This window comes from Macaca fascicularis, chromosome 14, assembly GCF_037993035.2.
Source record: "Macaca fascicularis isolate 582-1 chromosome 14, T2T-MFA8v1.1".
Classification (NCBI taxonomy): Eukaryota; Metazoa; Chordata; class Mammalia; order Primates; family Cercopithecidae; genus Macaca; species Macaca fascicularis.
The window spans coordinates 68,825,134-68,896,229 of record NC_088388.1 but is presented as its reverse complement, the minus strand read 5'-3'; the positions used below and the strand labels follow the sequence as shown (position 1 = coordinate 68,896,229).

The 71,096-nt window shown below is 38.2% G+C and overlaps 6 protein-coding genes across 6 annotated transcripts; all 6 read right to left on the bottom strand.

The window, feature by feature from the left end:
- Positions 1-15,303: 15,303 nt before the first annotated feature.
- On the bottom strand, positions 15,304-16,920 carry LOC101926697 (hemoglobin subunit beta). Its single transcript, XM_045371387.2, has 3 exons — positions 16,779-16,920; positions 16,426-16,648; positions 15,304-15,566 (listed from the first exon to the last, which is right to left on the bottom strand). The coding sequence occupies exons 1-3, from the start codon at positions 16,868-16,870 to the stop codon at positions 15,438-15,440; spliced, it is 444 nt and encodes a 147-aa protein (XP_045227322.1). The 5' UTR covers positions 16,871-16,920; the 3' UTR covers positions 15,304-15,437.
- Positions 16,921-22,760: 5,840 nt separating this feature from the next.
- On the bottom strand, positions 22,761-23,978 carry LOC102143952 (hemoglobin subunit delta). Its single transcript, XM_005578914.5, is given in 2 exon segments — positions 22,761-22,922; positions 23,829-23,978. Coding segments are annotated over 2 exon segments (312 nt in total).
- Positions 23,979-31,836: 7,858 nt separating this feature from the next.
- LOC102143561 (hemoglobin subunit epsilon-4-like) lies at positions 31,837-35,747 on the bottom strand. The gene is made up of 4 exons (XM_065529709.1): positions 35,686-35,747; positions 33,327-33,545; positions 32,983-33,205; positions 31,837-32,109 (listed from the first exon to the last, which is right to left on the bottom strand). The coding sequence occupies exons 1-4, from the start codon at positions 35,745-35,747 to the stop codon at positions 31,981-31,983; spliced, it is 633 nt and encodes a 210-aa protein (XP_065385781.1). The 3' UTR covers positions 31,837-31,980.
- A 2,619-nt stretch (positions 35,748-38,366) lies between these two features.
- On the bottom strand, positions 38,367-39,954 carry LOC102143165 (hemoglobin subunit gamma). Its single transcript, XM_005578912.4, has 3 exons — positions 39,810-39,954; positions 39,464-39,686; positions 38,367-38,583 (listed from the first exon to the last, which is right to left on the bottom strand). Exons 1-3 carry the CDS (start codon positions 39,899-39,901, stop codon positions 38,455-38,457), a joined length of 444 nt encoding a protein of 147 aa, XP_005578969.1. The 5' UTR covers positions 39,902-39,954; the 3' UTR covers positions 38,367-38,454.
- Positions 39,955-43,248: 3,294 nt separating this feature from the next.
- On the bottom strand, positions 43,249-44,830 carry LOC123568739 (hemoglobin subunit gamma). Its single transcript, XM_045371389.2, has 3 exons — positions 44,686-44,830; positions 44,340-44,562; positions 43,249-43,465 (listed from the first exon to the last, which is right to left on the bottom strand). Exons 1-3 carry the CDS (start codon positions 44,775-44,777, stop codon positions 43,337-43,339), a joined length of 444 nt encoding a protein of 147 aa, XP_045227324.1. The 5' UTR covers positions 44,778-44,830; the 3' UTR covers positions 43,249-43,336.
- A 14,948-nt stretch (positions 44,831-59,778) lies between these two features.
- HBE1 (hemoglobin subunit epsilon 1) lies at positions 59,779-61,422 on the bottom strand. The gene is made up of 3 exons (XM_005578900.5): positions 61,247-61,422; positions 60,902-61,124; positions 59,779-60,042 (listed from the first exon to the last, which is right to left on the bottom strand). The coding sequence occupies exons 1-3, from the start codon at positions 61,336-61,338 to the stop codon at positions 59,914-59,916; spliced, it is 444 nt and encodes a 147-aa protein (XP_005578957.1). The 5' UTR covers positions 61,339-61,422; the 3' UTR covers positions 59,779-59,913.
- Between the last annotated feature and the right edge of the window lie 9,674 nt (positions 61,423-71,096).

Sequence of the window (71,096 nt, the reverse complement as noted above, 5' to 3'; positions counted from 1 at the left end):
GGGCATGGTGGTGTGAACCTGTAATCCCAGTTACTTGGGAGACTGAGGCAGGAGAATGGCATGAACCTGGGAGGCGGAGGTTGCAGTGAGCCAAGATCGCGCCATTGCACTCCAATCTGGACGACAGAGTAAGACTCCGAACCAAAGAAAAACAAACAAACAAACAAACAAACAAAAACCCCCTACTTTCATGTAGGTTTCTTCAGACTAGCTACAAAGGCTTCAGAGTAGCTACAAAGGTTAAAAATCTACTTTCATTCAGGCTTCTTCAGACTAGCTACAGAAGAAATGAGATAATCTAGATGGGGAACAGTATTATCCATGTTGCCACCACGGAGACTATCCACATTTTGGGATTACAAGAGCAAAATACATGTTGGAGGATTTTTAAAAATATGTTTTAAGAGGTAGGATGAAAGAGCATAGTTTCAATGAAGTAAATAAATGAAGATTTAAAGAAAAACAACATCAGTATGTCAAGTGTGCCAAATACTCCACCTGTATTTAAAAAAAAAAGGATTTACAGTTTTCTAAGATAGCATGTTGTGTTATGCTATCTGAGAGTCAGTGTATGGTGTCTCTCTCTGAGTCCCCAGCAACCAGAACAAAGCCTAGAATAAAATAAATAGAGATGACAAATAGCAGTGAATTTGAGTCTGGAGAAATAATAGGGTTTTGGTATCCTCTCTGAGCACTGTCTGGAAGGTTGACTTGGAAAGTAAGTCTGTGATTATAATAACCAGGCCATTCTTTTAGGAGTCTTTTCTGACGCCCTCTGATTAAAACTGACCTATATGTACAGAAATTTCTTGTTTTTTTCTCTTTTTGGAATAATTCCCTGTGTGATTACTTGCTTACTTTAAGAGAGAGTGATGATCAGTAGTCATCATTCACCCCAAAGACATAGAGAAAGCATATTGTGTTTAAAAGACAGTTTCTTTATAATTATATAGAACTAAAACACTCCTATTTGCCAAGGCAGTGGAGTTTTTGCTGTTCTTAGAACATAATTTCTGAAAGACACCCACACATGTCCTGCCTTGGACAAAAAAATTTTATGTCTATCCTTTAAAGGTCATTCCTCTAATAGTCTTTTCTGGACACCACTAGGGGTCAGAAGTAGTTCATTAAACTTTCTTCCCTCCCTACCTCAGTGGCGCATGAGGCAGATCTGCTTTAGTGTAAGCGAGGTCAGGCTCTCAAGAGTCTTGGGATGGCTGAAGAGATAAGAACATTCTATGAGACTTGTCCAAAGAATTGGCTGTTTAACGATTCGGAATATGCTAGTTCAGAGAGAACCGATGTACCACAAAACTGAAGTAGGCTTAAATTTCCAGTTTACCTGAATGGTTATGATCTAATTAGAGGAATGACTTTAAAAACATATATAGATACAAATATATAATATATAATATATTCATTATATACTATATATAGTGTTATATACTATATATTTATTATATATTATATATTTATGTAAGTATAAAATATAATAAATTGTATATATTATAATAATATATTATTATAGTATATATTTAATATATAATATATAAAATGTATTATACTTAATATAATATATAATGTATGTAATATAAATGTAAATGATATATTATATGATTAATATAAATATAAATTATATATTATATGAAAAAATATATAATGTGTATATATATCTAGACTTTATTGCACATTTTATAATATATTTTAAAAGATTTCTATAAATAATACTCCCATCTTTACTAAAATATATTTTTTAAAATTAGCCATGCTTTAGAAGCATTATAAAAAATATATGACGTGGTCCATCTGTTTAACTGTAGTCATCTATTTGCGAAGTTTTTTATCAAGATTTATAGCATTTGATTGTACCATGACTTAAATCATCTCTTGCAAGATAATGTATTTGTTTTGTTGGCTTTAATATGTTCCCTTTTCTTCAGAAAATGTGAGACAGCTTAAGATAAAATTAACGTAAGAAATTAGTAGGCCAGTCGCGGTGCCTCACGCCTGTAATCCAGCACTTTGGGAGGCCAAGGCGGGCGGATCAGGAGGTCAGGAGATCGAGACTAACACGGTGAAACCCCGTCTCTACTAAAAATACAAAAAAATTGGCCGGGCGTGGTGGCAGGCGCTGGTAGTCCCAGCTACTCGGGAGGCTGAGGCAGGAGAATGGCGTGAACCCGGGAGGTGGAGCTTGCAGTGAGCCGAGATCGCGCCACTGCACTACAGCCTGGATGACAGAGCGAGACTCTATCTCAAAAAAATAAATAAATAAATTGGTAAACACTGAATGAAAGAAGAAAACCAAGCAGAAAAGTAAAAGGGGGTTCCAAAAAATTTATATTTTAAAAACATTATTTTTTATTTATTTTTAATTGGCAAATAATAAGTGCAAATATTAATGGGATACAATAATAATATATTATAAATATATAATATTTTTATATTATGGGATACAATGTGATGTTTGATCTATGTGTACATTGCAGAGAGAGTCTATCAAGCTAATTAGCATATGAATCACCTTCCAACTTTTTTTGTGGTGAGAACATAAAATATTTACTTTTTAGCAATTTTTAAACACATAATACATTATTAACTGTGTTCACTATGCAGTATGAGAGATCACTAAAACCTATTCCTCTAGTCTAACTGAAGATCAACTTCTTTCCCTTCCCATCCCTCCCATACACTCTCAATCCGCTTATGGAATCATCTTTCTATTATCTGTTCTTATGAAACCAATTTTTAAAAAAATTCATCCTTAAATATATTACAATGCACAGTTAAATGTGTGAGGATAAATAACTAAAATATTACACATATTTTAAGTTATCCTCTGAAAATTCTAGAATTCTACTTCAATACCCTTATTTTTTATGATAAAGGAAATTGTAAAGACTTTTTTTTTTTTTTTCCCCCTTTGAAACAGGGTCTCGCTCTCCCACCCAGGCTGGAGTGCAGTGGCGCGATCTCGGCTCACTGCAAGCTCCGCCTCCCGGGTTCAAGCCATTCACCTGCCTCAGCCTCCCGAGTAGCTGGGACGACAGGCGCCTGCCACCACGCCTGGCTAATTTTTTCTACTTTTTAGCTGAGACGGGGTTTCACCGTGTTAGCCAGGATGGTCTCGATCTCCTGACCTGGTGATCTGCTCGCCTCGACCTCCCAAAGTGCTGGGATTAAAGGCATGAGCCACTGCGCCCGGCCCAGGAAATTGTAAAGACTTTGCAAGAAATCGAGTACCTATACCTAGGCTGCTAGACTCCAGGTCGAATTTTTCTCCAAGGGGTTACTATGGCTTCAGGGAAGCTATCTATAATCACCATCTCCAGAACTTCTCTCACTTTCGCATCACCACGTAGTGGAATAAGAATAGTTTTGGCAGCAATAAAAAAGTAATGCCATATCAAATTAGTAAAGCCTTCAGAAAAATTATGAATATTACAGAGTTACATTAGAACTAAAATTTATTTATTGAAATTCACATTGCCATAATTATTTATGCCTGATTAAATGTTAATACTAAAACTTTGAATTGATATACTGGTATTAATTTCCAGTCCTATCTTTCTGTTCAAGAAAAGAATGTGAGGAGAAGTAAATTAGTGCCTCAAATTTGCCTTCTTCATCCCCAACAGAGGAGACTATGACTGTATCAATAATGGAGCCTGGGTCCAGACAACTGGTTACGAGAAGGTCATTCTAACCTCAGAACATAGGAGAGGTGGATATTGTACACCACAGAGTCCAGGATAACTAGCAGTGAAGGATTCAAATGCCTGCCCAAATCTCCTATACAACCAGAGAGACCCAAGTCCCCAAAGAAAAGAAGGGATGATGAAATGGCCTCTGCATGACATGACTTGCCTATGAGCCCTCCCACTGCCACAAGAATGCGAGTCTTAGTGCAGTACCTTGTGTGAAGAGTAATGCTGGCCTTGATCTTAACATGGCAAGTTTGTTTGGGAAAAATTCAACCCACCCATTGAAACTCTAACCTCAACCAAATGAGGGATGGCTGGGGATGCAACCACAAAGATACTGTATCTTAGGAGGGGAATTTCTTTTGTTATAGAAACTCATCCGGATATTATTGCTACGATGTACTGTTACTGGGAAAAAAGCTGGTGGAATACAAAAAGAGTAGACATCCCCGCAGGGATTATTTGAGGCAATCAGTGACTAACATGACCACTTCGCTTTCTCCATGCAGGTCTCATCTATTGTGATAAATACAGTGCCAGGAGGTTGCCTTTGCTGTGGCTTTCCACCCTAGATTTTTAAATTGTGTAACAAACTCACCTTTTATTTATGTAAATAAAATGTCAGTGTTCATTGGTTATTGTTATATTGTGAAATTGCAGTAAATCTAAAATTGTAATTTCTTAGATTCCTAGAATTTCTAAATCTGTAGATTTTTAAAATTCTCCAGAGGTGACAAAGATTTATTATCTAAGCTACTAGAGCTATGTACTTTTGGAAATAAGAGTGTCTCCATCTCCATGGCCTTACAAATCAGGTGTGAGCCAGGCATGTCTCTCAGACTGGAAATAGTAACTAATCAGAAGGAACCATTGTCCTAGAATGGGGCAAGTGTATAATATCCAGAAAGACCACTGGTGCCACAGCATGTAATATATTCACTCAATCCTTCATAGCCATTTTGTTGGGTTTTTTTTCTGTTTTATTTATTTATTTATGTTTTAGAGATCATAGTATATGCAACACCTATGTCCAGGTTCCATGGTAAAAGTCAGCGTGGAGAAATCAGTAGCTATTAGATTATAAAAAGGTGAGGCATAATCATATCTGTCTTTGGGAAGCTGACTGTGGCTACAGGTAAATAAAAAAGTTATAATTTTAGTTTTATTATTAATATCACCATGATCATCATGATAAAAAGTAGATAATTTACTGGGAACGTATTTGGTTTATCATTTTTCTAAGGAATTTATGTTAATTTACTCATTATAAGAAATGTATAAAATAGATTTCATTATAGCTCTTAATTTATTGTTTGGGAATGTAAGGCATAGAGAGGTAACTTATCCTCAAAACAAAGCTGTTAACTTATGGACCTGAGAGTAGAACCCAGGCTGTCTCATGCCAGAACCTATTATCCCATGTTGCAAGGCACAAATAGGAAAACAGAGAGAACTAGTTAGAAGTTATTGCAGGGTATGAAATAATAGTGGTTAGAAATTTGAGTAGTTTAGTTTCTAAGTTTAGTTTTTATTTTAATATTTTAAGTATAGCATGCATATATAAAAGTACACAAATTATACATGCACAGCCGAATTAACTTTTGGAAGGTGAACACACCCATGTAACAACTAATAAGATAGGAAATTAAAGAGTAAACATATGTTCACTCTTTATCATTCCCTTGTCTCCAAAGTTAATAATTATCCTGATATAATTCATTTCTATCATGACTGACTCATGTCCCTTTTTTCAAAAGTGTGTATACATTGAATTATACTGTGTTGCTTATGTCTGACTTTATTCAATATTATGTTTGTGAATTGCATTCATGCTAGTGTATGACTGTAGTTGATTTTTCATTGCTGAATGTCATTCTATTTTATGTATATACCACAGTATATTTATTGACTCCACAGTTGATAGATATTTGAGTCTTTCTAGCTTTTGGCTATAATATACATTGCTGCTATGAAGATTCTTATACATTTTTGTATATATATTCTGTAAATCAATAGGTCATAAAATATGCATATGTTCAACTTTAACATACACTGCCAACCTGTTTACCTCCCCACTATAATTTAATGTCATTTGGTCAACCTATAATATGATAGATGTTTTCTCTTATAGCAGTCTGCATGTGCCCAGATTTTGAACTTATCCTTTGTATATTTACATTTAGTTCTGTATTATTACATTTAATTCTTGGACCTGTGAAGATAGTTATTATTATTCTCATTTGTAGTTGAAGAAATTGCACTCCAGTAAGTTTAAATTGCTCCTGGTTACATCCCAGAAAAACAATAATAAATGAAAATACTTTTTGCCCCTACTTGACTAGGAATCGTATAAGGAGAACAGTTACTCTTCTAGTGGGAAGCCAGCTGACCTCAATAGGAACAGAATGAGAGAAATGCAAGACATCTAATAATCCAACAGCCCCACACCCCACTAAATGTACTTTTTCCTTTTCCCCATGGAGTCAAGGCTATCTAAAGTTGCTTTAAGTGCACAAACTAATATGGTAGAGAAATATAAAGCCTAATCCTGTCATCCAGAAAGAGGAAGTGGATGAGGAAAAGGGAAGGGAAAAAGCAGCAGAATCTGCCAAGCCTGACCTAATGCCCTCTGTTTCTCCCACTTGCTCTGCAGGATGACTTAGCAGCTCCCAGCTCAGGGTCTATCAGAAGCTGAGAAGGTCGGGTCTCTGATGCATTTTATTTCTTCACTAGCACAGCAAATCCAGCTTTACTTCTACCTTCTCCTCTATGCACTCTCTTGGGGCACTTCCTAATCTCGTTAGTACCTTCTGAATTAGTTTTCAAGATAGGACTTGAGTTCCTCTCAGGATCAGAAAATAATAATAACAATTCATGTTGTCTAGGCCAAACACAGTGGCTCACGCCTGTAATCCCCCCCAAGGCTGGAGGGGGAACCACTGGAGCTCAGGAGTTGGAGATCAGCTTGGGCAACATGGAGAAACCCCGTCTCTACAAAAAATTTTTAAAAAGTAGCTGAGTATGATGGTACATGCCTGTAGTCCCAGCTGCTTGGGAGACTGAGGTGGAAGGATATCTTGAGCCAAGGAGGGGGAGATTGTAGTGAGCAAAGATTGCACCACTGCACTCCAGCCTGGGAAACACAGCAAGATCCTGTCTCAAAAAAAAAAAAAAAAAAAAGAGAGAAAGAAAGAAATTAACAATTCAGGTTGTCAGAAGTAACTGAACATCTTTAACAAATAGGAGCCATAGGACTAAATTGCTCACATTATTTTGAGGGCAAAAATTACATTGTCATTATTTTTTACCTCCAACATATGTACAGTTTATATATTTACTATATAGGAACACAATACATGCTTGTTGCATAAAATCAAATCACAAAGAAGGACAGAGAATCATTAAATTACTTTCATAATGCACATAAATCCACATTTTGATAGACTTAAAAATGAGCTGATTATAACTCTATAAAAAGACGTGTGAATAATAGGTGGAAAGAGGAGCAAGGAAGAATAAAACTGGAGGAAAGAACTGCTAAAGACTCATGATAGTTTGTTATATAGCTAAGCACCTGTCATGGGTTTGTCATACAGATTATTTTATCTCCCAGTACTCAATAGTTACTTTTTCTGCTCTTCTCCCCCTTCCCACCCTCTAAACTCAAGTAGGTTGCAGTGTCTTTTGTTCCCATTATGTGTGCATGTATTCTCATCATTTAGCTCCTACTTACAAGTGATAACATGTAGTATTTGGTTTTCTGTTCTTACATTAGTTTGTTAAGGATAATGGTGTCTGGCTCCATCCATGTTCCTGCAAAGGACATGATATCACTCTTTTTATGGCCACATAGTATTCCACGGTGTATATGTACATTTTCTTTATCAGTATACCACTGATGGGCCTTCAGGTTGATTCTGTGTCTTTGCTATTGTGATTATGCTGCAATGACCACGTGTGTGCATGTGTCTCTGTGATAGAATGATTTATATTCCTTTAGGTATATATTCAGTAACAGGATTGTTGGGTTAAATGGTATTTCTGTTTTTAGGTCTTTAGGGAATTGCCACACTGCTTTTCACAATGGTTGAAGTAATTTGTATTCCTACCAATGGTGTGTAAGCATTCCCTTTTCTCCACAACCTTACCAGCATCTGTTATTTTTTGACTTTTTAACTACAGATATTTTAAGTGATATGAGATGGTATCTCATTGTGGTTTTGATTGGCATTTCTCTAATGATCAGTGACATTGAGCTTTTTTCATATGCTTGGTGGGCACATGTATGTCTTCTTTTGAATGGTGTCTGTTCATGTCCTTTACCCAGTCTTTTGTGGCATTGTTTGTTTTGTTCTTGTAGATTCATTTAAGTTCCTTACAGATTCTGAATATTAGACCTTTGTTGAATGCATAGTTTGCAAAAATTGTCTCCCATTCTATAGGTTGTTTGTTTACTCTGTTGATAGTTTCTTTTGCTGTGCAGAAACTTTTTAGTTCAATTAGATCCTATTTGTCAATTTTTGCTTTTGCTGCAATGGCTCTTGGCATCTTTGTCACGAAGTCTTTGCCCCTGCTTATGTCCTGAATGGTATTGTCTATGTTGTCTTCCAGCATTTTTATAGTTTGGGTTTTGCATTTAAGTTTTTAATCCATCTTGAGTTTATTTTTGTATATGATATAGAAAGGGGTCCGGTTTCAATCTTCTACATATGGTTAGCCAGTTATCCCAACGCCACTTGTTGAATAGGGTGTATTTTCCCCATTGCTTGTTTTTATCAGCTTTGTCAAAAATCAGATGGTTATAGGTGTGGGGTCTTATTTCTGGGCTCTCTATTGTATTCCATTTGTCTATGTGTCTTTTCTGTACCAGTACCACACTGTTTTGGTTACTATAGCCCTGTTGCATGGTTTGTAGTTGGGCAATGTAATACCTCCAGCTTTGTTCTTTTTTATTAGGATTTCCTAGGCTATTTGGGCTTTGGTTGTGTTGTTGTTGTTGTTCCATATGAACTTTAAAAGAGATCTTTCTAGTTCTGTGAAGAATGTCATTGGTAGTTTGATAGGAATAGCATTGAAAGTGTAAATTGCTCTAGGCAGTATGGCCATTTTAACAATATTGATTTTTTTTATCCATGAGTGTGGAAAGTTTTACCATTTGTTTCTATCAGCTCTGATTTCTTTGAGCAGTGTTTTGCAATTCTCATTGTAGAGATCTTTAAACTCCTTGGTTAGATGTAACCTTAGGTATTTTATTCTTTTTGTGGCAATGCTAAATGGGATTGACTTACTGATTTGGCTCTCGGCTTGGCTGTTTTTGATGTATGGGAATGCTAGCGATTTTTGTACATTGATTTTATATCTTGAAACTTTGCTGAAGTTATCAGCTGAAGGAGCTTTTGGGCCTTGACTATGGTGTTTTCTAGATATAGAAAACAGGGATACTTTGACTTTCTGTCCTCCTATTTGGATGCCCCTTATTTCCTTCTCTTGCCTGATTGCTCTGGCCAGGATTGCCAATACAATACTGAATAGGAGTGGTGAGAGAGGGCATCCTTGTCTTGTGCCAGTTTTCAAGAAGAATGCTTCCAGGTTTTGCCCGTTCTGTATGATGTTGGCTGTGGGTTGGTCACAGATGGCTCATATTATTTTAAGGTTGTGTCCATAAATAGCTAGTTTGTTGAGAGGTTTTAACATGAAGTGATGTTGAATTTTATCAAAATCTTTTCTTTGCACATATTGAAATGATCATGTGGTTTCTGTTTTTAGTGCTATATACATGATGAATCATATTTATCGATTTGTGTATGCTGGACCAACATTGCTTCTCAGGGATAAAGCCTACGTGATTGAGGTGGATTAGCTTTGTGATGTGTTGTTGGATTTGGTTTGCTAGTATTTTATTGAAAATGTTTGCATCAATGTTCAAGGATATTGGCCTGAAGTTTTCTTTTGTTGTTGTTGTTGTGTGCCTACCAGGTTTTGGTATCAAGATGATGCTGGCCTCATAAAATGAGCTGGGATTGAATCCCTCTTCCTCAATTTTTTGGAGTAGCTTCAGTAGGAATTTTTTCAACTCTTCTTTGTGCATCTGATAGAATTTGGTTGTGAATCATATGGTCCAGGGCTTTTTTTGTTTGATAGGCTATTTATTACTGAATCATTTTTAGAGCTCATCATTGATCTCTTCAGGAAATCGATTTCTTCCTGGTTCAGTCTTGGGAGGGCATAAAACAATCCTCAGCAAATGCAAATGCAAAAAAAAAAAAAAAATCCTATCAATCACTCTCAAACCAGAGAGGAATAAAAATAGATTTCAAGACTAAAAAATAGCTAAAAACCATGCAATTATCTGGAAATTAAACAACCTGCTCCTGAATGACTTTTGGGTAAATAATGAAATTAAGGCAAAAATAAAGTAGTTATTTGAAACTAACGGGAACAAAGATGCAATATACTAGAATCTCTGGGACACAGCTTAGACAGTGTTAAGAGAGAAATTTATACACTAAATGCCCACATCAAAAAGTCTTAAAGATCTCAAATTAACAACTTAATATCACAACTAAAAGAGCAAGAGAACCAAGAGCAAACCAACCCCAAATCTAGCAGAAGACAAGAAATAAACAAGATCAGAGTTAACTGAAGGATATTAAAACACAAAATACCATTCGAAAGATTAATGAGTACAACTGGGCACGGTGACTCACACCTGTCATCCCAGCACTTTGGGAGGCCGAGGCGGGTGGATCACAAAAGTCAGGAGATCGAGACCATCCTGGCTGATACGGTGAAATCCGGTCTCTACTAAAATATACAAAAATAGCCAAGCATGGTGGTGGGCGCCTGTTATCCCAGCTACTTGGGAGGCTGAGGGAGGAGAATGGTGTGAACCTGGGAAGCAGAGCTTGCAGTGAGTCGAGATCACGCCAGTGCATGCCAGCCTGGGTGATAGAGTGAGACTCTGCCTCAAAAAAAAAAAAAAAAAAAAAAAAAAAAGGTTAATGAGTCCAAGAACTGGTTTTGTGAGAAAATTAATAAAGTAGACCACTAGCTAGACTAATAAAGAAGACAAGAGAGAAGATCCAAATAAGCAGTTAGAAATGAAAAAGGGGTATTATCACTCACCCCACAGAAATACAAATAATCATCAAAAACTACTATGAACATCTCTATGCACATGAACTAGAAAATCTAAAAGAAATGGATAACTTCCTGGACTGCTCATTGTCTTAGGCAAAGAAGACTAGCCATACTTTATTTGAGGGCTCTTTGAGTGGAGTCCTATAAATTCTTGTATTTCTCTCAACTCTATGTCCCCCTCCCCAGAATACAAAGCCCCTTCTGTCATGCCTCCTTTGCTTCTTTTGGTTGTATCTGTGTTATATCTGAATATATAGATCTAGAGAATCCCAAGAAATAGAAAAAGCTAATCCAAAATCCAAGGTCTGAAGAAGACAGGTAAGACCTTTGGATGAATATCTTTTCACAAAGTTGAGAAGATGTGAAGAACCCAAGAATCCAGAGGAGAAACAGCCCGTAGTCACTGCAAGCAGTTCAGACCTCTGTTGGAGTATATCATCACAGCAGCAAAACTTCTATGTTCTTAATATCTGTGTGTTTTTTTGTTTGTTTGTTTTTGTTTTTTGTTTTCCTCAGAGACAGGATCTCACTCAGTCACCAAGCCTACAGAGCAGGGGTGTCATTATTGCTCATTGCAGCCTTGAAATCCTGGGCTCAAGTGATCCTCTTACTTCAGCCTCCTGGGTTACTGGGACTACAGATGCAAGCCACTGTGCCCAGCTTGCCTCTTTATTTTAATTTTAATTGGTCGATTTGTTTTTCAGAACTCTTGTTATCTTTAATCATTTTTCACCTCTGATTTGACCTCCCAGTTTTCAAATACTTGATTGATTTAATGGGAGACTTTTCCCTAGCTTGTTGATTCCAGAAGTTCAACTTTATTCTAGGCTTGGCTCCTGTTTAGCATTGCTGCTTTGAGATTGTTCTGGTTCATGAAAAATAAGTCTCCGAAATTTTCTACTTCTCAATATTGCCATTTACGAAATCCTTATAAACAAATAAGAAAGAAAACTCTCAGAAATATATGGAGAGACTGAGGTTAGAGTTAAGCAAGGCCTGAAATTTTGTCACAACTAATCTAGTTGAAGGAATGTTGATTGACTGAGAACACACTAAATTTCTGTCTATTTCAAAGAGAAAGACTTGATAATGGCTCTATGGATCTGTAAGATCAGTTTTAATAGAAAAACTTATTATTATTTTTTTTGTGTGATGGAGTCTCACACTGTCGCCTGGGCTGGAATGCAGTGTCACAATATCGGCTCACTGCAACCTCTGCCTCCCAGCATCAAGTGATTCTCCTACCTCAGCTTCCCAAGTTGCTGGGATTACATGCGCCCGCCACCACGCCAGGCTAATTTTTTATAGTTTTAGTAGAAACGAGGTTTCACTATGTTGGCCAGGTTGATCTCGAACTCCTGACCTCGTGATCCACTGGTCTAGGCCTCCCAAAGTGCTGGGATTATAGGAGTGAGCCATCACTCCCAGCCTAGAATAACTTCTTAAATTGCTTTTATTGTTGACTGAATTTATTTCTCTCTTGATAGCTTCGACTTTGGGTTGATAATTAAAAACCACTCTTATCTCTAAGATTGTATACATGTCTTCCCATATTATTATTCTAGATTTTCATGACTGGATTTTACTTTCACACCTAATTGTGTAATCGATTGTGGTGTATACAGTTAAGCTTTTCACTTTACTCTTTCCAAAGAGTGTAGTTGTTCAATTACTATTTGTTTTTTATTTCCAAGCTAAATTTAAAAGCTATATTTTATATATCAGATTATTATATTTTAGTGAGATTTAGTTTTTGGATTTCTATTTATTCCACTATCTGACTTACACATGAGTGATATTAATTTTATATGCTTTTAGAATAAAGAAAATGAAACCATTTTTAGATAAACCAAAAGTAACAAGGTATTTCCAGCAACAAGAGATAATATTAAGGATACTCAGAAAAAAATAGAATAAACTTAGAGGGAAGATTAGAAATTAAGAAAAGCATGTAAAACGTTTTGTAAATAAGTGTAAACATTTCTTCACTATTTAATAATAAGAAGAAATCTTAGGAGTAAAACTATACAAAATATCTAAAAAATATATATATAATTATAGATTGGGAAGGGGAAAATGATGATAAAGTGCTAAAATTTATTGTACTGTTTTGGAAAAGAGTAAACAGTCAAATGGATATTTGTGTCCGAAAAATCAAGAATGCAATTGTAATCATCGAGATGCAATTTTTTATTTTTAGTTTTTTTATTCATGTGATATATATTTTGTCCCTTTTTATTATTCTTCAACTTTATTGAGGTATGATTCACAAATAAAAATTATATATATTTAAGGTGTGCAACATGATGTTTTAATATATGTACACCTTGTGAAATGATTACCACAATCAAGTTAATTAACTTACCCATTATCTCACATAGTTACCTTTTTCTTGTGGTAAGCACTTTTAAGATCTACTCTCAATCAGGCTCAGTAGCTCATGCCTATAATCCCAGCACTTTGGGTGGCCAAGGCAGGCAGACCAGCCTGACCGACATGGAGAAACCCCGTCTCTACTAAAAATACAAAATTAGCTGGGTTTAGTCTCGCATGCCTGTAATCCCAGCTACTCGGGAGGCTGAGGCAGGAGATTTGCTTGAACCCGGGAGGCGGAGGTTGCAGTGAGCCAAGATCTTGCCATTGCACTCCAGCCTGGACAACAAGAGCAAAACTCCATCTCAAAAAAAAAAAAAAAAAAAAAAAAAAAAAAAAAAAAAAATCTACTCTCTTAGCAAATTTTAAATATACACACAGTACAAGTAACTACAGTCATGATGCTGTACATTGGATATCTAGAATTTATTCATCCCACATAACTGAAATTTTATACCCCTTGAATAATAGTTTCCTGATTCTCCCACTCCCAACCCCTGGAAACTACACCTCTACTCTCTGTTTCCATGAGTTTCGCTTTTTTAGATTTCACATATGAGCAAGATTGTGCAGTATTTGTCTCTTTGTCTTATTTTCCTTAGTGTTACATCCTCCAGGTCCATCAATTCTGCCATAAATGGCAGGATTTCTTTCTTTTTAATTTTTTTCTTTTCCCATTTTTAATTTTTTGTTTGCTATGGAATCATACGAGTTTCTTATATGTTTTGAATATTAACCAAAATATATAATAAATATTTGATTTGCAAATATGCCATTTCATGGGTCACCTTTCATTTGTTGATTGTTTTCTTTTTTGTATGGAAATTTTTTTAGTTTGATGTAGCCTCGCTTCTTTATTTTTCCTTTTGTTGCCTTTGCTTCTCATATCAAATTCAAAAAATGACGGCAACATGAACATTACAATTTTCTTCTTATGACTTCTTTAAAATTTTTTATGGTTTTAGGTCGTATTTGAAATCTTTAACCCATTTTGAAATTTGTTTTTATGGTGTAAGACAAGGTCTGATTTCATTTCATTTTGAGGGTTTCACCCTCTCATATCATAAAATTCTTCTATATACCCTTCTATCATCACGTATTACTGATTATACACCTTGATTTCAGAATCTTGTCAACTAGATTCAGAATTCGACTAGGAGAGAGGACAAGGACCACCTGAGACTCATATTTTATTTCCAGAATCTAGCATCTACCTACCTAGGCATTGAATAAGAAAATGAAGTTAAGGTTGTTGATGGTAACACTGTGCTAGTAACTGCAGAGCCAGAAGCACCATAAGGGGCACGATAAGGGAGCGAGCAGACCTCTAATCACTTACCAATCTTAAACATCCTGAGGAAGAATGGGACTTCCATTTGGCGTGGGCCTATGACAGGGTAATAAGGCAACAGTGAATACCAAGCTACAAAAAGCCCCCTTTCACATTCTTCTCAGTCCTACATTTTCACTCTAAGCCCAGTCCTTCCAAAGCAGACTGTGAAAGAGTGAAAGTTCCAGGAGACTAGCATTGCAGATTCCGGAGCACTGTTAGTAGGGGAGGCAGGGAAGAAGGGCTCACAGGACAGTCAAACCATGGCCCCCTGTTTTTCCTTCTTCAAGTAGACCTCTATAACACAACAGAGACAACTAAGGCTAAGTGGCCAGGTGAGAAGAAACCATCTGGCCATAAAACATGGAAGGAACACTTTAAGGGAAAAGTAATATCTCTAAGCAAGAGAACTAAGTGGAATCAAGGCTGAGAGGTGCAGGATAAGTAAACGAATAGTGAAAAGACATTCATGAAGACAGCTAAAACAATAAGTAATGTAAAATATAACATAGCAAAACTTTAACCTCCAAGTCAAACCTCCACTTGAATCCTTTTCTGAGGGGTGAATAGGCATAAGCATCGGGGCTGTTGTCAACGTGCATTAGTTGTTTGCAGCATCACCTTCTTTCATGGAGTTCATAATATAGTGTATTTTCCCAAGGTTTGAACTAGCTCTTCATTTCTTTATGTTTTAAATGCACTGACCTCCCACATGCACTTTTAGGTAAAATATTCAGAAATAATTTAAATACACCATTGCAATGAAAATAAATGTTTTTTATTAGGCAGAATCCAGATCCTCAAGGCCCTTCATAATATCCCCCAGTTCAGTAGTTGGACTTTGGGAACAAAGGAACCTTTGGTAGAAATTGGACAGCAAGAAAGTGAGCTTAGTGGTACTTGTGGGCCAGGGCATTAGCCACACCAGCCACCACTTTCTGATAGGCAGCCTGCACTTGCGGGGTGAATTCTTTGCCAAAGTGATGGGCCAGCACACACACCAGCACGTTGCCCAGGAGCTGTGGGAGGGAGACAAGAGATATGAACATGATTAGCAAAAGGGCCTAGCTTGGACTCAGAATAATCCAGCCTTATCTCAACCATAAAATAAAAGCAAAATGATCACTGGATTATAGCTGCTATTAGCAATATGAAACCTCTTACATCAGTTACAATTTATATGCAGAAATATTCTACTTAAATGCAGAAATATTGCTATTGCCTTAACCCAGAAATTATCACTGTTATTCTTTAGAATGGTGCAAAGAAGCATGATACATTGTATGGTTATTGCCTTGAAAGAAAGAGATTAGGGGAAGTATTAGAAATAAAATAAACAAAAAAGTATATTAAAGCAAGAAGCATTTTAAAAAATTACAAAAGCAAAATTACCCTGATTTGGTCAATATGCAATGTGTATACATATTAAAACATTATGCTTTAACCAATAAATATGTATAATGATTATGTATTAATTAAAAAGAAAGAAAATAAAGTAGGTAGATTATGAATATGCAAATAACCACACATATATTCCAAATAGTAGTGTACTAGGCAGACTGTGTAAGCTGTTTTTTTTAAGTTACTTAATGTATCTCAAAGATATTTCCTTTTGTTATACACAGCATTAAGACATTAAGTATAATAATAAAAATTGCGGAGAAGAAAAAAAAGAAAGCAGGAATTAAACACAAAAGAAAACAATTGTTATAAACAGCAAATAAAAGACACTAAATGATCCTGAGAGTTCCACACTGATTCAATCATTTGTCTCTTCCCCATTCTAAACTGTACCCTGATACTTATCCTCTTCCTATGACATGAAGTTAATCATAGAAAAGAAGGGGAAAGAAAACATCAAGGGTCCCATAGACTCACCTTGAAGTTCTCAGGATCCACATGCAGCTTGTCACAGTGCAGCTCACTGAGCTGGGCAAAGGTACCCTTGAGGTTGTCCAGGTGATTCAGGCCATCACTAAAGGCACCAAGCACTTTCTTGCCATGAGCCTTCACCTTAGGGTTGCCCATAACAGCATCAGGAGAGGACAGATCCCCAAAGGACTCAAAGAACCTCTGGGTCCAAGGGTAGACCACCAGCAGCCTAAGGGTGGGAAAATAGCCCAATAGGCAGAGAGAGTCAGTGCCTATCAGAAACCCAAGAGTCTTCTCTGTCTCCACATGCCCAGCTTCTATTTGCCTCCTTAAGCATGTCTTGTAACCTTGATACCAACCTGCCCAGGGCCTCACCACCAACTTCATCCACGTTCACCTTGCCCCACAGGGTGGTGACGGCATTCTTCTCCTCAGGAGTCAGATGCACCATGGTGTCTGTTTGAGGTTGCTCGTGAACACAGTTGTGTCAGAAGCAAGTGTAAGCAATAGATGGCTCTGCCCTGACTTTTATGCCCAGCCCTGGCTCCTGCCCTCCCTGCTCCTGGGAGTAGATTGGCCAACTGTAGGGTGTGGCTCCACAGGGTGAGGTCTAAGTGATGACAGCCATACCTGTCCTTGGCTCTTCTGGCACTGGCTTAGGAGTTGGACTTCAAACCCTCAGCCCTCCCTCTAAGACATATCTCTTGGCCCCATACCATCAGTACAAATTGCTACTAAAAACATCCTCCTTTGTAAGTGTATTTACCTAATATTTGGAATCACAGCTTGGTAAGCATATTGAAGATCGCTTTCCCAATTTTCTTATTACACAAATAAGAAATTGATGCACTAAAAGTGGAAGAATTTTGCCTACCATAATTCAGCTTAGGGATATATAGATTGATCTCTTCCTGTGTCTCCAGAATACGCAAAATACTTACAGGACAGAATGGATGAAAACTCTATCTCAGTTCTAAGCATATCTTCTCCTGATTTGGATTAAAACCTTCTGGTAAGAAAAGAAAATATATACATATATGTGCATTCATTCATTTGTTGTTGTTTTGTTTTTCTTAATTTGCTCATGTATGCTAATAAATTATGTCTAAAAATAGAATAAATACAAATCAATGTGTTCTGTGCAATAATTACTTATTAGGTTTTGGGAAATGAGAGATAAAAAATTAGAGACCCCTTAATGCAGTAAAAAATACAAATAAAGAAAAAGTCACTTATAACCCAAAGTGTGACTAACAATGGGGTAATCAGTGGTGTCAAATAGGAGGTTAACTGGGGACATCTAACTGTTTCTGCTTGGACTAATCTGCAAAAGTGTCTCGGGGAACAAAGAAGCTTCTGTGACTTAAAAAGCACTGGTAGGAAGGGAAAAGGTCTTCCAGACTTGGCTCAGATTATTTCTTCCTCTAGTCCACTAAGAACACTGAGTTTTAAAATCATTTCCTTGATTCAAGTTCCTATTTCTCTTTATGTTTTATTTGTTTAAACCTCCTTTACTAAAATTTACTCTTCTATCTCTATAGCTTTCCAACATGATCTCCTTTCTCCAATCCCCCTGCACCTTTTCCCGCTTGTACTAAATTAACTCCTCAGGTGAGGAAAAACTTTTGAAGTGCAGAGTTCTGCTTCCTGCTGTTAAAAGATGTAAAGAAAACAGCAAAGGTAGCAAGCATTTCTGAGGTCAGTGTGGAGTCTCCTTGTTCCCTGAGGGCTCTGTCAGTCATTCTGAATCCTGCCCCTACCTGGAAGCCCATGTCCTTTTAGTAAGGAAAGTGTTATACTTTTACTTTCCATGTTTCTCCTACTTCTTCCTTTCAGCTTTAACACTCTGAAACTACAATTACACAAAATAAAATAAAATGAGGTAATATAAAATAAATAAAATAAAATAAAATTTAGGTTAACCAAAAGAAACTCGATCCTCTATTTCTGGTTATTGGAAGGAAATTTACACATTTCTTATTTCCATTGCTTGATTCTCTTAAATACTTTCTCCATTATTGCTAAATAGAGATCTCTCACTTTTTCTACCTGTCTCAACCCTCATCAGGTACTTGTAAAGAAATCTCTCTCTGATTATTCTCACACATGCAGAAAGCATTTCGTTCTTCTATGGCTATCTGGAGCCTAAGTTAAAAAATTATGCCTATATATGATTATAGAGGTAAGAGAGATAAAGTTCAAGTATTTTCTTTTTATATTCATTCCTCTGTAAAAAACTAAAGCAATGAGGATCTAGCAACGTGTATCCCTGAGAAAAGATTTCACATGTTGAATTCTGGGAAAAGAGGTCTTTAAAATATTTTAAACGTTAAAATATATAGATTTGACTTGACTCTTAGATTTTGGATTTTATCTCATTAAATTTAAACCTGCATTAGCATTAGCATTGTTTTAGATTCAGACTGTTTTCAAGACTCTATTTCACATCCCTGACATAAGAGGCGTGTATATGTGAAATAAAGTGTTCTGTGGAAGTTGGAATATGTCTTTTGCAAATATTCCAGGTCAAAGAAAATCCACAGACCTTATGAAATTATAATATAGATTATATTTATATTATTCTGAAAGACCAAACTTGTCAAAGCAACAGCTTTGAAATCCTGATTGGCAGAAATTATCACCTTCTTAAAGACTTACCCTACAACTTCTTATGCTCAGAAATAGTTTTCCTAAGTTTTTCTATTTTGTTTTCTTGCTTAAATGATGAACTATGGATCCTTCTTTTGTGTTGGCAACTGCTGCAGATACCATCATCCTGGCTTCAAGGCAAGGGTTGCTTTTCCAATGGTAGTTACTTAGTGTGACTAGAGTGTGATGCAGACTTTTCTTTCTATGACCCATAATCCTGCAGGGACAAGGCTGCAAGCTATACTAAGACCATCAAAAGCCCAGGCATGCCAGACAAAAATAAGTTTCAAGAAGAGATAAATAGTGCAAATTTGGTTATGGTCAGAGCCTCAGTTTCAAATCTAAATCAGCATTCAAAGTTCCTGAAAAACTACTCAAGCTCACTGACATCTTCACAATTGTGAGCTTGCTTCTACTCTGTGAATGGATGCCACAGCAGGTGCAGGTCTATTCTACTTTTATTCCAGCCCCACTTACCACTACACGCACACACACACACACACAAGTCCTCAAAAAAGAGACAGCGAGAGAAACAGTGGTCCATTTCCTTTACTCCAGTCTATTAATCTTTCTTAAGTCCTAATATTTTATACCAGAACGGGCCTAGTCTGAGTATACTTAGAGGATGAATATTAACTTCCTCCATGAAAATCATGACACTCATCTATGGGAGTGTGGTTTTGTCATTTGTTTCAAAAGCAGCACTCAACTAGAGTATTTTTATACATGCTCTGCTGTTTAACCTAAAATTCCCCAAGTGAAACATTTTAGCAAACTACTGTATATGTTCCTAGGTCAAGCACAGTCTAGCTACTTGCTGCAGACTTCTCTCCCAGATACACAGTCTCTCAGTAAACACAATTCAGCATCTTCTCAGAATTAATTAATTAAAATGAACTAAAAATGCCCCAACAAAACCAGAACCCATAGAAACAAATTGCATACACACAAAATAGTTTGGAAATAGGATAGTTTAGTCCTCTTTAAAAAGTTGTATTTCTTACCAAAAAGCAATAAAGTCGACATAGACACAACTTTGCTAAAGTATATACATAATTATTACAGAGAAATTTATATTTCAGTCTACACCTTGTTCATCAATATTTCCTCTACTGGGTTCAGATTTTCATTCAGAATTAGCTTTTTTTAAAACCTCATTAAGTGAGCCATGGTGTGTCAATTTATGGAGAGCAGAGGTACAGTCTTCAGTTAAATTTGAGACTGCATCTCTTTAGAGGTAGAATCTTGGCTTCAGTCTGAACACCCTTTACAAACATGTAGGCATTAATTTAGAAGACTGCTCTGAAGCTCAAGAGATGGATGATTTAAGAGATTATTATGCTAAATTATCTTGACATTAAATTATTTTATTTAAAAATGTTTGTAAACTCAAACTCACATTATTGTGTCCTCTCCTCCGTTCTTCCCTCCCTCTCTTTCTCATACACACACACACACACACACACAGACACACACACACACACACATGCACCCTTTCATTCAGACATACTGAGCATGGCTTATAAAGCAATGCCATGGTGAGAAAAGGAAAACAACTTTTTGATAAATTATCAAATAAAATTAAAGCCAAATCTTGAGGAATTAATTCCACTCCTATACTTTGTTTTCACTTTTATTTTAAATTTGGGGGTACATGTACAACTTATATAGGTAAATTGCATGTCACTGGGTTTTGATGTACAGATTATTTCATCACTCAGCTAATAAACTTAGTACCCAATAGGTACTTTTTTCATCCTCTCCCTCTTCCCACCCTCAACCCTCAAGTAGACCTGCATGTCTGTTGATCTCTTCTTTGTGTCCATGTGTATCATCATTTAGCTCCCACACTCCTAGACTCTTACAAAAGCTCTACTCTAACAAATAATTTTAATATAACAACAACGTGCCAAGTCGTTTTTCATCTCTTGACCTCCCTATCCTCAATATGAAGATAGCAATGACTGGCCTATAGTAATTGTATGTGCTCGGCAATGTCCCATCCAGGTGATGTTCTCATGAATTCTCCGGTATTGGGATTTTTAAGGCCAACGTCTTGCCTAGATTTACTAATGGTGTAGGAATAGAAGAAGGTATAGTAAGCTATATTTGCTCTTGTTTTGACTTTTGGAGAAAGGAAAGTAGTTTGTTTTTCCCTATCAAGATCATAAGGTCTACAGTCTCTCTTACTGTCTTTTGAATAACACGCAAGTATCTCCTTTTAATATCTTACTCTTATGAGAACTTGCCTATGCTCAGGAATGTGAAAGTGATCTTCCCCAAAATGCCCTGAGTAGCTCTGCTTCTGATATGTAAACCAGTGGTTCCTCAATATCCTCTTCAGATATAAAGAGTCCTCAGTGCCTACTATGTATAATGACTTAAGGAAAACACATGGATATAAAAGAGCTTCTGCTGCCAGTCAATTCAAAATATTGTGATCAAAACAGTTAACTATAATGCATTGTCAATATATTCCGGCAGTACAGACAGAGTTACTATGAAAGCACTTTTAAACACAAGGAAACAACAGATTCTGTTTAGGTATTCAAGTAAGTTTAAAATTAATCAACAGGCATATAATACAGATTTATAAAAATGTATACGAGTGAGAAAGTTCTAAAAGTCCTTCTAATTTTACCTATGGCAAAAATGGTGCTCAAAGAAAAAAAAATTACTACCTATGATCAGAAAGGAAATGACTGGTTGGTTGTTTACTGCATGCTTCTTCTTTGTTTGTTGTAGCATTAACGACAAAGAAACACTTGCAATGGTATGATTCATATTGTCCTCTAGTTCCAGAAGTTCTAAAGCAAGGAATAATCATTTCTTCATTTACTCATTTACTCATTCATTCATTCATTCATTATTTTCTTGAATAAATATTTTCTTGCTGCCTATAGATGAATTTAATACAAGGCACATAGGCATGTAAGAAGGTGGAGAATAGGCAGAATTGTTTATAAAGCATGGAGTGTGTGTGTGCATAAATAAATAAGAAAAATATAAAAAATGGTGTGGGGGAGGGTTTGGAAAGATTTTTTGGGTAGTATCGAAAAGTTTATTGAGGCTGAGGTCACAAGTAATATGTGAGCAATGAATCTTAACCGAAATATGGGAAGATCAGAGGAAATTGTTCACAGAGATGTTCTGGGGCAAGTAAGAGGAGGAGGCTATTTCTTGGAGCAAGAACACTTGATGGGGTATAGTATTATGGGCTAACACATGCAGGCAAAGGAAGTAGAAAGAAAGAGAGCATAACACTGTCTTGAGCAAACATTATGCCTTTAACTGAGCACATTATTTTCTCAGTAATTGTTGGAGTTTAATCATATGATTAACCTTGAGGCTATGTCTTAGGGTTGAGGTCTTCCCTAGAGCCTCTGCAGTGCCAGTATCATCTCTATATGAAGAGTTCTTGATAATTTCTTTTCTTTGGAGGTAGAAATGTCATCCATTAATGCTTTGTACGGTTCCCTTGCCTTTCTCATTTCCCATGTCCTCTTTGTAAAATACGCAAGTGCTCTCTATCTGTAGACCCTCAGGAACCTTCTTACATACCTGGGCAAGAAAATGAAATAAGTGCAATTAATCAGGAAGTTGAACTGAACGTTCTTTATTAGGTGAAGCCATACCCTTGAAGTAGACGTTGTGTTCCCAAGTTCAGAAAATAGAATCTAGGGAAATAGGGTCTACTTACGATTATCAGGAAACAATCCAGGACCTCAATGGTACTTGTGAGCCAGGGCATTAGCCACACCAGCCACCACCTTCTGATAGGCAGCCTGCACCTGTAGGATGAATTCCTTGTCAAAGTTGTGGGCCAGCACACACACCAGCACATTGCCCAGGAGCTGCGGAGAAAAGGTAGGCAGATACACGCATATGGTTAACAGAGAAATGAAGATTGGCTTCTGAGAAACTGGGCCAACACCCATTTTTTTCTGCCCAAATCTTAGACAAAACTGATCCCCAGGTTATTCCCATCAGCATAAATAAGTACATATATGAATGCATACATATAACATATATCTATACTATACACACCCTCTATGTACTTAACAATCATATAGTCTATATATGTACATATATGCTATATATGCTGTATAATGCTATATACAAATTAATTCCAAATTAGTTTTAATTTTGTATGTGTATATAGCATATACAAATTAATTACTATAAACAGATTAATAGATACAAATTAATTGATTAATCAGTGTGATGATGGGCTGTCTCCTAATAATGATTCTGCCCCACCTCCAGTGTAACTTTCTAATCTTTCATAATCAAATATTCACTTTCCTTTCCATCCCATTTACTACCGAATTTATAAAATTCCAATTATTCCTTATTGTAAAATGACTTATAGCCTCTAAAACAGCATTCTATGCCTCTCCTCTTTGAGTTGGAGCCTCTGCCATACCCATGTGGGGAGACAAAAGGATTATTCTAAGTGCAGAATTAGCAGATGAGAGTTGGTGTGCATAATTTGAGTTGTGGTTAGAGAAGGAAAAATGAAGGGAGGCGGTTGAGAGAGAAAGAGAGGATATTAAATAATTTAATTTTTAAAATAGCAAGATTGTGAGGAAGGAAAAAATGCAGAATATTGAAATAAAAAATTAACGAAATTTTAGAAGCATTAAATGATAAAATATAGTAAAATAGACAAAAACGTGGGGGAAGAGCAGCTAGGTAAAAGAACCAAAATGTAAGATTAGAAAGTAAAAAGAGAAAAGTGGAGCATCTCCTGGACTCACCCTGAAGTTCCCAGGATCCACATGCAGCTTGTCACAGTGCAGCTCACTCAGCTGGGAAAAAGTGCCCTTGAGGTTGTCCAAGTGAGCCAGGCCATCACTAAAGGCGCCTAGCACCTTCTTGCCATGAGCCTTCACCTTAGGGTTGCCCATTAACAGCAGCAGGAGAGGACAGATCCCCAAAAGGCTCAAAGAATCTCTGGGTCCAAGGGTGGACTACCAGTAACCTGAGGGTAGGAAAACAGCCCAAGGGACAGAGAGAGTCAGTGCCTATCAGAAACCCAGGAATCTTCCCTGTCTACACATGCTCAGCTTCCATGTCTCGTAACCTTGATACCAACCTGCCCAGGGCCTCACCACCAACTGCATCCACATTCACTTTGCCCCACAGGGCACTGACAACAGTCTTCTCCTCAGGAGTCAGATGCACCATAGTGTCTGTTTGAGGTTGCTAGTGAACACGGTTATGTCAGAAGCAAGTATAAGCAACAGTTGGCTCTGCTCTCCCTTTTATGCTGGTCCTGTCCTCCCTACTCCAGTGCGCAGGTTGGTTTAAGATAAGCAGGGTTGCATTGGTTTGTGAGAATGAAAAATGAACCTTCATTCCACTGTTCCCTTACCTTGCCCTGAAATTGGCTGTTCTGTCATGTGTGTCTTGACTCAGAAATCCTGTTCTCCTCTACATATCTCTCCAGCACATCTCTTTAGCAGTTGTTTCTAAAAATATCCTCCTAGTTTCATTTATGCAGAAGTGTTTTAGTCTAATATAGTGGAATGTATCTTAGAGTTTAATTTATTTGTTTCTGTCACTTTATACTAAGAAAACGTGTCTAGAAGCAGATGTTTTAGAGAGTTGACTCAATATAACGTTCTCCTTTGTCTCTAGGGATTTTTGTCTCCAAGGGAATTTAAAGAGATTGGAATGGACAAATCTATTACTGCCGTTTAAACTTGCTTGCTTCCTCCTTCTTTTGGTAAATTCTTCCTATAATAAAACTCTTATTTTTTATTATATTGAAATAAATGCCCATTAAAAGAATATTTTAAAAATGAGTGGTGGTTATTTACCAGTTATTGAAATAGGTTCCGGAAACATGAATTTTAAGGGTAACATTTTAATGACAGATAAAATCAAATATTATATACAAATATTATGATTGTTTAAAATTATGGTATGACTATAGAAAGAATGCAGAGAAAGTGCCAAGTAGATTTATCATATTCAGCCAGATTTAATTTAATGAAGTTCCCGGGAAAATGCTAGTACAGAACATTTTACAACTGTGTTCTTAAAAAAAAATGTGGAATTAGACCCAGGAATGAAGAGCTCAGTAGTTTTTCACTCTTTTCTGAATTCAAATAATGCCACAGTGGCAGACAAATACACACCTATGAGCATATCCAAAAGGAAGGATTGATGGAAAGAGAGGAGAAGGTCAATCCTTTCCTAGTGAAAGGAAGGAAGGAAGAGGGGAAGAGAGAGGATGGAATGGATAGAGGAGAAGAAGGAAAAACAAATAATGGAGAGGAGAGGAGAAAAAAGGAGGGGAGAGGAGAGGAGAGGAGAAGGGATAGGGAAGAGAAAGAGAAAGGGAAGGGAAGAGAGGAAAGAAGAGAAGAGGAGAGAAAAGAAAAGAGAGAGAGGAAGGGAAAGGAAAAAAGAGGAAAAAAGAGACAAGAGAAGAGATAAGACGGACAGTTCAAATTTTGGTAATAATATGGATCAATAGAAACTCTCAAACTCTGTTGGTGAGAGTGTACAATAGTATAACCCCTTTGGAAAACATTTAATAGTATCTACCAAAGCTGGATACATGATCTATTACGTAGCAATTACATTTTTAGATATTCAGAAACACATGCATGTGTATATCCAAAGATGTGTATAGAAATGCTTATGACAGCAATATTCATAAAAACCTCAAACTGGTAGCCACTTAAATGTTTGTCAAAAGTAGAACTGATAAATTATGGTATAGTTAAAGAATAGAATATTAGACAGAAATGAAAAGAATCAACTACTGCTTAACATGTAGCAACACAAATGCATTTTGCAGCATTTGCTAGATTAAAAGTAACCAGAGGTGAGTTCTAACTATATGATTTTATTTGTATATAGAAAGATGGACGATGTAACTGAGATTCTGATCACAAGGGGAAATGTTATAAAATAGAGTAGAGAGGAGCCATGAATAACCTTTAAACTTTGTTACAAATTATTTTTCTGTAACCTGGAAGCCAAGAGAAGATATTGAATAATTCAAGGAAGATGGTGGCATGGTTTGATTTGTATGTTTAAAAGATTATTCTCACTTAGTGAAGAAATGTATTTTAGAAGTAGAGAAAATGGGAGACAAATAACTGGGCTTCTGTTGCAGGAGGGAAGGAAGTGACAATGCCATTTCTATCATCAAACTTAGACCATGATGGTGATGTCAGTCACTGAGATCGTGAACACAAGAATAGGACCACATTTGTGAGTTTAGTGGTATGATAAGATCAGAAATTCAGTCTCGGATACACTGTATTTTATGCATTGTTGTAAAATGCAAAAGGATATACTTAGATATATGTATCTGGAGCTCAGAAAGAATACAACCAGGTCAAGAATACAGAATGGAAGAGAACGTACAAGAACAGATCACAGTGTGCTATGTAAATCACTACCACTACCTGTTAAAAATTACAGATGATGTACTTCATCAACATCTCCTTAAAATCTTAGAATGTGTTTGTGAGGTAGGAATTATGTTTCCAATTCATATATAAGAAAATTGATTCTAAAAAAAATGTTAGGTAAATTCTTAAGGCCATGAGGACTGTTATTTGATCTTTGTCTGTTAATTCCAAAGACTTGGCTTTTCCCTTTAATTCTGTTCTACCTGAAATGATTTTACACATTGGGAGATCTGGTTACATGTTTATTATATAAGGCTTGCATTGAGAGTGTTTGTATAACAGGGTAAGGTCTTTTTTTCTTTTCTCGTCTGAGATGGAGTTTCACCCCTAGTGCCCAAGCTGGAGTGTAATGGCGCGATCTAGGCTCACTGCAGCCTCCACCTCCTGGGTTCAAGCAATTCTTCTGCATCAGCCACTCGAGTAGCTGGGATTGCAGGCATGCACCACATGCCCAGCTAATTTTGTATTTTTAGTAGAGATGGGGTTTCACCATGTTGGTCAGGCTGGTCTCGAACTCCTGACCTTAAGTGATCTGCCTACCTTGGCCTCCCAAAGTGCTGGATTTACAAGCCTAAGCCACCACATCCAGCCAGGATAAGGTCTTAACATGGAAAGAATAGCATCTACTCTTGTCCAGGAAACAACGAGGACCTGACTGTGGGCCGTAAGAGAAGTGATTAATAGACAGGGACAAATTCAAGCATAATTGAACTGTTGATTAGAGGTAAGGAAATGATTTTAAGTCTCTGAGCTTGGTGAGTGGGCAAGTAGCTATCCAATGACTAAAATGGAAAACACTGGAAGAGAAACAGTTTTAGTATAAAAAGTGAAACGACCATGCTGAGTCTGAGGTTCCTATAGGACATCTATACAAATAAGCCCAGTACATAGTTTGATATATGGGTTTGGCACCGAGGTCAGAGGACAGAGCTAGAAATCAGACTTGGGAACTGGGATTATACAAGCTATATTTAAGAGTTTGGATATAACTGTGAATCCAAGAGTGCGACGAATACAAAATTAAATGAAGGACCTTTAATGAACACCAACACTTAATGTGAAATCTCAAGGAAGTACGAAGTAAGACATAGCCCCAAAATCCCCAATGATTTTAGAACTCAGTATGGATTTTAATTAGCATAATGTCAACGTTGGTTAGAATGGAATTCAACTTGCTGCTGGTTTCAGAGTAAATAGGAGATAAGGGTCTAGATTTTGACACACAGTGAAAAGCTGAAACGAAAAGGAAAAGATAGGGTGACAGATGGGAAATGTATGCAAGGGGGATGAGCCACATGGTATGGGAGAAACACTAATGACTCTAGGGTCAGAGAAATATGGGTTACATCCTTCTACAAAATTCACATTCTTGGCTGGGCATGGTGGCTCACACCTGTAATCCCAGCACTTTCAGAGGCCAAGGTGGGTGGATCACCTGATGTCAGGAGTTCGAGATCAGCCTGACCAACATGGAACCCCCTCTCTACTAAAAATACAAAATTAGCTGGGCATGGTGGCAGGCGCCTGTAATCCCAGCTACTTGGGAGGCTGAGGCAGGAGAATCACTTGAACCTGGTAGGTAGATGTTACAGTGAGCCTAGATCGTGCCATTGCACTCCAGCCTGGACAACCAGAGCAAAACTCTGTCCCAAATAATGATACTAATAATAATAATACATTCTTGCTAACCTGAAAAAATAAATTATTTGCACTTTGTACCTAATTTATAATGTTCAGATAATGAATATTGATATGATATATTCATATGCACAGAACAATGCATAGGAGACACATTATAAGTGTAAGTGGCATTCTTAAATGCCAGTGCTCTCCACAGTTCTAATCTCAGTTCACTGCTCTTTGAATTCTGTGTTTTCATATTATCTTATCAATACATTAATCATTGCAATAATCATTACACACTATAATTGTTCATTTATTGGACACATCCTAGTTTCCTTCTGTCAATTACCACACTGCTTTCAAATTTATTCCTCATCCTTCCCTCAGTGTTCTCTGTATTTGAGGAAATGACATTTCCCAGGTTTACTCACCCTTTTGGTCCCATGTACATTCTGCAATGGTAAACACTAGCTGAGGGAAAGCATAAGCAAGATTATTTCTGGCCTTCTCTCTCTCCTCTCGCTCTCTCTCTGAAGGGATCTCCTACAGCAGACAGTCTTTTTTATGGTTGATATTTTGATGCCCCCATTAGACAGTTCTGGCTTTCTCCAAGGAGCCCCCAATATCTCATTGAATCCAGTAGACCCCTGGTTCTGGATGGTGGTATAAACATTTTCTCCTTCTGTCCTTTTAGGCCTAATGGCGGAAAAAGTTTTCTGATGTTACGAACATCTAGATTTCTGCACTGTCCTTTGTTTCATATTTTAGGTCTTCTAATACAACGATAATTAACTATTAAGAGCTGTATTTAATTCTAGGTTGAGTAACTGATAGTGGTTTGTGCTTTCCTTGATGGACCCTAACTGATATAACTAATAAACTGATTTCTGATACTATGTCTTATTAGTGTATGAAATTCTGATGTGAATAAATGCATGACACATACTCATTGACTAATCAAACTACAGCAAGGGAGATTGAAGGAACAACCGTATAGAGGCAGAGGAAGGAACCTCATGACCTATAAATATTAAGATATCACATAGTCATTTTAGATCCAAAGGTTTCTCAGTTTAGGTCTCAAACAAACTTCTCTATGGATAGTGTAATACTCATAATGTGGAAAAGAGAGATCTAATTTTTGGATAGTTTAATCATTTTTTAAATCTCCAAATACTAGGGAAATAAGAGTTTACAAGACAATGTCTCTACCATAAAAGAGGTTAATAGTTAGTGGGAGGAATACACAATGAGCAGATTAAGTACATTAGTAAGAAAAATCCTAGATATTATAATAAGAAAGAGCCCATAATTATAGCAGAGTTTATAGACAGGGCTTTTAGCCCAGTTAAAATTTAAAAAAAAAATAGCTTCTTAGTTGAAATAACATTTAAGTTAAGACTTAAAGTATGAGTACAAGATAGACAGGACAAAATGAGGGAAAGACATCACCCAGAGTAAACGAACAGCATGCACAAAGCTAACAGAGTCAAATGCAGAAATCCAAATTCTCTCTATTGACTGGGGTAATTTTGTCAATGCACTCAAGTATGCGTCTGTAACAGTGTGTGTTCTTATGTGTGCATGGGATGTTTGTTCATGGAGCATAGGAAATTGTACAGACATATACACACATCTGTATGTGTGTATCAGAGAATGTTTACATTGTTGCAAGATTTTATATGACTACATGCACAAGCATTCATGCTTCATGTCAGTTTGGTATATTTTTCCTGTGTGTCAAGATGTGTACTTACATATTTTCCAGTAAAGGTGAATGTGAAAACTGCTCAGCGAGAAATGAACAGTAAGTAACACAGGAAATTGAACTCTTGTCTCTTAATTTAAAATACAGAATGACATTCAGAAGGGCAGGAGATAGCACAAGTATGAAATTTTAAAGTGTGAATGGACACGGTAATTATTCAAAGAATGTGCTTAATTAATGTATGCTACAAGACAGCAGTTGAGTGATTATTGCACATGAGCAACTGTTATTTATTCTGCTTTGTGGGTTATTAGTGGGGACTCAAAAATATGACAAAGGAATTTCAGAAGCTATTAAATGGTAGCACCGCCTATCTATGTGCTCCCACTCAAGAGATATGGTAAGACGAGCTCTTTGGGGTGGACACATACAGGAAATACTTTGAGAAAGAGGTTTCGGGATTAGTGAAACTGGAGAGGAAAGGATATTATATCTTCTAAAACCTATTTTGAGTCAGTTTGAGGGTGTTACATACTTCCTAAGGGTCTTGGGTACAGGAGTTTGAAGCGATTGCCACAGAATGGCTATGTTCATTGCCAGATTCAAACAGGGGGCTTGTAGGCATTTTCTCTTCTGTCAATACATTTCCTTCTTTTCATTCACAGGCAGAGATTTTTAGCTGTCATCTCTAACTCTCTGTTTCACAATGTTTTCCAGTTCTGTGCAATCACTGCCATGATGGTTTCTTACTCAATTTTTTTCTTAACTTCATTGTTTCCATCAACTTCAGTTCTTTATCTATCACCTCAATATAATTACAGCAAGCTCCTCTGACTATACCTGAGTTAGACTTTGTCTAATCAGTTCTATATATATACATGTGAATCAATTTTCCTACATTTCCCTATTTATTATGTCACTCTTACATGCAAGAATTTTCAGTGATTTTTGCTCAAAACAATAGCCATTTTTCTTGCTTCATGTGGTCTCTGCATCCAGTTTCCCTAATTTTATAGCACCCTGCCTCTTTTAAATGTCCATATTCTCCTCTACCAACTTGACCTAACATGCTAATTCCTAAATCTCAGCCTTTTAATCTGCTGTTTACTCACATAAACAAGACTTTTGTCTTCAACAGAAATCAGTTGTTTTCAATATTGATTGGTAATAATTTTTTTATTCATAAAAATTGTATATATTTATGAATGCACATATATGTATATATAGAAAGAGAATAAAATCAATACCACCAAAAACAATAAAACTTGTATATACTTAGAGAAACAGAGAGCCGAACAAAGAGATTTATTATTTATCGGGTAGTGTAATAAAGACTTTCCAGGTATCAATTCAATTAATTCTTACAAAAATCCTTTAAGGAAAATAAATATGATAAATCTACCATATTTACAGCTTAATGGAATTATAAATATGTTTCAGGTCACAGAGGTAGCAGATGAATTACAGATGTAAACCAAGACAGCCAGCTCACATGCCTTAGAGATAATTCTCCACTAATACCATTGAAGACATTAGGAGAAAGTTCAGGGTTTGGCCCTTGATTGGTCTCTAGGAAGCCCCATCCCCACTGCATTATAAATCATCAAAATATGTTGTTTAAAATAAGTAGAAGTGAACTACAGTCACCAAATGAGCTATATCCTGAGTTCATACAAATAATAGCCTATACAGAATCTCTAATTTGAGTCCTAACATATCTCTACACATTATCGACAATCCTCTTACATCTCTAAAGAGTACTTCCATTGCCCTCACTTTCTCTAAAGACATTGCCTTATTCTAGGAACGATTTCCCCTTCCTAGGAGTAACTACTCCACTAAATCCACCCACAAGTTCTCTCTTATCTTTCAGGATTGCAAGAAAGTATCTTCTCTACCCTTAAACTCCCATTCTCCAATGTTTTCATTATCATCAGAAATGGTGGGTCCTTTTGGCTGAATCAATGTAAAATATAAAGACAGAAAAAGAATACAATAATATTTCTTAGAGAGCAGATTTCTTTATTTTATTTTTATCATGCAGGAACTGAATCTGCAGGCAGGATACTGCTCTTCTCCTCAGTGTCCCCCGTCTAAAGGAAATGAGCTTTTGGGACATAGGTACAAACATAGTGGACAGGGAACTCAATGGCCCTTGAGGGCTACAGCATTAGCCACAGCATTTGTGGGTTCCTGCCAAGAAGCCTGTATCTGTAGGGTAAACTCTTTGCTGAAGTGGGTTGCCAAAATAATCAATATCACGTTGCTTAAGAGCTGGGGAGGGAGTGAAGATAAAAAGAAAATGGTACATAGTGAATAGAAGGCCTCAAGCTGGACTTGCAATACATAGATACAACACTTACTTCCTTTTTGACCAGAGTTTGAGCAACTCTCAGTCTTATTCTCACAAAGGTAAGTTCACCATTATGGGATAGACATCAGCTTCAATATGACTGGCAGCGCTGCACCTCCCATTGTGTCCTATCCTTCTTTTACTTGCTATGCCAACTCACTACCCCAGCACAGTGTGATTAATTGTTTCACTTTTTTAGAGACTCTGTCCTTTTTTAAAAATAGGATAACAGTACTTCAAGGAGCTGTAAGGGATAGGATAAGTCCCCAGTCATCACACACATACAATTTTCCCAAACACTCATAACAAAGAATCCTGTACCATGCGCACAAAAGTATACCATCATCATTCAGAAGGAAACAATCCTCTTTTTAAAAGCTTCCCATTAATCTTTCTAGTTGACCATTTTCTGACTTCCAGGACTATGCAGAAAAGTGTCTATTAATTTTCACAGAAAATTTCAATGACCAAAGGAAAGATGTTATTTCCTCTATCTCAACTTCCATTCCCTCATCCAAAAACACTCAGTTTAATTTTGGCCAGAATTTTGTATAAGACGTGTTTTTCAGAGCTATCAAATGGTAAGTGCCTTTCCATTATTCATAGTCCTTGCTCTACCAAATATCAGTTATGTTATTTAGAGCAACATAACTCTCAAAAACGATCCCACTGCTGAAATATCATATCCCATAGCTGACTCATAGCACAAGAGAAACCCACCTCTGCTTTCAAAAGCACCCATGGTGCAAATAGCTAAGGGTAAAGAAGAAAGCATGAGTGTACTTAGTACTCACCAGGAAGTTCTCAGGGTCCACGTGCAGCTTGTTACAGTACAGGTCACTCAGCATAGCAAAGGTGCCTTTGAGGTCATCCATGAGCATAACAGCTTTTACGAAGGAGATCAGCACCTTCTTTCCATGTGCCTTGACTTTGAGGTTGCCCATTATTGCACAGTCAGAGCCCAGATAGCCAAAAGTTTCAAAGTACCTCTGGGTCCATGGGTAGACAACCAGGAGACTGAGGGACAGTCATAATCACAGAGCAGATGCAAAGTCAGACTATGTAAGACAATGGGCTAGTCCCTCTTTCAGAAACACATTCTGCCTTTCTGCACCTCGCCCTGGCTTCCAGTACCTACCTGCCCAGAATCTCACCTCCAGCCTTCTCACCTAAACTTGCTTCACAGGCTAGTGGCAGCAGCCTTCTCGTCAGCAGTGAAATGCACCACGGTGTCAGATCTGGGAGTTTCCTGGCGATCGTAGATGAGCCAGAAGCATACCTGTACTTCTGCTTCTTGTGTGGCTTTTGTTTCTCCTCTCCGGCCCCCAGCCCTTTTGCCTGTCTCAGTGAAATGAATCTATTGGTCAAGGGTGGGTTGCGACTTCAGGGGTGGGGTTTGGGCAAGGGAAGTTTTGCAAGATGGACATTCAAGTTTCTGATAGAATCCGGGTGGGCTTCTCAGGGGAACTTTGCTGTTCAGGCTTAATTTGAAACTTTACTTCTTTCCCCTCCATTTTCCTACACTACCCCCACCATCCAGTGTGCAGTTTATTTCTCAAAGTCTTCACCAGTGGCTGCTAATAACTTGAATGCTGACAAATAGGAATAAGTTAGAGCTGAAAAGGATAAGAATTACAAATATCTTAGCCATCAATTCCTGGGTCAGGAGTTGTGACAATGTAACAACGTGTTATTCATCCAGGCTTTATGTGGAAGAAGCCACAGCCTTTCTTGGTTTTCAATTCTCTTGAGACTACATTGAGTACACAATTTCATCCTCTCTCTCTCTCTCTCTCTCTCTGCAAGCTCCGCCTCCTGGATTCACACCATTCTCCTGCCTCAGCCTTCCGAGTAGCTGGGACTACAGGCTCCCGCCACCATGCCGGGCTAATTTTTTGTATTTTTAGTAGAGACGAGGTTTCACCATGTTAGCCAGGATGGTCTTGATCTCCTGACCTTGTGATCTACCCGCCTTGGCCTCCCAAAGTGCTGGGATTACAGGCGTGAGCCACAGCGCCCAGCCAATTTCATCACTTTTTAGAATAGAATAGAAATAAACACCTCTATCAAGCATCCATTTGGAAGAAAGCAGAATAAGAAACAAACTAGGGGCCGGGCGCGGTGGCTCAAGCCTGTAATCCCAGCACTTTGGGAGGCCGAGACGGGTGGATCACGAGGTCAGGAGATCGAGACCATCCTGGCTAACACAGTGAAACCCCGTCTCTACTAAAAAAAAAATACAAAAAACTAGCCGGGCAAGGTGGCGGGTGCCTGTAGTCCCAGCTACTCAGGAGGCTGAGGCAGGAGAATGGCTTAAACCCGGGAGGCAGAGTTTGCAGTGAGCTGAGATCCGGCCACTGCACTCCAGCCTGGGCGACACAGCAAGACTCCGTCTCAAAAAAAAAAAAAAAAAAAAAAGAAACAAACTAGGGAAGTAAGGGGAAAACTGGGTTTTATTACCATGTTTTTAAAATCCATTTTGTAGTCAGTGTACTTATCTGAGCAAAGGAGATTTCCTCTGAATCACTCAATAATAGTCCATGTCAAATTCCACATATCTGCAAAATTATGCCAGAGCATCTAATAGTGTTGGGGTAGAAGGGTGCTGCTGTGTTCAAGCAAGAGTATAGAAGAAGTTTCCGTGGCCCGTGCTGGGCGTTAGGTCATTTGTGTCTGGCACAGGCTTGATCTACAGTCTAATGCTGTAATGCTGTAATGTGTTTAACTTGTCTTTATATCTAATCAGGCAGAGACATTCTTCACTGCCAATATTCCACAGACTGCTGCACGTGTCTCAGGTGCTGCACGTCTCATGCGTCTCAAACAAGCAATTTCAGGAATAGACAGGGCACGCTTCCACCGGCAGAGAGAATAACACTTTATTTTATATTCTTAAGGCTTATTGCCCTCATACTTAGAGGTTTGGGATGCTAGTTTGTGTGTTCCCCCTGAAATAAATGCTTACAAGAAATAAAGTTTAGGAGATCATCCTCATGTGTACTTCAAGGAGACTCTAAATTTCAAAGAGTTCAATCCAATATATTAAAGCTGAATTTCTGATATTGGAGACACAGGATTTTAGTCTACTGGATATAGTTGAGAGGCAGTTATCTGTTTTACTTAGGAACATGGGGAGAGTTTGTAGTGACAAACAGAGTTTGAGGCAAAACCAATAAGATTATCTTTAAGAGCAGAGATCGATGATATGAAGAAAAATAAGTGGCAACCTTGACTATATGCAGGAAACACATTTACATTGAGTTGTGGGGACTGGCCTGAGAGGACACTTCAGGTCGTGTCCTTTAATGGCCTTAAAACTAATTCCCAACAGAATGTCTGTTCATTGCCATACCTCATATCCTTAGGTACATACATCTAAAACCCTGCATATCGGTGAACAGCTGCCCCATCTTTTTATCAGCCAACCAGCAATTCAACAGTTACTGCGAACTTCCACTTTTCTCTCATCTGCTCCAAGAAAAGTGACCTGTGATCACCTTCCTGGAAGTATTGATTCTTTCATGTTTGTGGCTGTTCCCCGTTTCCAGTTGTTTTCCATGGTTATTGCTTCTAGTGTGATCTATAGACTCTTATATCATCAATATCAGGTCATCATTGCAGTTGTCAATTTCTTCCTGTTGCATTTTATGTATTAATTCAACAAGTACATATTAGGTCCCATATGTCATCCATTAAGTTTCATATGCCATCCATTTTTCTTAATTCTGAGAATCTTACATGAACTAGACAGACAGATTCTTTTGTCTAATGGTGCCCTCACTATAGTGAGTAGAGGAGACCAGCTTACATACTGAAATAAATGAATGAATAAGAGATTTCAGGTGGTATTATATGACTTGAAGAAACTGCATATTGTATCTACAGCCATCTGGTCTTTGAGAAACCTGACAAAAGCAACAATGGGGAAAGGATTTTCAATTTAATAAATGATGGGCAGAACTAGCTAGCCATATGCTGAAAAATGAAACTGGACCCCTTCCTTATACCTTATCCAAAAATTAAATCCAGATGGATTTGAGACTTAAATGAAAAACCCCAAACTCTAAAAAGCCTAGAAAAAAATCAGGGCAATACCCTTCATGATATAGGCATGGGCAAAGATTTCATGATGAAAACATGAAAAGCAATTGCAGCAAAACCAAAAATTGACTAACGGAATCTAATTAAACTAAAGAGCTCCTTCACAGAAAAAGAAACTACCATCAGAGCGAAAGACAATCTACAGAACATGGAAAAATGTTTGCAATCTATTCTTCTGACAAAGGCCTAACATCCAGAGTAAATAAGAAACTTAAACAACTTTACAAGAAGAAAAAAAAAAAAACATTAAAACCATGGCACACATTTACCTATAAAACAAACCTGCATATCCTGCACATGTACCCTGGAATTTAAGGTAAAATTAAATTAAATCAAAAGAAAAAAATAAAAACAAATGACATGGCAATGTTAGGAAGTTACCCTATATGGCCTAAAAAAAGAAGGCATAAATAATCCAAAACTTGTTTAACATATCATCAAGAAATAACCATAAAAATGAACAACTAGCAGCCCTCGGGGGTGCTTTGCCTATACAATAGTCATTCTTTTATTTCTTTACTCTCTTAAGAAACTTGCTATGACTTAAAAAAAACAAGTGCATATTGTGAAATGGTAGTGACTGCATTTGAAGTGGGTCCTTTATGATATGATGGAGCCAGGCAGAGACTTTTGGAGAAAGAAGTTCCTGAAAGAAGGAAGGGCATGTGCCAAATTCTGAGGCTGAGGAGAAACAAAGAAAGAAAGAAAAAAAAAAGAATAAAGAACTTGACATTTCACTGTATGTAAAGACATTGCAAGGCTAGAGTAGAGCATGTTGAAGTAAAAATAAGAGAAATCAAAATTAGAGAGAAGGGCACAGGCTTATTATTTGGGTCTTACAGATGAGAATAGTAGAGTAGGTATTTTATACTGAAACTTAGGGGACCAGGGGAGATTTGTAAACCTGAGATAAACATGGTCTCTAGTCCACTCAAACCCTAAGCTTATTTTTTTCTCCTTCCTCATCTGCCTTACTCAGTGCAAGGTGTATAACAAAATACAAAATACCAAAGACTGGATGGCTTCAACAACAGAATTTTTTCTCACGTTTCTGAAGGCTGATTTGTGGTCAGGGTTCTCTTCCTGGATTGCAGATAGCTGACTTCTCACTGTGTCCTCACTGGGAGGAAAGACAAATGGCTTGTCTCTCTGCTTCTAATAAGGAAATAAATTTTATGATGGGGATCTGCTCTTATGAGCTCATCTAAACCTAGTTACTTTTCAAAAGTCTCCCCTACAAATAAGGTCAGTTGGGAGTTGGGGATTCAGCATGTAAATTGTGAGGAGACAAACATTAGGTCCATAACACCATCACATTAAACTCTTACTTATACAGATGGACTAACATCCAACTATACAAAAATTCCATTGAGTAAGCCTTCCAATTAATCTTGTACAAATTCTTCCCACTACTTTTGATCTCACAGTACTGGTCTCTTGCTCAGACACAACATGCTCATGCTGACTTGTGAGCCTCTGCTGATTCATTTCTTACACCTAAGTCCTCACCTCCCCCAGAAGCTTACAGTGAGGTCTCTTCCTGGAAATGCTGTGACCAATCTGCACACTTGAGGACATGGGATTAATCTTACTTTCTTAGGCATCCACAAGGGCTATGAAAAGCCAGGTGCCATTAGAAATAATATTCCCCCTAACAAAATAAATGCTACACCTGACTAAACCTTGACCTCCGAAAGCTTGGAACACTTTCACTTCATTAAGAACCATCCTTACTACTCTGCTGCAATCCAACACCCAGGTCTTCACTGAAACTTTCCCCATCTCTTCCAAAACATGTTTCTGAGGAGTCTGTCCTATAGAGGTCTTTCTTCTTACCAGCTTTCTCCTGCACAATTTACCCCCAACTTGCAGAACTCCCGTATATCAGTGTCTTTACTGCTTTGTTCTTTTATTTGCTCATCAAAATTCACATCTCATGTAAAAATAAATGGGGAGCATGCGCACACCACAAACACACATAGCCATACAGAAATACACATACACACATCCCTCAATATAAACCCTTTGGGGCTCATATATTTTAAAAGATGTAAAAAAAGAGCTGAAGAAAATCATGTGTGATCTCTTAGCAGAATAGATTTATTGTTTTTATTGCTTGCAGAATAAAGCCTATCCTTGAAAGCTCTGCATCGTGGGCAGGGGGCTCAGTGGTATCTGGAGGACAGGGCACTGGCCACTCCAGCCACCATCTTCTGCCAGGAAGCCTGCACTTCAGGGGTGAATTCTTTGCCGAAATAGATTGCCAAAACAGTCACCAGCACATTTCCCAGGAGCTGTTGAGATGAAAGGAGACAACAAAAATGAACCCATAGTGAGCTGAGAGCTCCAGCCTGGCCTCCAGAAACTACACACCCAGCTTCCACCCAGAATCAAGCCTATGTTAACTTCCCTCAAAGCCTGAGATTTTGCCTTCCATTAAATGCAGGTAGTTGTTCCCCTTGCAGCACTAGTCACTGGCCAAAATTTAAAACTTGCTGTCTTCTTGCCACCACAAACCCTGTATGTTGTAGGCTGAAAACATTAAAAGAAACACAAGCGCGCGCGCACACACACACACACACACACACACACAAACCCCTGGCTTTCAAAATCTACTCTAGCCCAAATGTTTCAATTGATCCTCACCCCTGGACACACTTTGCCCCCATCTGGAATTAGAGGATATAAGTTTGTAATGAAGTGATAGCGGCATTTTGTATGTGTCCAGCTGATATAGGAATAGCCTCAGACTCTGTTTGGTCACCAGAGTTCCCCACTTTGACTGGGCCAATATATGCCTTCTACCTGCATCTTTTTAATGACCATACTTGTCCTGCCTCCAGATAGATGTTTTAAAACAAATAACAAAAATGAGGGAAAGATGAAAGTTCTTTCTACCGGAATCTAATAAAGAAAAGTCATTTTCCTCATTTCCACCTCTCTTTTGTCAATGTCAAAATTGTCCGTCTAGATTTTTAGAGGCACTCCTTAGGCCCTAAAACATTACCATTCGGTCTCAGCCCAGTTAGTCCTCTGCAGTTTCTTCACTCCCAACCCCAGTATCTTCAAATAGCTCACACCCAGCAGGTAGATTCGGCTGTCCTCAGATCAATACTCAGTTGTCTAAGTTGCCTTGAGACTGAACTCTGAAACTGCTGAAACTCCTGGACTCACCCTGAAGTTCTCAGGATCTACATGCAGCTTGTCACAGTGCAGCTCGCTCAGCTGGGCAAAGGTGCCCTTGAGATCATCCAGGTTCTTTATGGCATCTCCCAAGGAAGTCAGCACCTTCTTGCCGTGTGCCTTGACCTTGGGGTTGCCCATGATGGCAGAGGCAGAGGACAGGTTGCCAAAGCTGTCAAAGAACCTCTGGGTCCATGGGTAGACAACCAGGAGCCTGTGAGATTGAACAAGAGCAGTTTGACAGTCAGAAAGTGCCACAAATCCTGAGAAGCGGCCTGGACTTTTGCCAGGCACAGGGTCCTTCCTTCCCTTCCTTGTCCTGGTCACCAGAGCCTACCTTCCCAGGGTTTCTCCTCCAGCATCTTCCACATTCACCTTGCCCCACAGGCTTGTGATAGTAGCCTTGTCCTCCTCTGTGAAATGACCCATGGCGTCTGGACTAGGAGCTTATGGATAATCTCAGCCGTTCCAGAAGCGAGTGTGTGGAACTGCTGGAGGGTGCTTCCTTTTATTCTTCATCCCTAGCCAGCCACCGGCCCCTGGCCTCACCTGATACTCTAAGACTATTGGTCAAGGTTGCCTTGTCAAGGCTATTGGTCAAGGCAAGACTGGCCAACCCATGGGTGGAGTTTAGCCAGGGACCGTTTCAGACAGATATTTGCATTGAGATAGTGTGGGGAAGGGGCCCCCAAGAGGATACTGCTGCTTAATTTTTTTATAGCCTTGCCTTGTTCCAATTCAATCATTCCAATTTTTCTCTAGTTTATTCTTCCCTTTAGCTAGTTTCCTTCTCCCACCATAGAAGATACCAGGACTTCTTTTGTCAGCCTTTTTTTACCTTCTTGTCTCTAGCTCCAGTGAGGCCTGGAGATTAAAGTTAAAGCATATACCAATTTTTGAAAAGTTCGGGGATTGTGACATGTGTTTTAGGCATAGGTCCAGGATTTTTGATGGGACAAGTCTTAGTCTCATTTAGTAAGCATTGTGCTATACTTATCTTTGAAAATACTCTCTGTGGCTTTTTCTGTTATCTCTTAAGTTCTCAATAGTGCAGTGAAAATAATTCCTATAAAGCCAGTTTCAGTGCAGTGAAAGATTAGTGTTATGTAATATAAGACCTAATCCTTACCTCAATATGTACTTATCTGTACCTATTTGAAATAAATCATGCCTGTTTCATCTTAGAAAAAATATTGGATTCCATATTCAGGATGTATATATATATCATATGATGTGTATTTATCACTGGGTAAGTGTGTGTGCTGGCTGATGACCAGGGTTTTGGTGTAGCTTTTTTATGCTCAGTAAAGATGATGGTGGAATGTTCTTTGGCAGGTACTCTCCATTAGAATTAATTATCTTGTATAGATGCTAGGTTCACTTCTCAGGGAATCTTATTCTAAGACATAAGACATGTGTGTGCACGGAAAACAACTCTAGAGAAGCAAGGGCTGTTTTTATTGGCTAATAGTCCACACACTATGACAACTCGAATATCAGTGTACTTTAGACAGCTTTATTTCTAACGCAGTGCTGTTTCTGACATATTGGACCGTTAACAGGGTGAGAAGTATTTCTGCTGGTTTTTTGGTTCTGTTTTGCTTTTGGTTAGTTTGTTTTTGTTTTTCTCTGAAAGTGATCCATGATCTCAAACCTTGCTAGATTATGCCAGAAGCTCTGGAATTCTGGTTTATTGGAGGTGAGCTGTATCTTCAAATTAGTTTATCCCCTAAGCTATCAGGTTGATTTAAATTGGTGAAATCCTTTCAGCCTTCATGATCCTGTGTAAAGATTATACCTGTTCGTTGATAAAGATGGCTAAAAGGCCAGAAAGGTATACATTTGCCCATGTAACAAGCCTGCACATCCTGCACATGTACCTTGGAAATTAAAATGAAATGAAATAAAATTAAAAGGAAAAAATGCCATGGCAACATCAGGAAGTTATCTTTTATGGCCTAAAAATGGGCGGCATAAATAATCTACCCCTTGTTTAGCATACTATTGAAAAATAACAACAAAAATCGGTAACGAGCAGCCCTTGGGGCTACTCTGCCTATGAAGTAGCCGTTCATTTATTCCTTTACTTTAATTTTTTATAAACTTGTTTTACTAAAAAAAAAAAAAAGGAAAGAAACAAGAAAGAAAGTGCGAATTGTAAAATGGTAGTGAGTGACAGCATTTGAAGTGGGTCCTTTATGGTATGATGGAGCCAGGCAGAAGATGTTTGGAGAAAGAAGTTCCTGAAAATAGGAAGGGCATGTAGAAAACTGTGAGGCTGAGGAGAAAAACGAAAGAAAGAAATATAAAGAAAGAACTTGACATTTCACTGTATATAAATACATTACAAGCCTAAAGTACATTGAAGAAAAAATAGGAGAAATCAAAGTTAGAGAGAAGGGTCAAGCTTACGACTTGGGAGTTACAGATGAGAGTAGTAGAGTAGGTATTTTATACTGAAACATAGGAGACCAGGGGAGATTTGTAAACCTGAGATAAACATGGTTTCTAATCCACTGAACACCCAAGTTTATTTTTTTCTCCTTCTTCATCTGCCTTACTTAGTGCAAGGTGCTATAACAAAATAGCATAGACCGGATGGCTTCAACAACAGATTTTTTTCTCACATTTCTGCTGATTCCTGGTCAGGGTTCTCTTCCTGGGTTGCAGATGGCTGACTCCTCACTGTGTCCTCACCAGAAGGAAGAGAAATGGCTAACCTCTCTGCTTCTGATGAGGAAAATAATTCTCTGAGAGCGATCTGCTCTCATGAGCTCATCTAAACCTAATTACTTTTCCAAAGCCTCCCAGACAAATGGGGCCAACTGGGAGTTGGGGATTTAGCATGTGAATTTCCTGGAGACACAAGCGTTAGGTTCATAACACCATCACATTAAACTAAACACTCGCTTATAAACATGCATTAACTTTCAATTATATAAGAATTCCAGTGAATCTGCCTTCTCAATTAATGTTATACAAATTCTTCACACTACATTTTCATCTGACAGTGCTGGTCTGCTGCTCAGGCATGACACTATGATGCTGACTTGTGAGCCTCTGCTGGCTCATTTCCTTCACCTAAGTCCCCACCTCCCCTAGAAGCTTACAATGAGGTCTCTTCCTTGAAATGCTGTGACTTAAGGGCATGGGATTAATTTCGCCTCTTTAGGCATGCATCAACACTTAAAACGAAAAGTTTCTTAGTAAAGTAAGGATCACTTCATTGCAGTTACTGTGGAAAGAAAAATCTGTTTCCTGCTCTGATCTCTAACACCTCAACCTCCCCATAGAGCCTCACAAGGACTGAGAAAAGTCAGATGCCATTAGAAATAGTATTGCCCCTAATAAAATAGAATGGCTATCCCTGCCTAAACCTTGACTTCCTAAATTTGGAACACTTTGTCTTCGTTGAGCCCCTTCCTCGCTGCTGTGCTGCAATCCAGCCCCCAGGTCTTCACTGAACCTTTCCCCATCTCTTCCAAAACATCTGTTTCTGAGGAGTCCTGTCCTACAGAGGTCTTTCGTCCCACCAGATTTCTCCTACACTTTTTATTCTCACTTGCATAACTCCCATGTACAAGTTTCTTTATTGTCTAGTTCTTTTAATTGCTCATCAAAACCCACATCTCATGTAAACAAAAAAGTGAGGAATATGCACATGACACTAACACACACAGCCATGTACAAATACACATACACACATCCCTCAACATAAAACCCTTTGTGGCTCATATATTTAAAGAGACATAAAAAAAGAACTGAAGACAATCATGTGTGATCGCTTAGCAGAATAGATTTATTGTTTTTATTGCTTGCAGAATAAAGCCTATCCTTGAAAGCTCTGCATCGTGGGCAGGGGGCTCAGTGGTATCTGGAGGACAGGGCACTGGCCACTCCAGCCACCATCTTCTGCCAGGAAGCCTGCACTTCAGGGGTGAATTCTTTGCCGAAATGGATTGCCAAAACAGTCACCAGCACATTTCCCAGGAGCTGTTGAGATGAAAGGAGACAACAAAAATGAACCCATAGTGAGCTGAGAGCTCCAGCCTGGCCTCCAGAAACTACACACCCAGCTTCCACCCAGAATCAAGCCTATGTTAACTTCCCTCAAAGCCTGAGATTTTGCCTTCCATTAAATGCAGGTAGTTGTTCCCCTTGCAGCACTAGTCACTGGCCAAAATTTAAAATTTGCTCTCTTCTTGCCACCACAAACCCTGTATGTTGTAGGCTGAAAACGTTAAAAGAAACACACGCGCACACGCACACACATACACACACACACACACCCCTGGCTTTCAAAATCTACTCTAGCCCAAATGTTTCAATTGATCCTCACCCCTGGACACACTTTGCCCCCATCTGGAATTAGAGGATATAAGTTTGTAATGAAGTGATAGCGGCATTTTGTATGTGTCCAGCTGATATAGGAATAGCCTCAGACTCTGTTTGGTCACCAGAGTTCCCCACTTTGACTGGGCCAATATATGCCTTCTGCCTGCATCTTTTTAATGACCATACTTGTCCTGCCTCCAGATAGATGTTTTAAAACAAATAACAAAAATGAGGGAAAGATGAAAGTTCTTTCTACCGGAATCTAATAAAGAAAAGTCATTTTCCTCATTTCCACCTCTCTTTTGTCAATGTCAAAATTGTCCGTCTAGATTTTTAGAGGCACTCCTTAGGCCCTAAAACATTACCATTCGGTCTCAGCCCAGTTAGTCCTCTGCAGTTTCTTCACTCCCAACCCTAGTATCTTCAAATAGCTCACACCCAGCAGGTAGATTCGGCTGTCCTCAGATCAATACTCAGTTGTCTAAGTTGCCTTGAGACTGAACTCTGAAACTGCTGAAACTCCTGGACTCACCCTGAAGTTCTCAGGATCCACATGCAGCTTGTCACAGTGCAGCTCGCTCAGCTGGGCAAAGGTGCCCTTGAGATCATCCAGGTTCTTTATGGCATCTCCCAAGGAAGTCAGCACCTTCTTGCCGTGTGCCTTGACCTTGGGGTTGCCCATGATGGCAGAGGCAGAGGACAGGTTGCCAAAGCTGTCAAAGAACCTCTGGGTCCATGGGTAGACAACCAGGAGCCTGTGAGATTGAACAAGAGCAGTTTGACAGTCAGAAAGTGCCACCAATCCTGAGAAGCGGCCTGGACTTTTGCCAGGCACAGGGTCCTTCCTTCCCTTCCTTGTCCTGGTCATCAGAGCCTACCTTCCCAGGGTTTCTCCTCCAGCATCTTCCACATTCACCTTGCCCCACAGGCTTGTGATAGTAGCCTTGTCCTCCTCTGTGAAATGACCCATGGCGTCTGGACTAGGAGCTTATTGATAATCTCTGCCGTTCCAGAAGCGAGTGTGTGGAACTGCTGGAGGGTGCTTCCTTTTATTCTTCATCCCTAGCCAGCCGCCGGCCCCTGGCCTCACCTGATACTCTAAGACTATTGGTCAAGGTTGCCTTGTCAAGGCTATTGGTCAAGGCAAGACTGGCCAACCCATGGGTGGAGTTTAGCCAGGGACCGTTTCAGACAGATATTTGCATTGAGATAGTGTGGGGAAGGGGCCCCCAAGAGGATACTGCTGCTTAATTTTTTTATAGCCTTTGCCTTGTTCCGATTCAATCATTCCAATTTTTCTCTAATTTATTCTTCCCTTTAGCTAGTTTCCTTCTCCCACCATAGAAGATACCAGGACTTCTTTTGTCAGCCTTTTTTACCTTCTTGTCTCTAGCTCCAGTGAGGCCTGGAGATTAAAGTTAAAGCATGTACCAATTTTTGAAAAGTTCGGGGATTGTGACACGTGTTTTAGGCATAGGTCCAGGATTTTTGATGGGACAAGTCTTAGTCTCATTTAGTTAGCATTGTGCTATACTTATCTTTGAAAATACTCTCTGTGGTTTTAGGCCATTATCTCTTAAGTTCTCATTAGTGTAGTGAAAAAAAAAAATCATATAAAGCAACGGTTTCAGTGCAGGAATAGATTAATGTTATGTAATATAATATAATACTTAATCCTTACTTCAGTATCTACTTCTCTGTACCTATTTGAAATAAATCATGTGTGTTTCATCTCAGCAAAGGTATTTTTTTTTTCTTATTCAGGTATGTATGTAGGCACCCGATGATGTGTATTTATCACTGAATAAGTGTGTGTGCTGGCTGATGACCCAGGTTTTTGGTGTAGCTCTTCTGTGTTCAGTAAAGATGATGGTAGAATGTTCTTTGGCAGGTACTATGGCTTAGAATTAATTATCTTGTATAAATGCTAGGTTCAGTTCTCAGGGAATCTTATTCTAAGACATAAGACATGTAATTGCATGGAAAACAACTCTAAAGAGGCAGGGACTGCTTTAATTGACTAATAGGCCACACACTGTGACAGTTGGGATGTCACTTTAGTTTAGACATCTTTATCTGTAACTCAGTGCTATTTCTGACATATTGGCCACTGAACATGGCAGGAAGTATTCATGGTGTTTTTTCCTTTATTTTTTCTTTTGGATTTTTGTTTCTTGGTGGGTTTGGTTTTGCTTTTGTTTTTTCTCTGAAAGTGATCCATGACCTTGGTAGATTATGATGTCAGAAACTCTGGAAATCTGTTTTATTGGACGGGAGGTCTACTTCCCCTAACCTATCAGATTAATACTAATTATAATAATATTGGTGGAATCCTTTCAGCCTTCATAATCTTGTGTAAAGCTTATATCTGCTCAAAGTGTGAGACGGCTAAAAGACCAGAAAGATACATGTTGACCCATGCAGCAAAGCTGCACATATTGCACTTGTTCTTTGGAAGTTAAAATAAAAGTTGAATAAAAAAGGAAAGAAAAAGATTTGTCAACATATCGGTATCTTCCAGTTATTCACATAATAATAAGTGACTTCTCTCAATCTAAGGGTGGGTGAGAAAGATTTTTATTGGTATGCAGGTACAGATTACAGAGACTGAGGTGAATCCAAATTAGGGTCTCTTTAAGACAGGGGATCTGTGAGATGGGTAGATGGGTGTGTATAGATCTTTGACCATATCTGGGAATCTGGTTGGGTTCCATTTGTAGAGCCTGACCTTGAAGAATGTCTCAGAGACTGGTGTCTAAGCCCACTGAGGCTTAATCAAGTGAATCTTTTGAATCTGTTTTTGTTGTTGTTGTTGTTGTTGTTGTTGTTGTTGTTGAGATGGAGTCTTGTTCTGTCATCCAGGCTGGAGTGCAGTGGTGTGATCTCAGCTCACTGCAACTCCCGCCTTCCAGGTTCAAGCATTTCTCCTGCCTCAGCCTCCCAAGTAGCTGGGATTACAGGCACTTACCATCATGCCCGGCTAATTTTTGTGTTTTTGTAGAGACGGGGTTTCACCATGTTGGCCAGGTTGGTCTTGAACTCTTGACCTCAGGTGATCTGCCTGTCTTGGCCTCCCAAAGTGGTGGGATTACAGGCGTGAGCCACCGCTCCTAGCCTCTAAACAAGTGAATCTTAATTGCTCCTCCTCAGACTAAGGAATATCTAGGATCCCTCCTGTTTTCAAACAACTTCCCCCTTTATCCAGAAACCAAGGCAGTGATCTAAAAGTCACATATAAACCCTTATTTCCTCTTATGCTTTTGAGGCAATATCTTTTAAGAGTTTATTGATTTCTCCTTGTCCATAACTGTCTTATTCCTCAATTTTTCCTATATCATTGCTTCTGACATTGATTAAGTCCTCACTGATAAAACTGTTTCTTTATACCAGCAATTTCAAGTGTTTTCAAGCATTCATTCCCATGTATTTTCAAACATTTGTTCAACAAATATCTGTTTAATAAATGTCATAATTTTTAAAGTACTGGGCATTTAAGTTAAATAAGTCAGAGAATAAAGTTTTCCTCTGAAGATTATAATCTAGGTAGAACATACATACAATTAATAAGTTAAACAGCAAAATAATTTCAGATATTATCTACTAAGAAGAAAATTAAGGAGAAAGTATTCCAACAGAGGCAAAATGACAAGAAGGAATCTGCCATGGGAAGGCATTGCCAAATAAAGTTTAGAAGCTGAAATAGTAAATTTAAAGCTCTGAAGCAGAAGAAAACAAACTCCTGCTGTGCCAGAGAGATAGATAAAGAACCAGTGCCGTTGGTATGTAAATAGTAAAGTGGAGAATAGCAGGTGGTATTTTTTCAGGGAAGCATAAACCTAATGACAAAAACTTGTCTTCAGTGGTAGGGAGTGAGAAGGCATTATAGAATTTTAACTCTGGTAATGACATAGTCTCTAAGCAATCCGTACAATTGGCTGGATTACTATTCTAAGCATGACCTGTTTATCACAACTGTTTTGCTTTAAAAGCCCTTATTGCCTGCAGACAACAATTAGTTATTCTTACTACTATTAAAAATCTTGTCATGCAGATGTGTGTGTGTGTGTGTATTCATTATGAATTTGCTTTCAATTAAGTTATATTGAATTGGCAATATTTAAATCTAGATATAGCTCCCTAAGGGGTAAATAGTGTATCCACTGCCCACCCCCCAACATCACCATCCTTGACTCCTTGATATCAAAGGGCAGTATAGTTTTGGGGGACAAGAAAGAGAGAGAAAAAAGAGAGATTGATTAAAAATGCATATTACTGACAAATTAGAGGATAATGACAGATGGGAGGCAGCAGAACTAGATTGCAGCTCCCACTGGGATGCACAGAGCAGCATGTGAAGTCTCACATCATGAACTTTTTTGCAGAACCACATGCAGAAACAAATCAGGAAAGTTGAGAGAACCCACAGATCCTCCGAAAGAAGCAGATTGCTCCTGCAAGACCTGGGAAACACCCCAAATATTGTGAGTGCCCAAACTGTGGAAGTGGGAATGGGGGACCATCCACTCCCAAACACACATCCTCACTGGGGAACTTGAAGGTCTAGACCACAGGAGAAGATTCTGACCTTACCTGCAGCTGAGTCAATTTAGAGGGCCAAGCAAAATACATGGGTAGAGGAAGCAGCAGGAAAAGCCCTGTGGGCTTTCTGGGTCCCTTAGGAAGCCATTTCTGCCTTGCCTCACAGGGGTCCTTTGGGAGGGCTGCCAGAGGAACTGGGAAAAGATGACAGGAAAAAGGAAATCTCCACCTGGCCAGAACTCGGGGCTGGGCAGTGAGGGTTTGGTGGGGGGACATGAATTTGGTGTGCAGACTCCACAGGCAGGGAAGTAGGACAGCCCTACTTGCTTTCACAGCTGGTAGCCTGGGGCAAGTTCTCAGCCTTGCTCACTGACTGCATGGAAACAGACTCGTGCTATTGCGGGGGAGGGTGCACGCTGGAAGTGAGACCAACTTTTTGGGTTGCTTGGGAGCTGGTTGAGTCACGTGACTGCTTGCTTTCTCCCACTTTCCTGACAACCTGCATGACACAGCAGAGGCAGCCATAATCGTCCTAGAAGCATAAATCCATTGACCTGGAAACTACACCCCCATCCCCCACAGTAACCACAGAAAGACCTGCCCAAGGAGACTCTGAGCTCAGACACGACTAGTCCTGCCCCCACCTGATGGTCCTTCCTTATTCACCCTGGTAGCTGAAGACAAAGGGCATATATTTTTGGGAGTTCTAGGGCACCCCCGTCCCCCCAACCATCACCACCTGACTGCCTCTACTGATGCTCTCTAGAAAGTGCCACCTTCTGGCAGGAGGCCAACCACCACAAAAATAGTGCATTGAACAACCAAAAGTAAGGACCCTCACAGAGTCCATTTCATCCTCTGCCACCTCCATTGGAGCAGGTGGTTGTATCTATGGCTGAGAGACCCATAGATGGTTCATATCACAAGACTCTGTGCAGACAAACTCCAGTATCAGCCCGGAGTCGGTAGACCTGATGGGTGGCTACATCCAGAAGAGAGATAATCACTACAGTTTGGCTCTCAGGAAGCCACATCACTAGAAAAAGGGGGACTGTGCTACATCAAGGGAACACCTCATGGGACAAAAGAATCTGAACAACAGCCTTGAGGCCTAGACTTTCCCTCTGACAGAGCCTACCCAAATGAGAAGGAACCAGAAAGCTAACTCTGGTAATATGGAAAACAAGGTTCTTTAACACCCTCCAAAAAATCACACTAGCTCACCAACAATGCATACAAACCAAGAAGAAATCCCTGATTTACCTGAAAAATAATTCAGAAGGTCAGTTATTAAGCTAATCAAGGAGGCATCAAAGGAAGGTGAAGTCCAATTTTAAAAAAATCAAAAATATGCTTCAAGAAATAACAGGAGAAATCTTCAGTGAAAGAGATAGCATAAATAAAAAACAATCAAAACTTCAGGAAACAATGGATGAATGAATGCACTTATAGAAATGCAAAATGCTCTAGAAAGTCTCAGCAATAGAATCAAGCAAACAGAAGAAATTCAGAGCTTGAAGACAAGGTTTTTGAATTAATCCAGTCCAACAAAGACAAAGAAAAAAGAATAAGAAAATATGATCAAAGCCTCCAAGAAATCTGGGATGATGTTAAACAATCAAACCTAAGAATAATCAGCATTCCTGAGAAAGAAGAGAAATCTAAAAGTTTGGAAAACTTATCCAGGGAAATAATCAAGGAAAACATCCCCCGCCTTGCTAGAGATTTAGACATCCAAATACAAGAAGCTCAATAAACACCTGGGAAATTCATCACAAAAAGATCATTGCCTAGGTACATTGTCATCAGAGTATCTAAAGTTAACTAAAGACAAAGAGAATCTTAAGAGCTGTGAGCCAAAAGTATCAGGAAACCTGTGAAAGAAAATCTATCAGATTAAGAGCAGATTTCTCAGCAGAAACCGTATAAGCTAGAAGTGAATAGGGCCCTATCTTCAGCCTTCTTAAACAAAACAATTGTCAGCCAAGAATTTTGTATTCAGTGAAACTAAACTTCATAAATGAAGAAAATATACAGTGCTTTTCAGAAAAACAAATGCTGAGAAAATTCGTCACTACCAAGCCAACACTACAAGAACTGATAAAAGGAGCTCTAAATCTCGAAACAAACCCTGGAAGCACATCAAAACAGAACCTCTTTAAAGCATAAACCCCATAGGACATATACAACAAAAATACAGATTAAAAAGGTATATAGGCAACAAATAGCATGAAGAATGGAATAGTACCTCACACCTCAATACTGATGTTGAATGTAGACTAAATGCTCCACTTAAAATATACAGAATTGCAGAATGAATACGAATTCACCAACCAATTATCTGCCATCTTCAAGAGACTCACCTAACACATAAGGACTCACATAAACTTAAGGTAAAGTGGTGGAAAATGACATTCCACACAAATGGACACCAAAAATGAGCAGGAGCAGCTATTCTCATGTCAGACAAAACAAACTTTAAAGAAACAGCAGTTAAAAAAGACAAACAGGGACATTATGTAATGATAAAAGGCCTTGTCTAATGGGAGAATATTACAGTTCTTAATATATATGCATCTAATACTGGAGAACTCAAATTTATAGAACAATTACTGCTAGACCTAAGAAATGAGATAGACAGCAACACAGTAATAGTGGGGACTCCAATACTCCACTGACTGCACTAGGCAGGTCATCAAGACAGAAAGTGTACAAAGAAACAATGAATTTAAACTATATCCTGGAACAAAAGGGCTTAACAGATATTTACAGGACATTCTACCCAACAACTGCAGAATATACATTATATTCATCAGCACATGGAACTTTCTCCAAGACAAGCCATATGGTATGCCACAAAACAAGCCTCAATACATTTTTAAAGATTGAAATTATACCAAGCACTCTCTCAGACCACAGTAGAATAAAGTTGGAAATCAACTACAAAAGGAACCTTCAAAACGATGCAAACACCTGGAAATTAAAAAACCTGCTCCTGAATGATCATTGGGTCAACAACGAAATCAAGATGGAAATTTAAAAATTATTTGCTTTGAAAACTGGCACAAGACAAGGATTCCCTCTCTCCACTCCTACTCAACATAGTATTGGAATTTCTGGCCAGGGCAATCAGGTAAGAGAAAGAAATAAGGGTATTCAAATAGGAAGAGAGGAAGTTAACTTGTCTCTGTTTGCAGATGACATGATTGCATACTTAGAAGACCCCGTCGTCTCAGCCCAAAATATTAAGCTGACAAATAGATTCAGCAAATTCTCAAGACACAAAATCAATGTGCAAAAGTCACAAGCATTCCTATATGCCAACAATAGACAGAGAGGCAAATCATGAGTGAACTCCCATTCACAACTGCTGCAAAGAGAATAAAATACCTAGAAATACAACTTATAAGGGATGTGAAGAACCTCTTCAAGGACAACTACAAACCACTGCTCAAGGAAATAAGAAAGGACACAAACAAATGGAAAAATATTCCATACTCATAGATAGGAAGAATCAATATCATTAAAATGACCATACTGCCCAAAGTAATTTATAGATTCAATGCTATCCCCATCAAGCTACCACTGACTTTTTTCAAAGAATTAGAAAAAACTGCTTTAAATTTCATATGTAATCAAAAAAGAGCTCATATAGCCAATATAATCCTAAACAAAAAGAACAAAGCTGGAGGCATGATGCTACCTACAGTAAAAGAAAACAGCATGGTACTGGTACTAAAACAGATACATAGACCAACAGAACAGAACAGAAGCCTCAGAAATAATGCCACACATCTATAACCATCTGATCTTTGAAAACATCACAAAAACAAGCAATGGGGAAAGAATTTCCTATTTAATAAATGGTGTTGGAAAAACTGGCTAGCAATATGCAGAAAACTGAAACTGGACCCCTTCCTTACGCCTTATACAAAAATTAACTCAAGGTGGATTAAAGACTTAAATGTGAAACCTAAAACCATAAAAACCCTAGAAGAAAACTTAGGCAATACCATTCAGGACATAGGCATGGGCAAATACTTCATGACTAAAACATCAAAAGCAATGACAACAAAGGTCAAAATTGACATAGAGGATCTAACTAAACTAAAGAACTTCTGCACAGCAAAAGAAACTATCATCAGAGTGAACAGGCAACCTACAGAATGGGAGAAAATTTTTGCAATCTATCCATCTAACCAAGGGCCAATATCCAAAATCTACAAAGAACTTCAACAAATTTACAAGAATAAAACTAACAACCCCATCAAAAAGTGGACAAAGGATATGAACAGATGCTTCTCTAAAGAAGCCATTTATGTGGCCAACAAACACATGAAAAAAACTCATCATCACTGGTCATTAGAGAAAAGCAAATCAAAACCACAATGAGATACCATCTCATGCCAGTTAGAATGGCAATCATTAAAAAGTCAGGAAACAACAGGTGCTGTAGAGGATGTGGAGGAATAGGAACACTTTTATACTGTTGATGGGTGTGTAAATAGGTTCAAACATTGTGGAAGACACTGTGATGATTCCTCAAGGATCTAGAACCAGAAATACTGTTTGACCCAGCAATCCCATTATTGGGTATATATCCAAAGAATTATAAATCATTCTACTATAAAGACACATGCACATGTATGTTTATTGCAGCACTATTCACAATAGCAAATACTTGGAACCAACCCAAATGGCCAGCAATGATAGAATGGATAAGAAAATGTGGGACATTATACACCACAGAATACTATACAGCCATAAAAAAGGATGAGTTCATGTCTTTGCAGGGACATGGATGAAGCTGGAGACCATCATTCTGAGCAAACTAACACAGGAACAGAAAAACCAAACACCTCATGTTCTCACTCATAAGTGGGAGTTGAACAGTGAGAACACATGGACACAGGGAGGGGAATATCACATACCAGGGCCTATCAGGGGGTGGGGGACTAGGAGAGGGATAGCATTAAAAGAAATACCTAAAGTAGATGACAGGTTGATGGGTGCAGCAAACCACCACGGCATGTCTATACCTATGTAACAAACCTGCATATTCTGCACATGTATCCCAGGACTTAAAGTATAATAATAACACCACAATTATTTGAACTGACCAACAATAGTGACACAACCTATCAAAACCTCTAGGATACAGCAAAGGTGGTGCTAAAAGGAAAGTTCATAGCCCTAAATGTCAATGTCAGAGTCTGAAAGAGCACAAGCAGACAATATAAGGTCACACCTCAAGGAACTAGAGAAACCAAAAACAAACAGAACCAAAACCCAGCAAAAGAAAGGGAATAACCAAGATAAAAGGAGAACTAAATGAAATTAAAACAACTACAAAAAAACACAAAAGCTACATTCAATAAAAAGCTGGTTCTTTGAAAAGATAAATAAATCTGATAGACCATTAGCAAGATTATCCAAGAAAAGAAGAGAAAAGTCCAAATAAGCTCAATTAAAAATGAAACGGGAGATATTACTACTGATACCACAGAAATACAAAAGATTATTCAAGGCTACTATGAACACCTTTACCTGCATAAACTAGAAAACCTAAAGGAGATGGATGAATTCCTGGAAACATACAGCACTCTAGCTTAAATCAGGAAGAATTAGATACCCTGAACAGACCAGTAATAAGCAGCAAGATTGAAATGATAATAAAAAGTTACCAACAACAAAAAAGTCCAGGACCAGAGAGATTCACAGCTGAATTCTACCAGACATTCAAAGAAGAATTGATACCAATTCTATTGACACTATTCTATAAGATAGAGAAAGAGAGAATCCTCCCTAAATCATTCTATGAAGCCAGTATCACCTTAATACCAAAACTGGGAAATAACATAACCAAAAACAACAACAACAACAAAACACTGCAGACCAATATCCCTGATGATCATAGCTGCTAACATCCTTGACAAAATACTAGCTAAAAGCATCCGACAACATATCAAAACCCAGGATCAAGTGTGTTTCATACAAGGGATGCAAGAATGGTTTAACATATGCAAGTCAATAAATGTGATACACAACAAAAACAAAATTGGAGACAAAAATCACATGATTATCTCAATAGCCACAGAAACTGCATTCAACAAAATTCAACATCCCTTTATGACTAAAACTCTCAGTAAAATTGGTTTACAAAGGACATACCTCAATGTAATAACAGTCATCTGTGGTAAACACACAACCAACATTTTATTGAATGGGAAAAAGTTAAAAGCATTCCCTCTGAGAACTGGAATGAGACAAGGATGCCCACTCTCACCACATATTTTAACATACTTTAACATATTACTGTGTGGTGTAGCATGTATTACACCACACACTTTAACATATTACTGGAAGAGCAATCAGTCAAGAGAAAGAAATAAAGTGCATCCAGACTGTTAAAGAGGAAGTCAAACTGTCACTGTTTGCTTGTGATATGATTGTGTATCTAGAAAACTCTAAAGACTTTTCCAAAACCTCCTAGAACTGATAAAAGAATTCAGCAAAGTTTTTGGATACAAAATTAATGTACACCAATCAGTTGCTCTCTTACATACCAGTAATGACTAAGCTGAGAATAAAATCAAGAACTCAACCCCTTTTACAATAGCTGCAAATAAAATAAATAAATAAATAAATAAACTTAGGAACGTATACCTAACCAATGAAGTGACAGACATCTACAAGGAAAACTACAAAACACTGCTGAAAGTAATCATATAAGACACAAACAAATGGCATTCTCATAGACAGGTAGAATCAATATTGTGAAAATGACCATAATGCCAAAAGCAACCTACAAATTCATTGCAATTCCCATCAAAATACCACCATTATTCTTCACAAAACTAGAAAAAACAATCCTAAAATTCTTATGCAACCAAAAAAGAGCCCACATAAACAAAGCAAGGCTAAACAAAAAGAACAAATCTGAAGGCGTTACATTACCTCATTTCAAACTATACAATAAGGTCATAGTCACCAAAACAGCATGATGCTGGTATACAAATAGGCACATAGACCAATGGAACAGAATAGAGAACCCGGAAATAAACTCAAATACTTACCACCAACTGATCTTTGACAAAGCAAACAAAAACATAAAGTGGGGAAAGGGCACCCTATTCAACAAATGGTGTGGGGATAGCTAGCAAGCTGCATAGCTAGGAGAATGAAACTGGATCTTCATCTCTCACCTTATACAAAAATCAACTCAAGATGGATCAAGAACTTAAATCTAGGCCCGAAAACTATAAAAATTCTAGAAGATAACATCAGAAAAACCCTTCTACACATAGGCTTAGGCAAAGATTCCGTGACCAAGAACACAAATGCAAATACATAAAAACAAAGATAAATATCTGGGACTAAATTAAACTAAAGAGCTTTTGCATGGCAAAAGGAAGAGTCTGCAGAATAAACAGACAACCCACAGAGTGGGAGAAAATCTTCACAATCTATATGTCTGACAAAAGAATAATATCCAGGCTCTAAAATGAACATAAATAAATTATCAAGAAAATAACAAACAATCCCATTTAAAAAGTAGGCTTAAGGACATGAATAGACAATTCTCAGAAAAAGATATACAAATGACCAACAAACATATGAAAAAATTCTCAACGTGACTAATGATCAGGGAAATGCAAATCAAAACCACAATGCAATACCACCTAACACCTGTAAGCATGGTCATAATAAAAAAAAAAATTTTAAATTGATGCTAGCGTGGATGTGGTGAACAGAGAACACTTCTATACTGCTGATGGGAATGTAAACTAGTACAACCACTATGGAAAACAGTGCAGAGATTCCTTAAAGAACTGAAAGTAGATCTACCATTTGATCCAGCAATCCCACTACTGGGTATCTACACAGAGGAAAAGAAGTTGTTATATGAAAAAAATACTTGCACACACATGTTTACAGCAGCACAATGTGCAATTGCTAAAAGGTGGAACCAACCCAAATGCCCATCAATCAATTAGTGGATAAAGAAACTGTGTATATATGTGGCATATATATGTGTGGGGTGTGTGTGTGTATATATATACACATATATATACATGGTGTGTATATGTATATATATGTGGTATAGAAACTGTGGTGTATATATATAGTGTGTATATATATGGTATATATATGGGCTGTGTGTATATATGCCATATATATATGATGAGTATATATATGATTCCATCATATATATGATGGGATATATATAATGGGATATATATATATATATATATGATGGGATACTACTCAGCCATAAAAATGAGTGAATTAAAAGCATTTGCAGCAACCTGGATGAGATTGGAGACCTTTATTCTAAGTGAAGTAACTCAGGAATGGAAAACCAAAAATTATATGTTCTCATTCATAAATGGGAGCTAGAACTAGGCTATGAGAATGCAAAGATATAAGGATGACACAAGGGAAAGCGGGTGAAGGGAATGAGAGATAAAAGACTACAAATTGGGTGCAGGGTATACTGTTTGGGTGATGGGTGCACCAATATCTCACAAATCACCACTTAATAACTTATGCATATAACAAAACACCACCTGTTTCCCCAATAACCTACGGAAATAAAAATTTTTTTAAATGCATGTTGCTTGTATGTTTTTATTTTATTTTTTGCTCTTGAGTTGCCTGAGTTCTTTTCATTTTCTGGATATCAGATCCTTGTCAGATGAGTAGTTTGCAAATATTTTTTCCTATTCAACAAGTTGACTCTTCACTGCAGTGATTGTTTTCTTTGTTGTGCAAAAGCTTTTTAATATATATCCGTTTTGTCTATTTTTGCTTTTGTTGCCTGTGTTTTTGGGGTTCCAGCTGTAAAATATTTGCCTACACCTGGGCAAAGATTAGTTCTGAGTAGACATTTTTCAAAAGAAGACATGCACATGGCCAACAGATATATGAAAAAAATGCTCAGCATCCCAGTCATTAGGGAAATACAAATCAAAACTACAATGAGATATCTACTTACCCTAGTTAAAATGGTTATTAACAAAAAGACAAAAAATAACAGATCCTTGTGAGGATATGGAGAAAAGGGAACTCTCTTACACACTCTTGGTGGGAATGTAAAATAGTACAGCCGTTATGGAAAACAGTATGAAGATTTCTCAATAAACTAAAAATAGTACTACATACAATCCAGCCATCTCACTAGTGGATATTTATCCAAAAGAAAGGAAATCAGTATATCCAATGGACACATTACACTCATGTTTATTGAAGAACTATTCACAATAGTTAAGGTTTGGGATCAACCTAAGTGTCTATCAACAGACGAATGGATAAAAAAAAAAAAATTGACATCTTTGCACAGTACTATTTTGCCATGAAAAAGAATGAAATCTTGTCATTTGTAGCAACATGGATGGAACTAGAGGTCATTATGTTAATTGAAAGTTCTGAAGCAGAACAAAAACAAACTCTTGGTATGCCAAAGAGATAGATAATAAAATAAGCCAGACACAGAAAATCAAATATGACATGTTTTTATTCATCTGTGGGAGCTAAAAAAGTGGGTGTCATGGTGGTAGAGAGTAGAATGATAGTTATCAGAGGCTGGGAAAAGTGTGAGCGTGTATGGAAGGGGATTTAACAGATGTTGGTTAATAGGTACAAACACAGTTAGAAGGATTAAGCCATAATGTTTGATATTTGAGTACAGTGACGATAGTTAATTACTATTTATTATGTATTTCAAAATGGCTAGAAATGAGGACTTGAAATTTTCTCAACACATAGAAATGATAAATGCTCAAAGCAATGGATATCCTAAATATCTAGACTTAATCATTACATGTTCTATGCATGTAAGTATCACATGTACCCCATAAATATATAGAAATATTATGTTTTTAAAAAATGCACATTGCTCTCATTTGTTGACTGACTGACTAGGTGAAAATATTTAGTATGATGAATAATCCCTGTTTACTCTGTATATGGGCATATTGAAAGGTTATAAGGCTCAGAGAGACCAGTGTTATTGATAGCCTGCAACTACAATAATTGTTTGTCTCTCTTCCACATTCTGGATATATATAGCCAAATTCAAAAGTAATTCTCAGGAAAAAGTCTGATCAATGTGGGGGAGGCAATAAAATTACTAATAAAGTTATATTTGCCAAAATATGGCACTCTAACTTTGAAAATGCGAAGGTCCCTTTATATGAAAGACACAAGACCTGAAGGTCAAAACTCCCTGAGCAATCTAGCACTTCCTCGAAAGTAAATCCATTAATATCCCTCTACCCTTCATACATGAGAGTCCCCAGGTCAGTGCCTGGTTTCCTCCTGGTATCTTCATCAGCCTCGGAGCTTTCAGTCATTTATCGCTTCCTTCTTCCTTCTCATCCCCCACCGTCAATCGAATACTATGTCTTTCTCACTCCACCTTGGCCATCCTTCAAATTCCACAGACTCACTGCTCATCTTGGGTTTGAACTATTGTATCTGTCCCCTTGAATCATCATCCATATTTTATTTTATCTGCAAACTTAAATCCATTTTGTGCACATAAGCAGATTACTTTTTCCCAAAATCTTATTTCCTGAGTCACTTAATATCCTAATGTTTATTGTTTAGTATTGCAATAGCATAGTAAAAGCTTGTATTTTTGTAGCCAGGCCCTGTACTATCTGGTCTTTCCTAGTCCTCCCTACCTATGTCTTACTCTCCCTTCTACTTCCAGAGAGCCAGTTTCATGCAAGTCACAAAGCCCTAGCTAGCTGGTTTTAGAATTTAAGCCTTTATCAGTATTCTATCTCCTACAGAAAGTCTTCATCACACCCTACAAAAACGTTCCCACTTAGATCCTAACTCTAACTTTATTTTAGTGCATGTTACATTCTATCAGAAGATAATGCACAATGATATCATGTGTCTTAGCCTCGGCTAACCCATGAAATAATGGAATCCTTCAGGAAAGAGCAGGCTATTGTTGATACACACTCAATTCATCTTCTTATCTCCAAATCAATTTCATAAAACATGTGACAAGCTAGTTACTTCAAAATGTAAATAACAGTAAATTAAAATAGTAATTCTAGCCTATATCTTGGCTATCTACGAAGTTTTGTTTTGTTTTGTTTTTGTTTTTAATGAAAAGTGACATGTACCACAAATCTGCTTTCTCGGGTACCACTAACACCTCCTTCTTTCCCCTGTGCAGTAAAAACTGTCTAGGAGTCTCTGTCTACTTAACTAACCATTTTCCCACCCTTATAAAGATTTTTCTTCATCATATCATCCTCCTTGGAATCCTGGAATTCTCCCATAACATCTGCATTAATTTTACAAGCCCCCATACATTTCTTAAGGAAGCTCTTGGTTCTTCCTATGTTTCTCTCCATCCCTTAGCCCATGAACACTTTTTCCTTTAACACAAGAGTAAAAGATGGAGTATATAAAATTGCAACTTTTGATTACTGAAGAAAACGTGCTTTATTAGACAGAAGACTTTCTCTCAAGGCCAAGCCCAGTCCCCACGTGCAGAAGGAGGGTGTCAGGGTCATAGGAACACTGGCAAACTGGAAGAGAACTCAGTGGTACTTATGGGCCAGGGCAATGGCGACAGCAGACACCAGCTTCTGCCAGGCAGCCTGCACTTCAGGGGTGAACTCCTTGCCAAAGTGAGTAGCCAGAATAATCACCATCACGTTACCCAGGAGCTGTTAGGCAAAAGACAAAATAACACATAAGCATGTTGAGTAGAAGTTTCCGAAAACAACTTGCTGAAAAAACAAACAAACAAACAAAAACGGCTTTATACCTACATTCCTTGACAACCCTGACCTCAAACTGTTCCAAGGTTTGTGCCTACCCAGAAAATTCAGATAAGCTTAGGTTCAATTTTATTTTATGAGCCCTACATTCAACATTCTACCTACCTGCATCCTCACCCTCTCTTCCCATTTTACCAGTATCATTGGGCTCCCTCTCTCCCTATTTTTCTTTAAGCAGTTGTCTAATTTCTGTAAATGTAGAATGGGAGTGCAGCAAGAGTTCTCAGCGGGAGTTTAAAATCCCTAACAAATTCAGAAACAAGCCTTCACTTGGTTACAATACTGATGGGAAATTTAATATCTTTTAGAAAATGTGTCTTATTTTTCTTTGAGAAAATCTTTTATTTTTTTTTTGCAAAAATCTCTTTCTAAACCTCAATTATCATGACCCACATAAAATAAGGCATTTCTATTTCCTTGAAATGGACTTTCATCTACCAAAAGCCAAATTTCATTCTTCTTTCACAAGTCTACAATTCTATAATACAATTCTCCGGGATAAACACATCAAGTTCTGGCAAGATTTCCTGAAAAGTTGAGCCAATTCAGGCTGTTAGTAGTCCTTTACTGTCACTAGTTCTGAATCAGGTTAGTCTTGGTTATGCTCACTAGAAGTCTGCTGTTCTAACATCAAACTCGACCCATGATTTCTGAGATCTTTGTTGATCTTTCCAATAAGATCCTAAGCTTTAATTAATGTCAAACTATAAAGCCAAAAAATCATATCACCCACAACTGAACTCACCTTGAAGTTCTCAGGATCCACATGCAGCTTGTCACAGTGCAGCTCACTCAGCTTAGCAAAGGTGATCTTGAGGTTGTCCATGTTTTTAATAGCATCTCCAAAGGAAGTCAGCACCTTCTTGCCATGAGCCTTGACCTTGGGGTTGCCCAGGATGGCAGAGGGAGATGACAGGTTTCCAAAGCTGTCAAAAAATCTCTGGGTCCAGGGGTAAACAACGAGGAGCCTATGAAATGACACCATATCAAATACAAAATTAGAGATGCAAAAAATCTTGAGGACTTTCCCAATCAACTTGCTAGGGTAATATTCACCCTTCGCTCCCATGCATTAAGAACCAATGCTTACCTGCCCAAGGCTTCACCTCCAGTCTCTTCCACATTCATCTTGCTCCACAGGCTAGTGACGGCAGCCTTCTCCTCAGCAGTAAAATGCACCATGATGCCAGGCCTGAGAGCTTGCTGGTGACTGCAGCTGTGTCAGAAGCAGATATGTGCTACTGCCTCTCTGTATGGCCTTTTATTCTTTACTGCCAAAGTTCTGGCCCCCTGTTCTCCATGGTACTTAAAAGTCATTGGTCAAGGCTGACCTGTGTCCCTCAGGGGTGGAGTCAGGTCCGGAGAGGGTCAGTAGTGATGGATGGATAGCAAGTTTGTGATAATGTGTGCTGGATCCTGAGGCCCTTTTTTGTTGGCTCCTCATCTGTCTGCAACACAAATTTCCATTTGTCCCCTTTTTTACCTTCTTCATCATCTTCCAAAATGATATCCATCTATCCCATTCTCCATTTCCAAGAAAGCCTCATATAAAGGAGCAAATCTCAAAAGAGGAAAAAAAGTTTCAGCCAAAGCACATTCAATATTTACCTTAAAGGTGGTGACAGTGACAAAAACAGGGCCAAGAAAAAGAAAATAAAGCTGTTAAAACAGAATCTCACCCAGTTCTAGCTCTCTTAGGGAGCGCATTGTAAACAAAACGTCTGCACCTTAGTTCCTCTAGGGACACAAAAACCATACATAGTTCCTTCTAGAAACTGAACAGAATAGCAAGTAGTCTACAGTGGGACTAAAACCTTAATCCCAAAGTACAATACCTTGGGGTGATTCCCTGGAGAGGACAGACAGAAAAGATTACATCCAATGCTTCCAGGGAATCCTCTCTCTTTTCATTTCTCTATGACCACAGGGGACATTGCCCACTTTGTGAGTATGGCCTGGGGCTCTCTTCTTGCTTGCCTGTCTGTCCTGCTTATACTTCTCACTGGGAAGGGAGCTGAGAAGCCTAAACTCCTAAAATTATTTAAAACCAAAATTTGTCATCAGGGAAAAAAGTGAATCGATATATTAATTAGGCTAGGAGTCAGGGTATATTATTCCTCTGGTGTCTTTTTTTTTTTTTTTTTTAAATGTCCCCATTGTGATGACTTGCTAGCTCTTTACCTGGTAGAGCTGAAACTGGAAGTTGAGATTTACAGTGTATTCAATTCGATCCATGTGCCTGAAGAACATTGCCTATGGTATATCACTTAATCTGCCTTTATAATACCATTGTCATTATCCTCATATTTTAGAATCAAGGAATAAAGTCACAGAAGTTATTTAACTATCAATGTGACAGAAGTAATGATTGGGGGAATAACAGAAATAGAGTTCCACAAATTCCAGCATTGTTAATTCTAGAAAAGTCCCTTACATCACCATAATCTCATTGCCCCAGCCCAGTTCCTCCTTCTGGCTTGTTCTCCATCCATTTCTTTTCTTTCTTTCTTTTTTTTTGTTTGAGACAGAGTATCACTCTGTTGCCAGACTGGAGTGCAATGGCACGATCTCAGCTAACTGCAACCTCTGCCTCCTGGGTTCAAACGATTCTCCTGCCTCAGCCTCCCGAGTAGCTGGGACTACAGGTGTGCACCACCACACCCAGCTGATTTTTGTATTTTTAGTAGAGACGGGATTTCACCATGTTGGCCAGGATGGTCCTGATCTCTTGACCTCGTGATCCACCCACCTCTGCCTCCCTCTCCATGCATTTCTATCATTTCTTTCGCCTATGACTCCCCTTGCCCTGCCAGATCTGGGAATTTCTCTTCCTACAGTTTCCTACATCTTCAGGCCCTAGAGGTTCTTGGTCTTTTTTACTTAGCAGTATGGCTTCTGTCTCCCAAGTCAAATGCCTTTGGGGATTCTATATTCCAAGTTTACTAAGAGTGTTTCTCTATTCTATAACCTGACCTTGTTATTTATTATATTTTCTTATGTTTGTGATTTAAAAAAAAAAAAACAAAAAACAAAAAGAACCACTTGTGGCAATTAAGAATGTCTCCCTTGCTTTTCTCCCATGATTGCAGAAGTCTTCACCTGACTTAATGACTGCCCAGATTGTTATTATTCCAGGCCACTGAATTTCTACTCCATTTTCTTTTAGCTATTAACCAAGGGTATCTTTCTGGACATATATTCTAACCATTGGCTAACACAGACATAACCAGGAATTCCTAAACTTGTTTTGTGTCACAGGCTAGTTTGGCAGACTGTAAGTGCTAAAAAAATATGTTTTCTTGCATAAAATAATATACATTGGATTGTTAAGTTTAATTATACTGAAATACCATTATCAAACATCCAAACTTCACATTCGTGGTATAGTATTTATTATATTTGCTTCTTTATGAAAGCATTAGACCTAGGATTGGGTCTACAGCTACCTTAAGATCCAAGTAGTGATGCAGATGAATGTTAATTAAAAATATCTGCAATGGGCCGGGCACAGTGGCTCACACCTATAATTCCAGCACTTTGGGAGGCCAAGGAGGGCAGATCACCTGAGGTCAGGAGATCGAGACCAGCCTGGCCAACATGGTGAAACCCTGTCTCTACTAAAAACACAAAAATTAGATGGGCATGGTGGCGGGCGCCTGTAATCCCAGCTACTTGGGAGACTGAGGCAGGAGAATCTCTCAAACACAGGAAGGGGAGGTTGCAGTGAGCCAAAATCGTGCCACTGCGCTCCAGCCTGGGCAGCAAAAGCAAAACTCCATCTCAAACAAAAACAAAAATATCTGCAATGACTATGGTGTAGTATGAAAATATCTGTGGTTTCTCTTTATAACTATGTAATAGGTACTGATGATATCACTCTAGTTTGTTCTTTGCATTCAAAGTAGAAGAAAATGCTAAATTTCAGTTACATGTATGTAAAAATACAGATTTTTTTCTATAAACTTCACCAGCCCCCTAGTGTTCTGTGGACCCCAGATTAAGACTTCCTGGGACAAAATATATAGCCTAGGAAGACAGGATTCTAGGTTTGTAGAGAACATACTTGATCACTCAAGTAAAAGAATAATGAATAGACAAAAAGCTAGCTCAGCTTCTTGTAGCTTGAACCAAGCTGAGCTTAGCTACTCAGAGAAGAACAGTCCTTGAGATAACACAATTTCTTTAACCAATTAAGATACAGATCCGGGTTTTCAGGGGGAATTTGCTACAGATGCACAGTATGAAGGCAGTGGCCCTTTCTCAGAACTTGAATGTGAGGGTCAGACATTGCCAAAGTCCAAGGAATAAGGACCAGGTCTCTCAAGGTCAAGAGTTTAGAGAACGGGTTTCTCCTAAAACAAACCCTATGGGTAATCCCATCATTCTTCCCATTCAGAGTGTGGACACCAGTCTTCTCTTAGATTCAGAGTATGGGGTTGATCTTCTCCTGCTCCCTCAGAGCCAGTTGCAGGGCCTACATTTTCTTTTCTTACAGGTTCCAGACCTGGCTTGCATCCAGGGATCTGGCCCATTCCATGCTTCCTGGTGGCTAAAGGTGGTAGGGAGGAGCTTCAAGAAAGGTTATAGCATTGAAAGGCCCAGGTTTGTGTCTCGGTAACAAGGCTTATAAATCCTGACTCAGAAGTCAGGTAGGCTGCAGGCAGTCTCATTATTGCTTCGATGCTTGTTGGTTCAAGATAAATTGCTTTACCTGCTCATTTTTAAGCATTTTATTTGTTTATCATAGGAGACACCATCAAAAATGGATTATTGCCTTTCTTTCCTATATTAAAAGCCCAAAGTTTAGAGATAAGTGTTATGGCCATCCAGGATAGATCAGAAAGATTAGATAGTCAGAAAAAGTAATCAGTAAGAATATTCATTTATTGTCTATGTAATTAAAATTAGTAAAATAAAATCTATGTTTGTCTTAAGACATTTAAGTATAAAGGACTTTTAGAAAGAAACACCCAAATTTAATGAAGATTAATTCCTGCTTCTTTGGGTTTGCTTTAGCATTTGTAATTTCATAAGTTCTATGCAGGATTCTGAAAACTGTAAGATGCCTAATTTAAACAAAGAAACATCCAATATTTTCTCTTTTTTTTTTTTTTTTTTTTTTTGAGATGGAGTCTCGCTCTGTCGCCCAGGCTGGAGTGCAGCGGCGGGATCTCAGCTCACTGCAAGCGCCGCCTCCCGAGTTTACGCCATTCTCCTGCCTCAGCCTCCCGAGCAGCTGGGACTACAGGCGCCGGCTACCTCGCCTGGCTAGTTTTTTGTATTTTTAGTAGAGACAGGGTTTCACCGGGTTAGCCAGGATGGTCTGGATCTCCTGACCTCGTGATCCTCCCGTCTCGGCCTCCCAAAGTGCTGGGATTACAGGCTTGAGCCACCGCGCCCGGCCACATCCAATATTTTCTTAAATCTTTCTGGCTAATTACGACATGTATTTAACCTAAAGAGTCAAACATTGTACTGTTGTTAGATGCTATTAGTATGAAAAATTATATGAATTAGATTATTGTTAGGTAAAGTAGGCCCTTCACTTCACTGAATGTTTTCCATGATATTATCTAATAAATACTTTAATGAATATTCTTTACCACAAATAACTTACTTTATTTTTAATTTTAAAATAGGAAAATTGTTAACAAGGCTTGTAAACCACTGATGGGAAAAGGGCTGCTTAGGATTCTAAATTAGCCAGATTTTAAATTATTCTGCTTCCATTATTTTCTGAATTTATTTTCTCAGAACAGAAATAGATGTAAGCAAATGATTCGACTAGATTTTGTATTAGATTTTGCATTAGCCAGGAATGACTTAGATATCACAAGTCATATATTCTGTGGCTGCCTTGCAGGAAGCCTGTGGCTATTTTCTAGTGTCATTGTAAAGAATGAGAGAATAGACCATAACAAGTGTGCAAACGGTTGCTTTCTTTCTTTTTTTTTTTTTTTTTTTTTTTTTACTTTTATTTTAAGTTCAGGGGTACATGTACAGGATGTGCAGGTTTGTTTCATAGATAAATGAGTGTCAAGGGGGTTTGTTGTATAGGTGATCTCATCACTCAAGTATTAAGCTTAGTATCCATTAGTCATTTTTCCTGATCCTCTCATTCTCTCACCCTCCACCCTTTGATAGGCCCCAGTGTGCATTGTTTCCCTCTATGTGTCCACGTGTTCTCGTCATTTAGCTACTAACTGTTGTTTTCATAGTGTGCCTCTGCCTCATTTCTCAAAAAGTTTGCAGGTGAGTTTGAGCCAGGGCTGGGGCTCATTCTAAAGAGTGATCTCTCTCCCTGGCAACTTGGAGCACAGACATCCTATTGTGTGACGGACCTCGGGAGCCACTGTGCCTAAAGCAGAACCAGAGATACTTGTGAATGTTAATTAAGCAGGCGGGATCGTCAATGGGAAAAAAGAGTAGAAAGCCAGAATCAGCCAGTTATCGCCACACTTTCCTACATCATGGGCCTTGAAGGTTAAAACTTGAGTCTGTCAACTTAGAAAACTCATAAATATCCCATTTTCCTCTGAAATATAGCTTTCCTTTCCTGGTTTCTTTGACCTTTTGAGACCTTGAGTAAATAAAGTTGTCTTCATTTATTTTCATGATTAAAATTCTAAAAAATTCTCGGGGTTTTTAAATTAAATTGCATTGCCTAATGTATTCTATGAACTAAGAACATAGAAATAAAACAATACTCTAAAGTAGTTCAGAATGTGCTTTCAAATTATATAAAGAGTTAATTCAAATGAGACTATTTTAAGTGCAGGGCTTTGAATCCTATGTCTAGAAATTTTGAAAAACATCTGAGTATATGCTAAGATTCCACCTCTAGCGCTGAAACTGAGAAGGCCTTGACTTGGTGATCTTTTTTAAATTCTGAAACAACAGCAACATAAAGCTAATGACTTTTTCTTACCTACGCATGCTATCTTCAGTACTTTGATTATTTAGTACTGAAACTATAACATAGTATGTTTCCTGAATAAAAAAAAATGTGTATTTCTCTAGGGAAGGTTAAAACTGAGGATTGGCACGTGAGCAAGGCTTAAATGGAAGAAGCAATGATTTCGTCAGACCGCTTTCATTAACAAGATCACCCACCATGAGGAATTATGGGAAATCAGGCCCCTTTGTTTTGTGTTACTAAGGGTGAGGATGCTTAATGATTTTTCCCTCCTCCAGGCTTCTTTTAGCCATCGATAATTCTAGCCCCACAGGAGTTTGTTCTGAAAGTAAATTCCTGCAACCCTGAGCTTATTGAGGCTGAGGCGTCTGTAAAGGAAACAAACATCTCCTCTAAACCACTATGCTGCTAGAGCTCTTTCCTATACTCAAGCCTCATTCAGACCCCAGTGTCACCAGTCTCTTCATGTACCTATTGTTTTTGCTTCTTCTTCGTGCTTATTTGGTCATGTTTTTTGGGAGGTTAGGGGCTTATTTTATTTATTTATTTATTTTTTTAATCAACAGAGATGGGCAAACCCATTTTTTTTTTCTTTAGACTTGGGATGGTGATAACTGGGCAGCGTCAGAAACTGTGTGTGGATATAGATAAGAGCTCAGGACTATGCTGAGCTGCAGTGAGGGAGGGACCTAGCTAAAGACAGTGAGAGTTAGAATGCTCCTGCTGTTGCCTTCTCAGTCCCCATGCTTAGTTTCTACACAAGTAGATAAATGGGAAAAGCTGTAGGTTAGTGTTTGAGAGTCCTGCATGATTAGTTGCTCAGAAATGCCTGATAAATATGTCATGTGTGTATATGTGTGTATGTATGTATGTGTGTATATGTGTGTGTGTGTGTTGTGTTTACAAATATGTGACTATCATTAAAATGTGAGGGCTAAAGTGACCAGATAACTTGCAAGTCCTAGGATATCAGGAAAATAAATTACATTCCAAAAAACTAACTGAGACTTAAAAAAAAAAAAAAAAGTGATCCATGGACACAGGGAGGGAACATCACACACTGGGGCCTGTTGGGAGGTGGGGGGCTAGGGGAAGGACAATATTAGGAGAAATACCTAATGTAGGTGACAGGTTGATGGGTGCAGAAAACCACCATGGCACGTGTATACCTATGTAACAAAACTGTATGTTCTGCGCATGTACCCCAGAACTTAAAGTATAAAAAAAAACAGTGATTATAAAAGAGGCTCAAATTTAGCTATAAGAGATGGAATGACTCCCAGAATTCTTAAATATAATCTGACAGGATATTCTCATGTATAAATAGAGTATGTTTATCATTAGAGATTTGGCCAGCCAGGAAAGCACAGAAAAAAAAAGGAAAGAAAGAAAGAAAGAAAGAAAGAAAGAAAGAAAGAAAGAAAGAAAGAAAGAAAGAAAGAAAGAAAGAAAGAAAGAAAGAAAGAAAGAAAGAAAGAAAGAAAGAAAGAAAGAAAGAGGAAGAAAGAAAGAAAGAGAAAGAAAAGAAAAGAAAGAAAGAAAGAAAAGAAAGAAAGAAAGAAAGAAAGAAAGAAAGAAAGAAAGAAAGAAAGAAAGAAAGAAAGAAAGAAAGAAAGAAAGAAAAAGAAAAGGAGCTCTGTTGCCCTACAGTGCGGAGATGTTTTGAACCTTACATAACACTGATGTCCAGGCCGAGGCCATCCTCCCTATGAAGATGGATGAATAAGCCATATCTGACACCTATGAAATAATGTTTATTTTAGTGGCATGATTGCATTAGGCTACCTGCCTTGGCACAGTTTTTCTTTACTTTTACCTGACTGATGAAAGGAAACAATTAATTGCTTACATAAACATGACTGCGCCAGTTATAAATTTCAGTGTAAATAAACATCCTGGTTTTGATATTCATCTTTTGGGTCTTTTATTTTGGTCAGAACAAGTTTTCAAGAGCAAATCTCTGCCTACAAAACAAATGAGTCCAATTCTAGAACTCAGTAATCCCATCAAGGCTCTGCCTGCTGAGGGCTAACTAGCTCAACTCAGGCTTAGCACTTCCAGCACTACTCCACTGGCTTCTTAGTGTGTGCAAAGCAGTGGATGTGTCAGCATATATCCTTTTACTTGCAGTTGTATGTGTGTTTGGCTGCTCATTCATTCATTCAAAATTGTAAAATTGCTAAGAATAGAGCACAAAAACAGAATAGAGGAATAAAGTTCCTGTTTTCATGGACTTGATAGTGGAAAGAGCTTGACACTAAATAAGCAAATGAAACATGTTATATACCGATGAGGTTAGGTGCTATGGAGGAAAAAAAAAAACTGAAATGAAGGCCAGAGAATGATTAGGACAGGGTGAAATGGTATTGCTACTTTAAGCAGTATGGCAGGAAAGTCCTCACTATAAAGTTAACACCAGAGAGGGTACCCATAGATGATGAGGAATCTATTTATATGAAACTGTGATTAAATATTTAAGGCATAGGGAATGGCAAATGTAAATACCCTAAAGATGTAAGATGCTTAGAATTTTCAAGGAATATCAATAAGGCCAATGTAGGATTAGATTAAGTGAAGGGGATAGTAAAAGATGAGTTCATAGAAGTCCTAAATTATAAAATTTGGGACACTAATGATACCTACATCATAGAGTTGTAAGAAAAAAACTCTACACACATGCACACATACACATATATATATATTTATATGAGAACTATATATATGTATCTGTAATAAACACAATATATGCATGAACAATTATTGTAGAGAATTGTAAAGAATTGACTTTATTATAAGTGATATAGGAAGCTATCAGAAGACTTTGAACAAAGAGTTGACCATATATGACTTACATTTTGAAAAGATTAATTTGGATGTTATATTGGGAAGAAACTGTAGTGGGGCAGTGGTAGAAGCAGGAAGATTGTTATGAGTCAACAGCTATAATTTAGTTGGTGGTGATAGTGACTTAGACCAGAGTGGTAGCATTGGAGGTGAAGGCAAGGGGTCAGTCTCTGAACACATCCTTTAAGGAAAAAACAACAAGATTTTCTGACAGAGAATATGGAACTGGTGTGTGTGTTGCACTCATGCACACTCTAGTGCATGCTAATTTCTGGGAGAGAGTATGTGTCAGAGTAAGGATTTTGAAGCTAGGCAAAATGAGTCTTTGGGTTGAGTTTTGTCAAGGTCTTTGTTCATCACAGTCTCTACCTCAGAATCGGCTTTAAAGTTGGAAAGCTGTGGATAGGGAAATGAGAAACCATCTGTGGAGCTTGTCTACACATCATACCTTTAGCCAAAGTGACATCAACAAGTATTTCTTGGATGCTGACCACAGGCTTATGAGCCAGGCCCCTCTACCTGAAGGAAGTTCACAGTTTCTTTAAGGAGGGAAAATGGTAAGATAAGTCAGAGAACAATCAGACAGAATTCTGTCCAGTCAGGGAATTTGACGGTTTTGTTGTTGTTGTTGTTTTGGTTTTTTTTTTGTTTGTTTGTTTTTCTTGAGACAGAGTCTCGCTCTGGAGGCTGGAGTGCAATGGCACGATCTCTGCTCAGTGCAAACTCTGCCTCCCCCGTTCAAGCAATTCTCCTGCCTCAGCCTCCCAAGTAGCTGGAATACAGGCTCCTGCCACCACATCCAGCTAATTTTTATATTTTTTAGCAGAGACCAGGTTTCACTATTTGGCTGGGCTGGGTCTCGAAGTCCTGACCTCAAGTGATCTTCCCACCTTGGCCTCCCAAAGTGCTGTGATTACAGGTGTGAGCCACCACACCTCAAGGAATTTGATGTTTAGGCTGTGACCTCCACACTAGGAAAGGAAGGTTAACCACTCCCACCCCCGCTTCTTCCTGCGAATACTCAATCACACTGCAGAACAACACCTGCCTTCCCTAGAGGCATGCCTCCATCCCTGATGAGTTATTCCTCTATGTGTAGAATGGAATAAGAAGGATAGAATTCAATTTAACAAACTTTGAGTACTTACTACAGCCTAGGTATTGTGTTGACAACTATGTT

What these genes read in the sequence shown, in the direction of transcription:
- LOC123568739 (XM_045371389.2), bottom strand. Translation starts at nt 44,777, where the DNA reads ATGGGTCATTTCACAGAGGAGGACAAGGCTACTATCACAAGCCTGTGG. An exon ending in GGAGGAGAAACCCTGGGAAG is followed by an intron (nt 44,563 to 44,685) that starts GTAGGCTCTGAT and finishes TCAATCTCACAG; the next exon opens with GCTCCTGGTTGTCTACCCAT. An exon ending in TGGATCCTGAGAACTTCAGG is followed by an intron (nt 43,466 to 44,339) that starts GTGAGTCCAGGA and finishes TCATCTCAACAG; the next exon opens with CTCCTGGGAAATGTGCTGGT.
- HBE1 (XM_005578900.5), bottom strand. Translation starts at nt 61,338, where the DNA reads ATGGTGCATTTTACTGCTGAGGAGAAGGCTGCCGTCACTAGCCTGTGG. An exon ending in GGAGGTGAAGCCTTGGGCAG is followed by an intron (nt 61,125 to 61,246) that starts GTAAGCATTGGT and finishes GTCATTTCATAG; the next exon opens with GCTCCTCGTTGTTTACCCCT. An exon ending in TGGATCCTGAGAACTTCAAG is followed by an intron (nt 60,043 to 60,901) that starts GTGAGTTCAGTT and finishes TTTGCCTAACAG; the next exon opens with CTCCTGGGTAACGTGATGGT.
- LOC102143561 (XM_065529709.1), bottom strand. Translation starts at nt 35,747, where the DNA reads ATGGAAAACAACTGGAAACGGGGAACAGCCACAAACATGAAAGAATCA. An exon ending in GGAGGTGAGATTCTGGGCAG is followed by an intron (nt 33,206 to 33,326) that starts GTAGGTACTGGA and finishes ACTGTCCCTCAG; the next exon opens with TCTCCTGGTTGTCTACCCAT. An exon ending in TGGACCCTGAGAACTTCCTG is followed by an intron (nt 32,110 to 32,982) that starts GTGAGTACTAAG and finishes CTCCCTCCCCAG; the next exon opens with CTCTTAAGCAACGTGATATT.
- LOC101926697 (XM_045371387.2), bottom strand. Translation starts at nt 16,870, where the DNA reads ATGGTGCATCTGACTCCTGAGGAGAAGAATGCCGTCACCACCCTGTGG. An exon ending in GGTGGTGAGGCCCTGGGCAG is followed by an intron (nt 16,649 to 16,778) that starts GTTGGTATCAAG and finishes TCCCACCCTTAG; the next exon opens with GCTGCTGGTGGTCTACCCTT. An exon ending in TGGATCCTGAGAACTTCAAG is followed by an intron (nt 15,567 to 16,425) that starts GTGAGTCTATGG and finishes TCCCTCCCACAG; the next exon opens with CTCCTGGGCAACGTGCTGGT.
- LOC102143165 (XM_005578912.4), bottom strand. Translation starts at nt 39,901, where the DNA reads ATGGGTCATTTCACAGAGGAGGACAAGGCTACTATCACAAGCCTGTGG. An exon ending in GGAGGAGAAACCCTGGGAAG is followed by an intron (nt 39,687 to 39,809) that starts GTAGGCTCTGGT and finishes TCAATCTCACAG; the next exon opens with GCTCCTGGTTGTCTACCCAT. An exon ending in TAGATCCTGAGAACTTCAGG is followed by an intron (nt 38,584 to 39,463) that starts GTGAGTCCAGGA and finishes TCATCTCAACAG; the next exon opens with CTCCTGGGAAATGTGCTGGT.